At 39.5% G+C, this 72,089-nt stretch overlaps 2 protein-coding genes across 3 annotated transcripts in view; both read right to left on the bottom strand.

Moving 5' to 3' along the window:
• Positions 1-469: 469 nt before the first annotated feature.
• On the bottom strand, positions 470-57,381 carry LOC133615508 (transcription factor MafG). Of its 2 annotated transcripts, XM_061974142.2 has the most exons (4): positions 57,099-57,381; positions 56,492-56,601; positions 4,975-5,047; positions 470-1,094 (listed from the first exon to the last, which is right to left on the bottom strand). In XM_061974142.2, the coding sequence occupies exons 3-4, from the start codon at positions 5,008-5,010 to the stop codon at positions 642-644; spliced, it is 489 nt and encodes a 162-aa protein (XP_061830126.1). In that variant the 5' UTR covers positions 5,011-5,047; positions 56,492-56,601; positions 57,099-57,381; the 3' UTR covers positions 470-641. The 2 variants fall into 2 exon arrangements, with proteins under 2 accessions (XP_061830126.1, XP_061830125.1); XM_061974141.2 differs by lacking the exon at positions 56,492-56,601 and having other exon boundaries at positions 57,099-57,380.
• Positions 57,382-64,586: 7,205 nt separating this feature from the next.
• Positions 64,587-72,089, bottom strand: part of LOC133615070 (pyrroline-5-carboxylate reductase 1, mitochondrial-like) — a 33,603-nt gene continuing 26,100 nt past the window's right edge. Inside the window, exons 7-8 of the mRNA XM_061973414.1 lie at positions 68,020-68,183; positions 64,587-65,009 (exon numbers count right to left, since the gene is read on the bottom strand). Of these exons, the coding sequence (XP_061829398.1) occupies positions 64,841-65,009; positions 68,020-68,183 (333 nt within the window). The 3' untranslated portion in view covers positions 64,587-64,840. The remainder of the gene's footprint in view (positions 65,010-68,019; positions 68,184-72,089) is intronic.

Below are 72,089 nucleotides of genomic sequence, written 5' to 3' on the forward strand. Positions count from 1 at the left end.
TTAACGATTAAAACAGTAAAGCTTGTGAAATATGTTTTTTTTTGTATGGCCCTGACGACATGTAATTACCTAAAAAAATGCATCTTTCAAACTAAACTCCACATATTGTCTTTATGAGCAGATTGAACTGTAAGAACATTCAAGGGTTGCATCCCATCTGCAACAAGTGATCCTTTTTTTTTGTCTTTTTTTTTTCCCTTAACCTCTTTGTATTTTCAGTGCATACACGTATTATTGCATCTACCGGTCATATCTGTCATGACTAGTTTGTTAAATGCTGTCACAGGGCAGAGATGAACGCTAAGATTTGGAAAAAAGCGTCGCGCCTATTTTTCCTGAAAGACCAAAAGATGAATTTTGGGGCTGTTGTAAAAAGAGATCTGCAGAGTTGTGAGTCAGTGCATAATAACAATTGCAAGGTTTTCCTTTCTTTGTCAGGATATTGCTCAATCGGGCGAGGAATAGTCTCTTATCAGCCTTATATTATTTAGGATTGTACCAGCTGTGAGACAAACATAGCGACTCGGGTTGTCCCTTTAATCAATAACTGCACTAATTGAACAGTAAGCCAATATTGCCATTTTGAAGACTGGAATGCTATATGTTACAATGCACTGACTATCGGAGGCGTCATCCCGCTACTACGACCTAGCCTCTGTTTTGGATTTGACGATGGTGATGACGCTGGTGGCGGCCACTTTACCGGGTATGAAGGGGCCGATGACCGAGGCCATAGGGCCGCGGGCCGAGGTGACGGGATTGCGGGCCACAGTCCTGGCGAAGCTCTGCAGGGCCTCGTACTTTGAGCGCAGAGCGTCCAGCTCCACTTTCATGCTGGCGTTCTCCGTGGCCAGCTTGTCCACTTCCTGCTGCAGCTGAGCCTTCTGCTTCTCCAGCTCCTCCTTCTGGGTGACGCGCTTCACCCGGCAACTGGCGGCATAGCCCCGGTTCTTTAGCGTGCGCCGCCGCTGCTTCAGCTGCAGGATCTCCTCCTTGGACAGACCCCGTAGGTGCTGGTTCAGCTCCCGCACCGACATGCTCACCAGTTCGTCGTCGGTCAGGCTGGTGCCATTCTCTCCTGGCTCCCGCTTCACCTGTTTAAGTGGATCTGGGATTAGGGCGGGGCCTGACAACATTTTTGACCTGACAATATTTTTTTAAAAAAGCTTTAATTCAGGGGTCTCCAAACTTTTTGACTTGGGGGCCACATTGGCTTAAAATAATTTGGCCTAGCTATATATATATATATATATATATATATATATATATATATATATATATATATATATATATATATATATATATATATATATATATATATATATATATATATATATATATATATATATATATATATATATATATATATATATATATATATATATATATATATATATACATGCACACATACATATATATATATATATATATATATATATATATATATATATATATATACATACATACATACATATATACACTATATATATATATATATATATATATATATATATATATATATATATATATATATATACATACATACATATATTTGTATATAGTATATGCATATATTTACATACACATATATATAACTATACATACATATATATATATATATATACACAGTATATACGTACATCCATACATATGTATATATACACATGCATACGTTTGTATGTAGTATGTATGTACATACACATACTGTATATATATAAATATACATATTATATATATACACATTAATATACATATATTATATATGAATATATATACATATTTATATTATATATAATATGTATATGTAAATATACCTATACATATGTAAATGTATATGTACATATAAATGTATGTATATATACAAATATATATATATATTTACATACACATATGAATACATACATACATACATATGTATACATACATACATATGTATACATACATATGTATACATATGTATGTAGTATTTATATATATATTTACATACACATACTGTATATATAAATGTACATCCATCCATCCATTTTCTAACGCTTGTACCTTTCGGTTTCGCTGGGGTGGCTGGAGCCTATCTCAGCTACATTCAGGCGGAAGGCAGGGTACACCCTGGACAAGTCGCCACCTCATCGCAGGGTCAACACAGATAGACAGACAACATTTTTATATATATATATATATATATATATATATATATATATATACATATACATACATATATATATATACACATATTATACATATAATATATGTATATATATACATATTTATATATGTAGATATAATATGTACATGTATATATACACCTACACATATGTAAATTCATATATATATATATATATATATATATATATATATATATATGCCACCCGAACGCCTCCCTAGGAAGGTGTTTCGGGCACGTCCGACCGGTAGGAGGCCACGGGGAAGACCCAGGACACGCTGGGAAGACTATGTCTCCCGGCTGGCCTGGGAACGCCTCGGGATCCCCCGGGAGGAGCTGGACGAAGTGGCTGGGGAGAGGGAAGTCTGGGCTTCTCTGCTTAAGCTGCTGCCCCCGCGACCCGACCTCGGATAAGCGGAAGAAGATGGATGGATGGATGGATGGATGGCTGGATGGATATATATATATATATATATATATATATATATATATATATATATATATATATATATATATATATATATATATATAATTATTATTATTATTAATTTTTTATTTAATTTAATTTAATTTTTTTACTTGTCAACACAATTTCCCCATCGGTGTTCTTTTTTTCCTTCTTTCCATCCCCTGCTGCTCACTAAATATATTCAAACATTGAATAAAGTCAAATACAAATAAGGCAACAAGAGAAGTATTCCACACTTCTCTTTTGTAAAATAAATCTCTACAGCATATATGGGCATCTACATCAACAATATGATTTGCCTGAGCTGCTGGACATGACAGATTTGTAAAGATTAAATAAAAAAATCTACATTTAAATTTGGGATGCCCGCGGGCCGGTTTATGGACGTCGGTGGGCCGGATCCGGCCAGGGTGCCGTAGTTTGGGCAACCTGGTCAACTCACAAAAACAGGACAGAAGACACTTTTTGCAAAGGCAAGTACTTTCAATGCCATTGCTTTGAAACAGGAGTTCAGAACATAAAGATCATGTTAATAATAAATAATGAATTCATTGGGAATTATGACAAAGCAAAGTTGTTTTTTGTGTGCATGTAAACAAGGGTTGTCACGATACCAAAGTTTCAATACCAATATCTGAGAATTTTTGCGATTTTCGACACGTTTGATACTAGAGGTGCCCCGATACGTTTTCACTTCCGATACGATACCGTAGCCTTGAGTGTTGGCCGATACAAAAAATGAATCGGATAGGATATCAGCAAGAATCATAGTGCGTACGTTTATTATTTCGACATCAGTGTGTAAAGGATATCACCACATGGGCTCAGGAACACTTCAAAAAACACTGTCAGTAACTACAGTTTGTCTATGCAAAGCGAAAGCCATTTATCAACAACACCCAAAAACGCCGCCGGCTTCGCTGGGCCCAAGCTCATCTAAGATGGACTGATGCAAAGTGGTAAAGTGTTCTGTGGTCTGTCGAGTCCACATTTCAAATTGTTTTTGGAAACTGTGGACGTCGTGTCCTCCGGACCAAAGAGGAAAAGAACCATCCGGATTGTTATTTTAAAAGCCAGCATCTGTGATGGTATGGGGGTGTATTAGTGCCCAAGCCATGGGTAACTTACACATCTGTGAAGGCACCATTAATGCTGAAAGGTACATACAGGTTTTGAAGCAACGTATGTTGAGATAGGCTCCAGCACCCCCCGCGACCCCAAAAGGGACAAGCGGTAGGAAATGGATGGATGTTGCCATCCAAGCAAGGTTATCATGGACACCCCTGCTTATTTCAGCAAGACAATGCAAAGCCACGTGTTACAACAGCGTGGCTTTGTAGTAGAAGAGTGCGGGTACTAGACTGGCCTGCCTCTAGTCCAGACCTGTCTCCCATTGAAAATGTGTGGTGCAATATGAAGCCTAAAATATCACAACTGTTGAACAACTTAAGCTGTACATCAAGCAAGAATGGGAAATCATTTCACCTGAAAAGCTTCAAAAATTGATCGACTCAGTTACCAAAAGTTTACTGAGTGTTGTTAAAACAGTGGTAAAAATGCCCCTGTGCCAACCTTTTTGCAATGTGTTGCTGCCATTAAATTCTAAGTTAATGATTATTTGCAAAAAAGTTAAGTTTCCCAGTTCGAACATTAAATATCTTGTCTTTGCAGTCTATTCAATTGAATATTTGCAAATCATTGTATTCTGTTTTTATTTACGAATTACGCAACATGCTAACTTAACTGGTTTTGGGTTTTGTAGATGATAGATTTGTTGCTAGTTGTTTGTGATAAAGAAAAAGTCGCTAAAGGGATTAGAAAATTTGAAAATTTCTGAACATGCACCAACAATTGAAAAATAGAGCAAAACGATATGAAAAATATATGTTATACTATAACAATAACAACACAAAATAGTTTTTAAATGTATGTATACCAATTTTTTTTAGCCTTTTAAAAGAAAATATATGCCTCATCGCACATTATGCAAATTGTATGATGACATCATATTGACCACGCCCCCAACACCACAGGTATATTGGCAATTTGGGGGAAACCCTGACTCTGTAAACTTCCTTCCTGTTTCACTTTTAATGCGTCCCTCGACAAAGTGGCAACACGGATCTCTTTTTACGTCTTTTTATGGTGAAGTAGGTGTATACTAGGTGTGTTGTGAACCGTACAATGCAGTTGCATTGTATATTCCAATACCAAATCTTTGGAACTAACGATACTGGAAAAGCTGGTATCGATGTAATGTTTGTGTGTTGGTATCGACTTTGTATCGATACAATGATGTGCTACTAAATTCTCATGAGAACATGTTGCTTCATATGCAGTGTACCTTTAGGGCCTTGTTTCCCTTGTTTGGAGTAGTCATGCCACGAGAACCACGTCCACCTGTACTGCTGGCTGATCTGTGAATAGAAATGTCACAATTAGTTAAGGTTAGGGATGGGTGTTTTTCACATTTCAATCGATACGGTACCAATTCCTGATATATGGGAATCGATAGACGTACTCAACAGTAACAACTTTTGGTACTTTTGTGGGTGTTTAAAAATGTTACGAAGTGATCATTGTTTTTAGTAATAATTTTCAATTACACTTTACATTGTCTTCCGCTTGTCCATCATAATTTTGACAAAATAATAGAATGGGAAATGGGTATTGTAGGTAGTAGGTATTGAATTTTTCAACTTTGTTGATGTTGTCTTTTTTTTTTTAAATTACATTGTCATATAAAATTTTGAGGACAATCTGGTTTTTTAGAACTGAAAATTTTTTCAGAATGCCCAATGTTGCTCTAATATAGCTTTTTGTTCTTGTCTAAAAAAATATAAAAAAGAACACTTGTCGTATTGCTGCCCAGATAATTAGTAAATATATTATCAATTAGCGTGGCAAAGTGGCATGTTATTCTGCTTGGTCTTGTGATTTTAGAATTTTTACTTATGCTATAAATTGTGCAAATTGCATTTTGCCTGTCAGTGTACAAAATACCAATAGTTACTGGATATGTCAATATGTTACTGCATATGTCAGCAGCCATATCAGGAGCCTTTGTTTGCTTACTTACTACTAAAAGAGAAGTTAAGTCTCGTATGTTCACTATTTTATTCAAGGCCAAAATTTTTCTTTGATTGCAATAACAAACGTGTGTTTAATGTACCGCAAGATTTTTTGTTACAATAAAGCCAATAATGGCATTTATTGTGGTCCCCTTTATTTAGAAAAGTATCAAAATAGATTTTGGTACTGGTGCCAATATCAAAATATTGGTATCGGCACAACCCTAGTTAGAAATATATGCTACTTTATATTAGAAATGACAACAGTGGAGGATGAATGCCTCACAACAAGAATGATAGAGAAAAAGAAGGAGCTTATTGAATAGAGCGCGACAATGGCGGATGCGTGCAAATCTTCAGGACTAATGCAGATCCCAAATACACAACAATAGGTAGCAATTGGTAAGAAAAGTTGCATAATACTGCAAAACAAAACGCCAAAAAATATGTCTCCTAACAGGTGCCATTTTTGGGTTCTTATACACACAACATATTTATAACCGTATGTTGAAGCATAGCACGTGTGACTACGGTAGCCGTACTTCTCCGCCTTCTATCAAGGCGTGCGTCTTTGAAGCGTACCAAAGTCGTACTAAAACATTTTGATAGATTTTTGAGCGCCGTATATTTTTAGGCTATGTCGACACTAAGCCGGACAACCCCTTAAACAAATAATTATTTAGCCTAAGCCCCGTTTCGGCCACACTAATTGATCGTTTAAGGTCTCCCTACTTTGATTTTTTTTTTTTACACGGGTAAGTGCACCATCTATTTCTTGAATCTCCAGCTCTTACCTTTGTATGGACTCATTGATCGTTTACAAAGTGAGTTCGGAGGGGAAGTGACGCCAGAAAGAACGCGCCACAACCAGCTTCATAATAAAGCGGTTTCGGAACTTGGAGCTAAGCACTGGAAATATAGAGGCGAGTCATCCAGACATGCCTGTGTTTCTCATTCCTCTACATGTACAGACGCTTGTGGAAATCACACATGAATACCTTAAGAGAAAGCGATTAGAGCTATTTGGGATACAACACTTCTCAGACGACAAGAGAACTTTCGATTGTCCAGGTCATCTGTGATTCTACTTACTGAAAAACTTCGTCCATTTGTCGAAAGAGCGAACGAGAATGCGGGCTCCCGTGGACGTGATAAAAAAGGTAGCGTTTGCTTTAAATTACCTGGCCGTCGAGGGAAGACTAAGGAAAACGGAGAATGCTTTTGGACTGGCAAAGCAGACTGTATCAGTTATTGTCCGCCATGTATGTCGCGGACTCAACGTCTAAGTCCAGAGTATATAAAGTCACCAAAAACGAATGGACAATGAAGGTGAAGGCAAAAGATTGAGGAGTGCCCTGACCAGATATCTAGATCCCGAGATTGATTGATGTAAAATGTTCTTTATCACATAAATGAAATACCACAACACTGGATATTGTTCAGATAAGTTAAATTTAAGAACTTGCACACAAAGCAACACTGGAGGTGACTATGACGTGCACATTTTCCGCGTATGCATACTAGGTCGCGTTGCGCCGGCGGACGGAGGGGAGGGGCTCTTAAACGACCATTGTGTGTGTGTGGACAAGGATAAGGTTAGGTGGGATTTACACTGGATAACCTTAGCCGACTTAGAGTAGAAGGGGCCTTAATGTAACATCAAAGTTATGGTGTTGCTTGCTTACTGGTACTTACTAGCGCCATTTATTGAACAGGCGTCAACCTGCAGTCCAAACATATCTCTTGTGTGACTGCCATCTACCGATTAGACTTATCATTACAACATGTACCAAATAAAATTGCTTCGAGGTCTGTAAGCGCTACCAGAATTAATACTTATATTCATACTTGCCAACCCTCCCGATTTTTCCGGGAGACTCTCGAATTTCAATGCCCCTCCTGAAATTCTCCCGGGGCATACTCCCGAATTTCTCCCGATTTTCACCCGAACAACAATATTGAGGGCGTGCCGTGATGGCACTGCCTTTAGCGTTCTCTATAACCTGTCGTCGCGTCCACTTTTTCGCCATACAAACAGCGTGCCGGCCCAGTTACATGTTGTATGCGGCTTCTGCTTACACACGAAAGTGACTGCAAGACATACTTGATCAACAGCCATACAGGTCACACTGAGGGTGGCCGTATGAACAACTTTAACACTGTTACAAATATGCGCCACACTGTGAACCCACACCATACAAGAATGACAAACACATTTCGGGAGAACATCCGCACCGTAACACAACAGAACAAATACCCAGAATCCCTTGCGGCCCCAACTCTTCCAGGCTACAATATACAACCCCCGCTACCACCAAACCCCGCCCCCCCAACCCCGCCGCCCCCATCTCCCAAATTCGGAGGTCTCAAGCTTGGCAAGTATGCCTATATTAGGCGCACTGTCGATTTTTGAGAAAATGAAAGGCTTTTAAGTGTGCCTTATAGTCCAAAAAATATGGTCGTCAAAAACGTTTTAAGACTCCACAACGCTGTCGTCACAAAAGGCTCATCACAACACAACACTGGTCTTTTTTTTCGTTTTTGTTTAAAACGAGCTTGCATAAAGGGCCCTTTAGTTTCAGGGAATTCTTGAGAACAAAACCCACTTTGTCAGAGTGCAGGCCCTCAGAGATGACACAGCAGGGGACAAGGATGGACCGGGGATGAATAAAAAGACACGCCTTTGTGCTGAAGAAGCACCTACACGCACACACGAGGGACATGGGTTTTATGTACTTGCATGAGCTGTGTAAATTACAATGCCATAAATCAATAGGAAGGGGGAGGGTCTCAGCTAGGGATAAAAGTTGCTGGTTTTCAGACGTACAAGGTTGGGTGTCTGCCACCGTCTTTGCAGGTTAAATGCGTGCAATCACACACGCAAACACGCGCACACACCCTCGCAAATGTGTGGCCCTAGGTGCTTTACACTGCACCCGGTAAATGCTGTGTCAGCAACACAGGCGCCCACCGCAGAGAGCCAAGCTAGCACATTGCCTCAGTAAGCTGATTTACACAGCCCAGTGGCATGTTTGCACTAAGCACACAAACAAACGCATGTCAAGTGGGGGCGGGCGAAGGGGTGGGGTCTTGGTATTTTTGAAAGCGTCAAAAACAATTGATGCACGAAGGAATCTCCAAAGAGCGTGTGGCGTTCAAAGATGCATGTGGGTTAGTCATCATGTGCCGGCATGACGTGTGCACAACCTCGGCGACGTGAAGGACATAAAAAAAAAATTGCGGTGAAGTGCACCAAGACAGCCCGGCTATTTCCATGGCAACAAAAGGAGGGGAGTGGGGGGGGGGGGGGGGGGGGGGGGGGGGGGTGCTACAGGTGGGCTGGTCGGCGGAGCCAAACAGGGAGAGACAGACGCTTGTTAAAAATGACCTGAATACGACACGATCACACAGGCAGGGGACATAACAGGAGGTCAGAATGTGACTCGCATTCCTGATTCCTCACAACAACTAAAAAAGATCTCATAAAACATTTCCCCGTATAAAAATAAATCCTTTCACGTTCTGTAGAGGACTTCCATCTCTGGTATGAATAGCTGACTGATAGCTCCACCTATCTTTCAATGGCCTTTGTGGTGACTCATTTCCAGTAAGCTTTTGGACCACAGATGCAAAGCATAATGGGATAATGGTCTGCCTGATCAAGCACAGATAATGGACAAATAGATAGAAAAGTACTCTCTACTAATGGCTACAGGAACCGGTACAGGAAAAAAAACAGCTCAGACGGAAATGTCACACGTGCGTCAGCGTATATCCAAGTGTGTCACTGGTCGTTGGAATGCCAAGACATGGCACGTTAGCTGTGTCAGAGAGGCGGTATGGTGTTAAGAGCTCGTCCCTACGACAGTATGCAATGATAGTGTTTAGACTGCAACCCCTTCAGCGCACGGCAGCACGGCAGCCGTCCAAAAGCTCAGCTGCTCCCTTCTGGTGCCAGGCGAGCAGGACCTCACTCAGGCCCCGTTTGCACTAAGTCGGCTAAGGTTATCCAGGGTAAATCCCACCTAACCTTATCCTTGTCCACACACACACACACAATGGTGGTTTAAGACTCCCTCCTCCCCTCCGTCTGCCGACGCAACGCGACCTAATACGCATGCGCGGAAAATGCACACGTCATAGTCACCTCCAGTGTTGCTTTGTGTGCAAGTTCTTAAAGGGGAACATTATCACCAGACCTATGTAAGCGTCAATATATACCTTGATGTTGCAAAAAAAAGACCTTTTTTTTTTTAACCGATTTCCGAACTCTAAATGGGTGAATTTTGGCGAATTAAAGGCCTTTCTATTATTCGCTCTCGGAGCGATGACGTCACAACGTGACGTCACATCGGGAAGCAATCCGCCATTTTCTCAAACACCGAGTCAAATCAGCTCTGTTATTTTCCGTTTTTTCGACTGTTTTCCGTACCTTGAAGACATCATGCCTCGTCGGTGTGTTGTCGGAGGGTGTAACAACACGAACAGGGACGGATTCGAGTTGCACCAGTGGCCCAAAGATGCGAAAGTGGCAAGAAATTGGACGTTTGTTCCGCACACTTTACCGACGAAAGCTATGCTACGACAGAGATGGCAAGAATGTGTGGATATCCTGCCACACTCAAAGCAGATGCATTTCCAACGATAAAGTCAAAGAAATCTGCCGCCAGACCCCCATTGAATGTGCCGGAGTGTGTGAGCAATTCAGGGACAAAGGACCTCGGTAGCACGGCAAGCAATGGCGGCAGTTTGTTCCCGCAGACGAGCGAGCTAAACCCCCTGGATGTCTTGGCTCACACCGTCCCTTATGCCACCGAAGATGATCAAGAGAAGAATATCGACCCTAGCTTCCCTGGACTGCTGACATCAACTCCAAAACAGGACAGATCAGCTTTCAGGAAAAGAGCGCGGATGAGGGTATGTCTACAGAATATATTAATTGATGAAAATTGGGCTGTCTGCACTCTCAAAGTGCATGTTGTTGCCAAATGTATTTCATATGCTGTAAACCTAGTTCATAGTTGTTAGTTTCCTTTAATGCCAAACAAACCAATCGTTGGTTAGAAGGCGATCGCCAAATTCGTCCTCGCTTTCTCCCGTGTCGCTGACTGTCGTGTCGTTTGTCGGTTTCGCTTGCATACGGTTCAAACCGATATGGCTCAATAGCTTCAGTTTCTTCTTCAATTTCGTTTTCGCTACCTGCCTCCACACTACAACCATCCGTTTCAATACATGCGTAATCTGTTGAATTGCTTAAGCCGCTGAAATCCGAGTCTGAATCCAAGCTAATGTCGCTATAGCTTGCTGTTCTATGCGCCATGTTTGTTTGTGTTGGCTTCACTATGTGACGTCACAGGAAAATGGACGGGTGTATATAACGATGGTTAAAATCAGGCACTTTGAAGCTTTTTTTAGGGATGTTGCGTGATGTATAAAATTTTAAAAAAAACTTTGAAAAATAAAATAAGCCACTGGGAACTGATTTTTAATGGTTTTAACCCTTCTGAAATTGTGATAATGTTCCCCTTTAAATTTAACTTATCTGAACAATATCCAGTGTTGTGCTATTTCAATAAACTGGAATCCAGTGTGCTGTGGGGCCCTATTGTAGTGAATCACACCTGAGCCATCATAAATTAATCAAATCCTCATCGGACACGAAAGTACACAACGTGACAAAGAAAATTTGACAACAATCTATCTCGGGATCTAGATATCTGGTCAGGACACTCCTCACTCTTTTGCATTCAACTTCATTGTCCATTCGTTTTTGGTGATTTTATATACTCTGGACCTAGACGTTGAGTCCGCGACATACATGGTGGACAATCACTGATACAGTCTGCTTTGCCAGTCCAAAAGCATTCACCGTTTTCCGTAGTCTTCCCTCGACGGCCAGGTAATACAAAGCACACGCTACCTTTTTTTAATCACATCCACGATAGCCCGCATTCTCGTTGTCTCTGTTTCGACAAATGGACGAAGTTGTTCGGTAAGTAGAATCACTACTGACCTGGACATTCGAAAGTTCTCTTGCTGTCTGAGAAGTGTTGTATCCCAAATAGCTGCAATCGCTTTCTCTTAAGGTATTCATGTGTGATTTCCACAAGCGTCAGTACATGTAGAAGAATGAGAAACACGGGCATGTCTGGATGACTCGCCTCCATATTTCCAGTGGTTAGCTCTGAATTACGAAACCGCCTTATTATGAAGCTGGCTGTGGCGCGTTCTTTCTGGCGTCACTTCCTCTCCGAACAAAGTTTGTAAACGATCAATGAGTCTATACAAAGCTAAGAGCTGGAGATTCAAGAAATACACAGCGCACATACCCGTGCCAAAAAATTGTCCGAGGAGGGGAACCTTCAACGCTGGCTGAAACAGGGTTTAGGCTAAATAATTATTTGTTTAAGGTGTTATCCGGCTTAGTGTAGTCATAGCCTTAGTACGTTCAGAACCCTACCGTGTCCAAACCATTGCTAAGTAGGTGCTAACGCTCACCGTGACCTATTCCATTTCTGTCAATAGAAGGTCGGCCCACAAGCATGGTCTTTCAAGTCAAATTCTTTCTGTGTCAAACATACTTGGCCAATAAAGCTGATTCTGATGTTTGATTACAAAAACATACATATTAGGCTAATTCAGTTAACTCAATGTTTTGAAGGCTTATTTTGTTCAATAACATTGAATTGACTTGTGATTTTATAAATTTGATATCATCGTTTTAAGTGTTCCTTGACATTAAAAAAAAAAGCTTTCAACAACAATTTGGAAAATAAGTAATGTATTGATGTTTTACTCATTTAATCCCACGTAGACTTAAAAATTAAACACTCAGTAATGGCACCAATTAATATTGTCAAACTACTGTACTGTTTTAATTATAGCTAATAGTAATAATCAATTGTATGTACAGAAAGAAAACGACAGCCGAAGAGCTCTATTGTTCCCAAGTTGTTGATATTTTCCATGTTTATGTTATGGAAAATATCAACAACTGAAAAATAAAACTCAATAAATTCAAATTGATCAGAAAAATTAACTCAGGAGCACAATATATAAAACAAAAATAGCTATTTGTGCTGTTTTTTATTTAAATCAAAAACAAGAAAGTCAAGATTAATGGCTACAATTAGTACTTTTTGTACTGTATTGCACAGATTTTCGAAGTGGGGTTTGAATAGGGTATTGCATGGAACAGATAAAGCATGTTCTACGGGGTCACACGCATCCCCCTGGCATCGCATTGTACCCCTACCCCTCAGGTTGGCCCACCCCACTATTTGAGAAGAACTGCTGTGGACAAAATTCATACCAAAACATACCCAATACATGTTACCTTGTTGGGCCACGAGCGACCCCTGGAGAGCCGCCAAAGATGATATGTTTCTCAGCTATGTGCCTCAGCAGAACTCAATTGTAATACACTTTACCACCGCTTGTGGCAGTATTGACAATTTAAAACAAACAAAATAATTCTGAAGCTAAAGTCATAAAGACGTTTCTTCAGCGCAAAAATTATGACTGAAGTGGCGAAACTGTATTTCCACTTGCACTTTAATTTTATTGACAGTTTAGTTAAGAATGATATTCATTATTTATTTAGTTTGATTTATTTTAGCACAGCATATATATACATTTATGTATGAGAAACTTCTTATGCAGTATATTTGGTTTGTACTAATTTTTCTAATCAGTCTGACCAAAGCATGAGGTTTATGTGCCAAATAAATAATAATCTTTGTAATTAATGCATGGTTTCATATAATTTGACAAGGTTGTAAACTGTAAGTAGGCTAGATATATTTATTGAATATGATTAAATTGAATAGTAAGATTACTAATTTAGTATTAAGAAAGGAGTGGGTTCCCAGACACCTATGTAGTGGAAAAGTTGGGCACCGAGGTAAAAAAGTTGAAGAATTCCTGATCAACACCACAAAAAAGTGTTTTAAATGTAGAAATACAAACATGATAGGGCCTTTTTAAGAATTCGGTAGGTTGTAATGGATGAAGCAAATGAAGCAAAATGGACTGCACTACTTGTCTCTAACCAGCAGAGGCGCTGTTGATGCAGCCTCAGCTACTGTAGTTAGTGGCTGGTAAAACTGGTTTGCTTTGTTGAAATTTTGCCTAAGATTCACAATCATTATGAGAGACAAGAACACACGTCTCGCAATATGCGGCTAATGAGAGTCCCCTATGTTGCCTTCAAAGCCCTCTAAACCAACTTCAAAACACTATCAATGTTTTATAGACATGCAGTAAGTATAAGTATAAGTATAAGTACAAACCCCGTTTCCATATGAGTTGGGAAATTGTGTTAGATGTAAATATAAACGGAATACAATGATTTGCAAATCATTTTCAACCCATATTCAATTGAATGCACTACAAAGACAAGATACATGAGCTTCAGTCGTTCAACAGTCCGGGGTCTCCGCTGTCGTATTTTACGCTTCATAATGCGCCACACATTTTCGATGAGAGACAGGTCTGGACTGCAGGCGGACCAGGAAAGTACCTGCACTCTTTTTTTTACGAAGCCACGCTGTTGTAACACGTGCTGAATGTGGCTTGGCATTGTCTTGCTGAAATAAGCAGGGGCGTCCATGAAAAAGACGGCGCGTAGATGGCAGCATATGTTGTTCCAAAACCTGTATGTACCTTTCAGCATTAATGGTGCCTTCACAGATGTGTAAGTTACCCATGCCTTGGGCACTAATGCACCCCCATACCATCACAGATGCTGGCTTTTGAACTTTGCGTCGATAACAGTCTGGATGGTTCGCTTCCCCTTTGGTTCGGATGACACAATGTCGAATATTTCCAAATACAATTTGAAATGTGGACTCGTCAGACCGCAGAACACTTTTCCACTTTGCATGAGTCCATCTTAGATGATCCCAGAGAAGCCGGCGGCGTTTCTGGATGTTGTTGATAAATGGCTTTCGCTTTGCATAGTAGAGCTTTAACTTGCACTTACAGATGTAGCGACCAACTGTATTTAGTGACAGTGGTTTTCTGAAGTGTTCCTGAGCCCATGTGGTGATATCCTTTAGAGATTGATGTCGGTTGTTGATACAGTGCCGTCTGAGGGATCGAAGGTCACGGCCATTCAATGTTGGTTTCCGGCCATGCCGCTTACGTGGAGTGATTTCTCCAGATTCTCTGAACCTTTTGATGATATTATAATAATAATAATAATAACTGGGATTTATATAGCGCTTTTCTAAGTACCCAAAGTCGCTTTACATGTAGAACCCATCAATCATTCACACCTGGTGGTGGTAAGCTACTTTCATAGCCACAGCTGCCCTGGGGTAGACTGACGGAAGCGTGGCTGCAATTTGCGCCAACGGCCCCTCCGACGAACCACCTCATTCAATTCACCGGTGTGAGTGGCACCGGGGGCAAAGGGTGAAGTGTCCCGCCCAAGGACACGACAGCAGCGATTTTTTTTTTTTTTGGATGGTAGGAGGCGGGGAGCGAACCTGCAACCCTCAGGTTTCTGGCACGGTTGCTCTACCCACTACGCCATGCCGCCCCATTATGAACCGTAGATGTTGAAATCCCTAAATTTCTTGCAATTGCACTTTGAGAAACGTTGTTCTTAAACTGTTGGACTATTTGCTCACGCAGTTGTGGACAAAGGGGTGTACCTCGCCCCATCCTTTCTTATGAAAGACTGAGCATTTTTTGGGAAGCTGTTTCTATACCCAATCATGGCACCCACCTGTTCCCAATTAGCCTGCATACCTGTGGGATTTTCCAAATAAGTGTTTGATGAGCATTCCTCAACTTTATCAGTATTTATTGCCACCTTTCCCAACTTCTTTGTCACGTGTTGCTGGCATCAAATTCTAAAGTTAATGATTATTTGCAAAAAAAAAAAAGTTTATCAATTTGAACATCAAATATGTTGTCTTTGTAGCATATTCAACTGAATATGGGTTTAAAATGATTTGCAAATCATTGTATTCCATTTATATTTTCATCTAACACAATTTCCCAACTCATATGGAAACGGGGTTTGTATATATATATATATATATACATATATATATATATATATATATATATATATATATATATATATATATACACATATATACTTAACAACAAAAGGTGAAATAACTGAAAACATGTTTTGTATTCTAGTTTCTTCAAAATAGCCACCCTTTGCTCTGATTAGTGCTTTGCACACTCTTGGCACTCTCTCAATGAGCTTTAAGCACACCTGTGAAGTGAAAACCATTTCAGGTGACAACCTCTTGAAGCTCAACGAGAGAATGCCAAGAGTGTTCAAAAAAGTGATCAGAGCAAAGGGTGGCTATTTTGAAGAAACTAAAATATAAAAGATGTTTTCAGTTATTTCCCCTTTTTTTGTTAAGTAAATACCTCCACATGTGTTCATTCATAGTTTTGATGCCTTCTGTGACAATCTACAATATAAATAGTCATGAAACGTATTGAATGAGAATGTGTGTCCAAACTTTTGGCCTGTACTGTATATATTCTGTACATATTTTGGTCATTTTAAGCACTACCGGAACTTATTTCCTGAGCACATTTATTTCAGTGTTCATAGCAACGCGCTACCTACTTCCGGCAACAAATGCGTGTTCAAATCATGGCAAACTTCGTAATAGGCGACAAAGATGACTTTTTGGACATATGAGGATTCACAGAGGATTTTACGGAGGATGAACTGCTGCTTATGGAAGCTAAGTAAGCACGAAGAAAGGGTGAAACGTTGGATAAGACTGAAAACGAATGCCGCTACAGCTTGGTTATTATACAGGTTATGGAACGTAAATGAAGTACTGTTGGCGGTTTTTGGATGCATTTTGAGTGACTTAGATGCATAACGAATTGCTCTCATTAGGAGCATTGTTAGCCACCTAGAAAAGCCGATTATTACAAATTAGAATGCAAAAAAACCTCAAAAACATATGTTCTTGTCTCCTTTACGGATTGTGAACGAATAGGCAAAATTCCCCAAAAAGTGTCGTTCCGCTTTAAGAAGACACTGGCATTGAAACTAGAGGTGTCCGATAATATCGGACTGCCCATATTATCGACCTATAAATGCTTTAAAATGTAATATCGGAAATTATCGGTATCAGTATAAAAAAGTAAAATTTATGACTTTTAAAAACGCCGCTGTACGGAGTGGTACACAGACGTAGGGAGAAGTACAGAGCGCCAATAAACCTTAAAGGCACTGCCTTTGCGTGCCGGCCCAATCACATAATATCTACGGCTTTTGACACACACAAGTGAATGCAAGCCATACTTGGTCAACAGCCATACAGGTCACACTGAGGGTGGCCGTACAAACAACTTTAACACTGTTACAAATATGCGCCACACTGTGAACCCACACCAAACAAGAATGACAAACACATTTCGGGAGAACATCCGCACCGTAACACAACATAAACACAACAGAACAAATACCCAGAACCCCTTGCAGCACTAACTCTTCCGGGACGCTACAATATACACCCCCCGCTACCCCCTAACCCTGCCCACCTCAACCTCCTCATGCTCTCTCAGGGAGAGCATGTCCCAAATTCCAAGCTGCTGTTTTGAGGCATGTTAAAAAAAATAATGCACTTTGTGACTTCAATAATAAATATGGCAGTGCCATGTTGGCATTTTTTTCCATAACTTGAGTTGATTTATTTTGGAAAACCTTGTTACATTGTTTAATGCAACCAGCGGGGCATCACAACAAAATTAGGCATAATAATGTGTTGATTCCACGACTGTATATATCGATATCGGTTGATATCACAATCGGTAATTAAGAGTTGGACAATATCGGAATATCGGATATTGGCAAAAAAGCCATTATGGGACATCTCTCATTTTTATTAATTTCAATGGCACAGGTTGATTTGAGATGTAAGTATAACTAATTAAGCTCGTCATTTGAGGTACTACAATATTCCTTATCTTATGGATGGTCCTTTTTGAATAAAAATTGACTAAGCCAAAAATAAAAACAATAGACAATCAGTCCTTCCTGGTGGAACTGTTACCTCTCGTAAGGTACGCTGAGGTCTGAGATTACAACACTTTAAATTCTAAGATTTCCATCCCCAAAATGTTTGGTCAAATTCTGTATAGGACTCAGAAGTAGGTTTGCGCGATATAAACGATATACGATCGAAATTATGAGATTTTAATTATTTTTTCCTATAGAAATAATGCATGCTGATGAGACGACATATACGTAACAAAATAGAGAGCGACAAGCCGTAACAGACTTATAATATCCTTACTATGGGATTTTTGGAATTATTTAATGTACAGAGGGTGAAAATATAACCTTGTATCCTACAATCATATGTCAGCAGCCAATGATGGAGCAACCTCTAATTTATATTAAAATGGGTACATTGTAATGCACATGCTAAAAAATATATGATGATATTCATTGTTATCGCAAGAGGCTGCAATATACAGTCGTGGTCAAAAGTTTACATACACTTGTAAAGAACATAATGTCATGGCTGTCTTGAGTTTCCAATAATTTCTACAAGGTGGTGGTAGTATTATGCTCTGGGCCTGTTTTGCTGCCAATGGAACTGGTGCTTTACAGAGAGTAAATGGGACAATGAAAAAGGAGTATTACCTCCAAATTCTTCAGGACAACCTAAAATCATCAGCCCGGAGGTTTGGTCTTTGGCGCAGTTGGGTGTTCCAACAGGACAATGAGTTGGACATTATCGGAATATCGGATATCGGCAAAAAAGCCATTATTGGACATCTCTAATTGAAACTAATGACTGAGGCAAAGAGCATGGTCACATAGACGAGCAAAACAAGGAAAAACAGACTGAAACAACAAATGTGAAGACATAATGACTGCGAGTAATGCAGTCAGAATTGAGGACATGGAGCAAAGCTACTGGAGCCCAGGGGTCGTGAAGATATAGGGACGCCTTTTTGTAGGTGCTTGCTGAATTTTTATGAATCGCCTGGAAGAATGCTGACAAATCAGTGCTGATTGCTTGTAGAGGAGAGACGTATCACACCCACAGGAAATAGAAAACGCTGAGTGTGGCCACCCAGGTAAAAAGGGATGCGATACAGAAGGCGGAGAAGGCGCGAGCTGCGGACGGCCTATAGTGGGAAAACGCATGCTCGACACATTTTGGAGGAGCTTGGGAAGAAGAACATTCAGAGGGAGGGAGAAAAGCACTGATCTCAGCAAGGACTAAAACCAAAGTGCCAATTAGGAAGTTGCAAAGTTGAACTGACGGGACGCGCACAGCCCAGCAAACCTTCAAACGCTACACAGATGTACATAGCGAGGGCACAAAAGGTAGGACTGGCTCAGGTTGAGGCTCAAAAGGGGAAGGAACTCTGCTGGGATAAATGCTGATGTGACATGATAGGTCTGGCCTTGAGCCCGTGTCACGCTTTAATGATCTCAAGCCAGGCTCGGGATCTCTCCAGGGGGGCGACAGCCAAGGATGGACACCATTAGCTGGGGGGACCCTTTGTTGGACGACAGCGCGTTTTGCATCACCCGATGAATATTTATCACCCTCTTTCAGCGCCTAAAGTGGGGGGGGGGGGGGGGGGGGGGTAAAGATGCTCAGGAGGAGATTCCTCAAGGATACATCCAAGGGTCTTCCATCAACAGCTGTCTCAAAATGGCGGAAGGCTGCTGGCGGAGAGGGAGGGGATCGGAGGTAATAGAGGTGGATTTGTGGCGCTGGAGGTGTCACGCATGGTGGCTCAGGGGCGGCAAGGACAGACATCCCCACTTGACAGCAGTGTAACAGGATTATCTGGGCCAAAAGAGCAAACAAAAAAACCCCAGCAACCTGCCTCCACATCCACATTACGACGCAGCCCGTCCCTTGAATACTAAACGTGGCCGGGGAAGGGCTTTTGCTGCGGACGCGCTACATATCGGATAACGAATCCCGCTTGCAGGCGAGATTAGCGAAACCACACGAGCGCGTAGGAATTGGGCTTGTCGTGATCGATTCTTCAAAAGCAGCGTCCGAACGCTCAGCGCCGGCAGCTCGCTAATGAAGTGAATAAAAAGCACACCGTGGAGGGGCATGCTGATGGAAAACTAAGGTTTTTGGAGAAAAACAGCATCCAAAGACAGCATATCAAGAGAGTGTGACAAGATCTGTACATGTCTACTTTACCAAAATAGACAAAATACATTTTTTCTCAATATTTGGTTCATTAATTTATATCCTATCAATTTCCCCAACCTCACTAATTTTTTTACAAATGACAAAAAATTGCATTTTCCCAAAAACTGCTGTCAAATATCCTATACATTGGTGCCTCCACTTAAGAGTGTTTGTATATAGGAGCTGTCTCTCAACTAATTGTTATGCCTTAAGTTGCAAGCAAAAATTTGAGTTATAACCATCCCTGCCATTAAAGTTAAAGTACCACTAATAGTCACACACACACTAGGTGTGGTGAAATTACCCTCTGCATTTGACCCATCCCCTTGTTCCACCTCCTGGGAGGTGAGGGGAGCAGTGAGCAGCAGCGGTGGCCGTGCTCAGGAATCATTTTGGTGATTTAACCCCCAATTTCAACCCTTGATGCTGAGTGCCAAGCAGGGCTCGGCGATATGGTCTTTTTTTAATATCTCGATATTTTTAGGCCATGTCACGATACACGATATATATCTCGATATTTTGCCTTAGCCTTGACTGAACACTTGATGCATATAATCACAGCAGTATGATGATTCTATGTGTCTACATTAAAACATTCTTGTTCATACTGCATTAATATATGCTCATTTTAAACTTTCATGCAGAGAGGGAAATCACAACTAAGTCAATTGACCAAAACTGTATTTATTAAACAGTTATTAAGCAGTGGCACAAACATTCATGTCATTTCAAAACAGAAAGTGCAAGATTGTCAGAGACATTTTAAAACAAGCTATTCGTGCACTTTTGTGCATGATGTCACTAAGATGACATATCAAAACAACACTAAATTAAAGTGCACTTTTTGTACAGAACGCCACTACAATAGTTAAAAACAAATGAAGTGCACTTTTGTGCATGATGTCACACAAGATATTTCAATAACTGTCAAATAAAAATGAGCTGCATAATAGGAAATCAAATAGTGTATGTCCTTCACTATGTGGTAGGTTACTGCGGACGTTATCTCCTTTTGTTGGAGACTATTTTTTTCGTACGGTGTTGATCTGGAAATGATTGCTTGGGCATTTTGTTGGTGTGGCACCGGCCGGAGATGTTGACATGCAGAGTTTCAAGCACTCTTCATTCTGTAGCGGGTGACTTTTCAAATGATACTACATTAGCAGTGGTGCTAATTTTTGTAGCAACGCTTTTGCCGCATAATTGTTCAACATATTCCCGCTTGAAGCCAAACCACCACCAGACGATGGACACTGTGCTGTTTTTCTTGGGAATTAATTCTTCCTCCATTTGTTACCAGATTCGCACCTTCTCTCTCTCGTATTACCACCCACACCGCACCGTTAGCTAACGTTACCATGTCGCTACCTCTCTGCTCTGCGGGAGCGTGTGACGTTGCACACGTGACGTATGTAAGAAGGTGCGCTCGTTTTACGTCTCTGTGAGAAGAAGAGACAAGAAAGAGTGGGAAACGCATGCAGTGTAATGCCCGCAACTAAAAGCAACTGCGTGAGAACGTATACTTGAATATCACGATATAGTAATTTTCTATAGATAAGCCCTAATAGGAGCTTTCTCTTAACTAATTGTTTTGCCTTAAGTTGCAAGCAAAATTTTGAGTTATAAACATTAAAGTTAAAGTTAAAGTACCACTGATGGTCACACACACACTAGGTGTGGTGAAATTACCCTCTGCATTTGATCCATCCCCTTGTTCCACCCCCTGGGAGGTGAGGGGAGCAGTGAGCAGCAGCGGTGGCTGCGCTCGGGAATCATTTTGGTGATTTAACCCCCAATTCCAACCCTTGATGCTGAGTGCCAAGCAGGAAAGTCCCATTTTTATAGTATTTGGTATGACTCGGCCGGGGTTTGAACTCGCGACCTACCCATCTCAGGGCGGACACTCTAACCAGCTGGCATAGCAAATGTGACATATCCGAACAAAACCTCTTAATGGCTAGCGTTAGCTTAAAACTAGAGGCACACATACTTTTGTTTTTCCAAGCATGGTAAGGAAGAAAGTGAGTGTGATGTTTCTCATGCCAGCGAAGAATGTCAAAATTATATCGATACTGCAAACATTTATCCATGAAATTATGGAACAGCTGCTGATAGCATGTTTGATGGAGAAGCAGCTAGCGAAAATATCGTAGAGGTCCACACTCCAAGTTAAATGCACTACACTATTAGACTTAGACTTCCTTTTATTGTCATTCAAATCTGAACTTTACAATACAGATAAGAACAACATTTTGTTGCATTAGCTTGTTGTAATGCAGAATAAAAGAGCAATAAGGTGCAGATATAAATAAATAGATTACTGTACAGATAAATATATTGCACTTTTGCATATGCATACATGGGTGTGTGTTATATTGTCTTTATATTCCAGCGAGTTAATCCGTTTTTGGGGGGAATTGAGGGGATTATTATGATGCGTTCAAAAGTCTTATGGCCTGAGGGAAGACGCTGTTACAAAACCTGGAGGTTCTGCTATGGAGGCTGCGGAGCCTCTTTCTAGAATCCAGCAGTGAAAACAGTCCTTGGTGGGGGTGTGAGGAGTCTCTACAGATTTCTCAGCCCTGGTCAGGCAGCGGCTTTTTGCTTTTTTATTATATTACTTCATAAAACGACTGTGGTTGTTAGTAGTTCATTCTATTTTATTGGGGGTTTTTTTATACAATATTTGTTATCGACAAGTTTGTTTTTCTTTTTTAAAAGGCATGCAAAAATTGGGCTGTTTGAGGGGGCTAAGCTTCAATAAATTTCATGGGGAGATTTTGATTTGAGATACTAGTGTTTTGAGTTAAAAGCTCCCTAATTGAACCGATTAAGCTCGTAGGTTGTACATTCAGTTTTTTTTTAGTACTACTCAATGGCCTAGTGGTTAGAGTTCAAACCCCGGCCAAGTCATACCAAAGACTATAAAAAATGGAACCCATTACTTCCCTGCTTGACACTCAGCATCAAGGGTTGGAATTGGGGGTTAAATCACCAAAAATGATTCCCGGGCGCGGCCACCGCTGCTGCTCACTGCTCCCCTCACCTCCCAGGGGGTGGTCAAGGGTGATGGCTCAAATGCAGAGAATAATTTCGCCACACCTAGTGTGTGTGTGACAATCATTGGTACTTTAACTTTAAATTTTTAACTTTAGATACTAATTGTATTGTTAATCTTTTTGGATTACCTCAGGTTGAAATATACATATTTTGGGGTGTTTTAACAAAGCTTCATGATGTTGATGTTAGGAACAAGTCAAGTCAATTGTATTTATACTATGCCAATTTACAACAGAAGTTATCTCAAGGCACCTTTAAAGCTAATTTACAGTAACAGAGATCAGAATAAACATTTTAAAATAAGACTATCCTCTAGCAAATTCGACGTATTTATTCATTTAATACAACTCAACGCTGAAAAAAACCCTGAATGTACCCTGATGTTGTTTACCCCATAAATACACACTACAATTTTCCACTTGTTAAAAATAAGAAAATCTAGATATTCAGATGTGTCACTCCTCCCTTCCACTGAGTGCAGTCAATTATCAAGGACGTTGCAGGCGTCGGGCACCGTTTAGCAAGCAATTTAAAAACGAGATGCCTCCGATAGCTCCGGAAGAAGAAAGAAAAGAAAAGACCGGGATAAAGTTGCTGTGCGAAAACGAGAGAAAGGTTGGCTTGCGAGACAGGAGGGATGCTATTAACTACTAACTATTCAGAGCGTGAAATAAAGGTGACAGAAAGAGGGAGAGGGGGAATCATTCAACTATCAGAGGCAAGTGAGAGCGGCAACACAAAGCAGACACCTTTGACCAGCCCAAACCTTACAGGACGACAACAAATGCCCCCTGATACTGCTCTGCATGGCAGATTTAGACCATCACGGGCACTCTTCAGGGGCATGCAATGAAGAAACTTCGCTCTCAATATGTGACATTTATCCTCTGAAAGGAAGACTGGAATCAGGGAATTATTGCCACCTGCTGCATAATGCCACACAAGGGGAAAGACGGCACATTGCCGGCGATTAGACTCATTTATCAGCACTAATACTGGGCCACTGCAATCTGTAGCCTACATTTACTCCTTGCTTTGCCAAGGAGAACTGACAATTATCTCCAATGTAGACTACTCCATTAATAACCACATTTCTGGAGACAATGGTCAGTGGGGCAGGTTTCTAAAGAGAAATGGAGCGTGAAAAATCATTGAATGAAAGGCATTAACCAATAAGTGAATTTCCTTTGCATATAGAATATAATACAAATGTTTTTATTGGACAGATCTGTTTCATGTGCGTTTTTACTGCATGGATTAATATGACATACTTAAAAAATATTCACAGGTAAACATATTTCTATGGACATGCCGACCGATCACCTTTACCGATGAATGCCTTTTAATGGCGAACACAAACGGCAATTAGAGTTGGGTTGTATATTGGTCTTACCAGTTATACCGGTATATTTTAGAAAGAGGTACAGTCGTGGTCAAAAGTTTACATCCACTTGTAAAGAACATAATGTCATGGCTGTCTTGAACTTCCAATAATTTCTACAACTCTTAATTTTTTGTTATAGAGTGATTGGAGCACATACTTGTTGGTCACAAAAAACATTCAGAACTTTCCTCCAGAAGGTCTTATCTTTGTCCATGTGATGTCAGATGAAACAAAAAGTTTGCTGTTTGGCCACAATACCCAGCAATATGTTTGGAGGAGAAAAGGTGAGGCCTTTAATCCCAGGAACACCAGGCCTACTGTCAAGCATGGCGGTGGTAGTATTATGCTCTGGGCCTGTTTTGCTGCCAATGGAACTGGTGCTATATAAAGAGTAAATGGGACAATGAAACAAGAGGATTACCTCTAAATTCTTCAAAACAACCTAAAATCAGCAACCCGGAGGTTGGGTCTTGGGCGCAGTTGGGTGTTCCAACAGGACAATGACCCCAAACACATGTCAAAAGTGGTAAAGAAATGGCTAAATCAGGCTAGAATTAAGGTTTTAGAATGGCCTTCCCAAATTCCTGACTTAAATGTGTGGACAATGCTGAAGAAACAAGTCCATGTCAGAAAACCAAAAAATTTAGCTGAACTGCACTAATTATGTCAAGAGGAGTGGTCAAAAATTCAACCAGAAGCTGGCCAGAAGCTTGTGGATGGCTACCAAAAGCGCCTTATTGCAGTGAAACTTGCCAAGGGACATGTAACCAAATATTAACATTGCTGTATGTATACTTTTGACCCAGCAGATTTGGTCACATTTTCAGTAGACCCATAATAAATTCATAAAAGAACCAAACTTCCTGAATGTTTTTTGTGACCAACAAGTATGTGCTCCAATCACTCTATCACAAAAAAATAACAGTTGTAGAAATCATTGGAAACTCAAAACAGCCATGACATTATGTTCTTTACAAGTGTATGTCAACTTTTGACCACGACTGTATGTATTTGAGACAAATCCAGCAATATCGATCTATTATATTTTTTGATGCTGTCTTTGATAGTTACTCCTGCAGTTTACCCGCACTTCATTGATTCACTGAAAAATAATGCCGGGGGACGTGTGACCCTGGGGAACATGCTTTATTAGTATCATGCACTATTATACTTCAAACGCAGCTTCGAAAAGCTGTGCACAGCAAAACGTGCTCACTGTAGCCATTAATCCTAACTTTTGGGTAAAAAAAATCAGCACAAATTGCTTTGTAGGTTAACATGTTAAGTTAATGTTAATGATTTTGCTTTTGAGATAGGTTTCCTCTATCATTGTTATTTGCACTAATTAAAGGAACTGTATTATTTATATTTTAGCTATTAGTGTTTCACTCTCAGAATTGTTGCGTTTTCATTTTCATTTTCCTTGGATGCAAAAGGTTTGGGCACCCCTAGTTAAGAGTAAAAAAAAAAAGTGAATTTTTATAGTTTTATTGGTGCATCTATTGTTCATGTTCTTTCACTGGTCGCTGGGAGACTTGGAATGTAATCCCCACAAAGTGGAGGGATTTACTGTACATGCACTCAATCACATGTATCATCATTCTGCCCAATACAACACTGGCATGGAAGCAGGAGTTCAGACCAATCAGAGAATAGGCTGTGGTTTAGGGTTATTTACAGTCAATCTGGAAAGTATTCACAGCGCTTCACTTTTTTCCATATTTTGTTATGTTACAGTCTTGTTCCAAAATGGAATAAAAAAAATTTTTATTCTGAAAATTCCACACATAATATCAATGTGAAAAAGTTGTGTTTATTTTTATTCATTATCTATTTGTTATTCACAGAATTTTGCACCAATTACAACTGTACGTTTTTTTTGAATACGATGCCACAAGCTTGGCACACCTATTTTTGGGCAGTTTCACTCATTCCTCTTTGCAGCGCCTCTCAAGCTCCATCAGGTTGGATGAGAAGCATTGCATTGAAGTCTGTTGCATTGTTGCATTCATCTTAGTCTAGTCAGGGAGCTGACCAAGAACTCGATGGTCACTCCTCTGTTGAAAGAGGAGAACCTTCCAGAAGGCCAACCATCTCTGCAACAATCCACCAATCAGGCCAGACGGAATCCATTTCTTAGTAAAAAGTTTGCTAAAATGCACTTGAAAGACTCTCAAACCATGAGAAACAAAATTATCTGGTCTGATGACACAAAGATGGGAACTCTTTGGCGTAAATGCCAGGCATCATGTTTGGAAGAAACCAGGAACCGCTCATCTCCAGGCCAAAACCATCCCTACAGTGAAGCATGGTGGTGGCAGCATCATGCTGTGGGGATGTTTTTCAGCGGCAGGAACTAGGAGACTAGTTAGGATAGAGGGAAAGATGATTGCAGCAATGTACAGAGACATCCTGCATGGATGAATACCAACGCTTTCCATCCAACCTGATGGAGCTTGAGAAGTGCTGCAAAGAGGAATGGGCGAAACTGCCCAAAGATAGGAGTGCCAAGCTTGTAGCATTGTATTAAAAAAGACTTGAGGCTGTAATTTCTGCCAAAGGTGCATCAATAAATAAAGGGTGTGATTTTTATTTTTCAGTTCTGATAAATCTGTTTTTTTTTTTTTAAATAAATAAAACCTTTAGACATTATTATTATGAGATATTGTGTGTAGAATTTTGAGGACAAAAAACAATTTATTCCATTTTGGAATAAGGCTGTAACATAACAACATGTGGAAAAAGTTAAGTGCTGTGAATACTTTCCGGATGCACTGTGTAATCGTTAGCACTAGAGATGTCCGATAATGGCTTTTTTGCCGATATCCGATATTCCGATATTGTCCAACTCTTAATTACCGATTCCGATATCAACCGATACCGATATATACAGTCGTGGAATTAACACATTATTATGCCTAATTTTGTTGTGATGCCCCGCTGGATGCAATAAACAATGTAACAAGGTTTTCCCAAATAAATCAACTCAAGTTATGGAAAAAAACATGCCAACACGGCACTGCCAAATTTATTATTGAAGTCACAAAGTGCTTTTTTTTTTTTAACATGCCTCAAAACAGCAGCTTGGAATTTGGGAGATGCTCTCCCTGAGAGAGCATGAGGAGGTTGAGGTGGGCGGGGCTGGGTGGGGCGCGGTTGAGGTGTGTGTGTGTGTGTGTGTGTGTGTGGGGGGGGTGTATATAGACTTAGACTTCCTTTTTATTGTAATTCTGGGTATTTGTTCTGTTGTGTTTATGTTGTGTTACGGTGCGGATGTTCTCCCGAAATGTGTTTGTCATTCTTGTTTGGTGCGGGTTCACAGTGTGGCGCATATTTGTACCAGTGTTAAAGTTGTTTATACGGCCACCCTCAGTGTGACCTGTATGGCTGTTGACCAAGTGTGCGTTGCATTTACTTGTGTGTGTGAAAAGCCGTAGATATTATGTGATTGGGCCTTTAAGGTTTATTGGCGCTCTGTACTTTCCCCTACGTCCGTGTACCACTCCGTACAGCGGCGTTTTAGTCATAAATTTTACTTTTTGAAACAGACACCGATAATTTCCGATATTACATTTTAAAGCATTTATCGGCCGATAATATGGGCAGTCCGATATTATCGGACATCTCCAGTTAGCACCAATGCTAATGTTGGTGCAATACTGTGTGATTCACCAATAATATTGACCACCAAAATTGGAAAAGCTAAACAGTCCAATAGCTGGTTTTAAGCAGTCAACAACGTGACAGAGACAGAAAAAGCTCCTCCAACCATGCGATGGGTCATATCATGTGGAAATATTCACGTGTGGAATATGTATGCAGTTTCTATGTTTTTTTAAGTGAAAACATGACTCATCAACCCCTGTAGGGACTTCTCCACTCAGCGTTAATGTGAGCCTTATTTAAAGCGACTCGACTTCGACTGGTTTTCATCCACCGCAAAATGTGTATATTCTTTTTTTCTACTCCCAGGCTGAGCAGCTGCTGTTTGCCGCGGAAGCTGGCTGTGTTAGTATAAGCAAAAAGAGACTTCATTGGGCCCACCTCCGTATATGCCTGGAGGACTCGATTAAACAAGAGGAGTTACAGCTCTGGATACTCGGGCCTTGCACTGGCAGAGGAAGTGAGGGGTTGCAGGCAGCCCACTCACTGGCAAACCACCCAGAAGCTGCGATGTGCTACTCGCATACGTATGAAACGTGAGTTGTGTTGACCTTTGAGACGCACACACTGAACTCCAACAGTTCATTGTGTTTTCATGATGCAACTCAAAGGGAAATAATTGTATCTCATTTGAGCCATCTTGCATCGGCAAAACTGAATGCTGAGAAACAAGAATCAAATACGAAAACATTCACAATCAATCAAAGATTATTTATACAGCCCTTAATCACAAGTGTCTCAAAGGGCTGCAAATCTTCAAGATGGTATTTGTCTTTGAGGATGCAATGCAGACAATTGATATATTCAATTTACACAGTAGTCTATAGGAAGTGTGTTGGCCAAAATCTACCAATGATGCTGGAATTGAGAGGCAGAGTAGTATGTACAATTCAGATTGTTTTGTCAAATCCAATCTTTTGATGCAATCGTTCACATTACAAAAAAGATGCAGTGTTTTTCAACCTTCAACCAAGGCACATTTTTTGCGTTTTTACCAGCAAAAATCATTAAAAAAACGAAACTCAGTTGACAGTAAAAAGTCGTTGTCACAATTGTTGGATATGACTTTAAACCATAACCAAGCATGCATCAATATAGCTCTTGTCTCAAAGTAGGTGTACTGTCACGACCTGTCACATCACACCCTGACTTATTTTGAGTTTTTTGCTGTTTTCCCGTGTGTGTTGTTTTAGTTCTTGTCTTGCGCTCCTATTTTGGTGGCTTTTTGTCTTTTTTTTGGTATTTTCCTGTAGCAGTTTCATGTCTTCCTTTGAGCGATATTTACTTTGTTTTAGCAATCAAGAATATTCAGTTGCTTTTTATCCTTCTTTGTGGGGACATTGTTGATTGTCATGTCATGTTCGGATGTACTTTGTGGATGCCGTCTTTGCTCCACAGTAAGTCTTTGCTGTCGTCCAGAATTCTGTTTTTGTTTACTTTGTAGCCAGTTCAGTTTTAGTTTTGTTCTGTATAGCCTTCCCTAAGCTTCAATGCCTTTTCTTTGGGGCACTCACATTTTGTTTATTTTTGGTTTAAGCACTAGACACCTTTTTACCTGCACGCTGCCTCCCGCTGTTTCCGACATCTACAAAGCAATTAGCTACCGGCTGCCACCTACTGATATGGAAGAGTATTACACGGTTACTCTGCCGATCTCTAGACAGCACCGACACTCAACAACAACACATAATTTGCAGATGATAATTACAGGTTTGCAAAAAATATTTTTTAACCCAAATAGGTGAAATTAGCACACCAGACTGTATCTCGTGTGCCACGGCACAGTGGTTGAAAAACACTGGTCTAATGTCAATGCAATCTGACCTATATAAAGACATGACGTCACACGTGCGGCAGTATTTATGGAATCAAACGGCTCCAATCAAAGTCTGTCTCAGTCTCGTCGAATTTGTGGCAATTTCAAGGAATGTGTGCAACTAAAGTCAACATTTATTTTCTCAACCGAATAATTGTGCGTAGAGGATTAAGAAAGAAGAGGGCAAGCATTTTGGCTCTCGCACTTTGTGGGACATTTCCTTCGAAGAGCGTGTGGTTGAGCCGTCGAAGACAGGTATGGTGAAACATTGACGTGAGTTCCTAAAACTCAATATTTTCGCCTGTTCCCTGCTCATTTGTCAACTATTTATTCTGCAACTGTCTATTTAGGCGCATAATTATGACGCTTATTGCCAATCGACCAATCGATGTATTGGTCGGATGAACCCAAGCGTTCAGACTGCAGTCGCATTTGATACATATCCAAATACACACACACACACACACACACACACACACACACACACACACACACACACACACACACACACACACACACACACACACACACACACACACACACACACACACATACACACACACACACACACACATATATATATAAAAAGTACAGGCCCAAAAGTTTGGACACACCTTCTCATTTCAATGCGTTTTCTTTATTTTTATGACTATTTACATATAGATTGTCACTGAAGGCATCAAAACTATGACAACTGTGAAGTGAAAACCATTTCAGGTGACTACCTCTTGAAGCTCATCGAGAGAATGCCAAGAGTGTGCAAAGCAGTAATCAGAGCAAAAGGTGGCTATTTTGAAGAAACTAGGATATAAAACATGTTTTCAGTTATTTCACCTTTTTTTGTTAAGTACATAACTCCACATGTGTTCATTCATAGTTTTGATGCCTTCAGTGACAATCTACAATGTAAATAGTCATGAAAATAAAGAACATGCATTGAATGAGAAGGTGTGTCCAAAATTTTGGCCTGTACTGTATATATAATGCTAACAATACGGCATAGCACAAGCATTTCTTTGACACAGTGTGGGGCTTTAATGAAGCACGACTGTGCACTTTGTCCACTTTTTACAAAGTGTATACACTATAACTCTTCACATGTCCAATGTAATAGACGCCATTGTTCCCATATAATGACGTAACAATAAGGAGTGGGCGAGGACACAAATGCAAGGCTGCCAACTCGCGAGAAAACCGAGGAGTGAGATTTCGTGGCAATTGTATGAACATGATTAGACCTTGGTTGATAACACATTTTGCTGGAAGATATACAGTATTTGCCCCACATATTATTGCCGATAAATAATATCATTGACAACATTAATTTAAGAGCAATTTCAAAACTAATTGAATCATAATATATAAAAATAATAATTCAAGAAAACTTTTACATTTACAAAAAAGTGACAACAAATTCAATAAAAAGTGGTCAGAATATGATTCTAATTATGTTTCCCTTTACTACAGAGTGTAATTAGAGATTATCTGATACATAGAATTATCATCAGTGGGTAATATGAATCATAATAATATATCCATCCATCCATCCATTTTCTACCGCTTATTCCTTTTGTCGTCGCGGGGGACGCTGGAGCTTATCTCAGCTACAATCAGGCGGAAGGCGGGGTACACCCTGGACAAGTCGCCACCTCATCGCAGCATAATAATACATGATTCAGTGTTTTTCAACCACTGTGAGATACAGTCTGGTGTGCCGTGGGAGATTATCTAATTTCACCTATTTGGGTTAAAAATATTTTTTGCAAACCAGTAATTATAGTCTGAAAATGATGTGTTGTTGTTGAGTGTCGGTGCTGTCTAGAGCTCGGCAGAGTAACTGTGTAATACTCTTCCATATCAGTAGGTGGCAGCCGGTAGCTAATTGCTTTGTCGATGTCGAAAACAGTGGGAGGCAGCGTGGAGGTAAAAAAGGTGTCTAGTGCTTAAACCAAAAATAAACAAAAGGTGAGTGCCCCAAAAAAAAGGCATTGAAGCTTAGGGAAGTCTATACAGAACAAAACTAAAACTGAATTGGCTACAAATTAAAAACAGAATGCTGGACGACAGCAAAGACTTACTGTGGAGCAAAGACCATGTACATCCGAACATGACATGACAATCAACAATGTCCCCACAAAGAAGGATAAAAACAACTGAAATATTCTTGATTGCTAAAACAAAGTAGATGCGGTAAATATCGCTCAAAGGAAGACATGACACTGCTACAGGAAAATACCAAAAAAGAGAAAAAGCCACCAAAATAGGAGCGCAAGACAAGAACTAAAACACTACACACAGGAAAACGGCAAAAAAGTTCAAATAAGTCAGGGTGTGATGTGGCAGGTGGTGACAGTACTCCTACTTTGAGACAAGAGCTATAGTGATGCATGCTTGGTTATGGTTTAAAGACATATCCAACAATTGCGACGACAACTCTTTACTGTCAACTGAGTTTTGTTTTTTTAATGATTTCTGCTGGTGGTGTGCCTCCGCATTTTTTCAACACAAAAAATGTGCCTCGGCTCAAAAAAAGTTGAAAAACACTGATGTAAATGTTGTCAGTCTGTCTGTGTTGGCCCTGCGATGAGGTGGCGATTTGTCCAAATTTTTTTTTCCATTGAAATTGCAGGAAAAAATCTTGAAACTAATCTTTGAGCCCCCGGTACAACATCGCCACTAAACCTTCCACTTCGATGCCCCTGACAACATTTGTATCTTTTCCTGCAATTCAGCCAATCATATGAAGCTAAACCTGGTGCTTAACTCAACTAAAAAAAATGCCTGAGGAGTAGGAGGTGTGGCGTGAGTGCGTGTGAAAAGCATCATTTGTGTTGTTAGCCCTGCAAATGTTATGCGAGGTTAGGCTATTCACTTCAGAAAAAACACAGTATGATCAATGCCCAGGTTTCATTTGAAGATGTGTAGCAAAGCCTGTTTTTTTAAAACTATTTTTTTCAGAAAGCTCCATTCAATGAAGTTGTGGGCGTATAGACGGGCGGGCTCATCTAGATAGGGAGAGAGATGATGGTTTTCTCACAGTTGGTGCTCATAAACAGGCTCAAGGGACACACATAGCGTAAATTCCGGACTATAAGCCGCTACTTTGTTCCTACGCTTTGAACCCTGCGGCCTAGAAAACGCTGCGGCTAATTTATGGATTTTTCTTTGCTTATGGACATAATGCAAATAGTTTTCATAAAACACAAGCAAGCACACTGAAAAGGTGTGTTGTCTGTGCTATGGTGCCATCTTTTGGACAAGTTTGCTGACTGCAAGTATTGCAGGGTACATGTCTACAGTATTTCCTTTTGTCTAGTGCTTTAAACTGGAAGTACAAGTGCCGTTCCGTCTTCTAGTCATCCATAGCGTCTCCTCGTATGGGTTCTTCATTCATCACTCCAAGCAATGTTTGTAAGTTTTGCAATATAACTAAAAATACATATACTTAGTAAACTGTCCCATGTGTAATGTCTGTTGGAGTATGTTCCTGCATATTTGCACGTGCTATCGTAATGTAATCAAGCTAGCGCTGTTAGCATTAGCTAATATGCTAACACATTCACGAGTGTCTGTGTGTGTATTGTTAACTTACCATGGCATTCATTTTGTATTGTTTCAGTTTCACCAAATCACACCTGTGAGGTGGGATGGATTATCCTGGCAAAGAACACATGCTCATTGACACAGATTTGTGAACAATATTTAAGAGGAATAGGTATTTTGTGTATATGGTCAAAGTTTTAGACTTGTGAGTTCAACTTGTGAAAAATGGGAGCAAAAACAAAAGAGTTGAGTTTATATTTTTGTTCAGTATATGTAAATAAACATTTACAAAATATTGCTGTATAAAAACCTCATTTCATAACGTATATATCTGCGGCTTAAAGTCCGACGCGGCTAATATATAGAAAATACTGTATGTTTCTCTTCTAAAATTTAGTGAGTGTAGTTTATATACCGGCGAACTACAACGTAAACCGTTGGCCATCCAAAAAGTAACCACAGAACTAATAGTGTTCTGTGGTTACTTTTTGGTTGGCCAAGCGGACGTTTATAGTTTATATACCGGCGCAATACAACGTAAACCATTGGCCATCCAAAAAGTAACCACAGAACTAATAGTGTTCTGTGGTTACTTTTTGGTTGGCCAAGCGGACGTGACGACAGACTGTCCTCACTCAGGTCCGCACGGACCTGGAGGGGGCGTGCCTTAAGTCCGGCTGGAAATCGGGAGAAATTCGGGAGAATGGTTGTCCCGGGGAGAGGCACTGAAATTCGGGAGGGTTGGCAAGTATTAGATATTCTAACTTCTTTTCTTTTGTCGAGCACAAAGCAAAGAACATTTTAGTTAAATGTAAGTTGGATCAAAGATCCCGTCTACTGCCCAAAACAACAATTCAAATCTGCCTGGTTAGGCTTTGTGTATGTCACGTGTGCCTTCCTTAGGTGAAGCCAGGTTTACAGCTATGTTGTTATTATGCTGTTTGTTACTTATGCATGTTATGTTGCAGCTATTTAAAATAGTTTTGTCAATTTGTTCTGTCCTGAAACAAATTGGCCCTTTGAAACAATATATTTGTCTTTGTGTGTTGTATGTAGACCACATTGCTTAGCAGAGTTCAGTGATGCAAATGCAGGTCAAGTTGATCAACAGATTGTATTATTCTCCAGTGCAACAACAGTACTGAAATAAAGGCTAAAAGGGCATTAATGGGAGAATAAAAAAAAAAAAAGAAGTAACTAAATAGTTACTTTTCACAGTAACACATTACTTTTTGGTGTAAGTAACTGAGTTAGTAACTGAGTTACTTTTGAAATAAAGTAACTAGTAACTGTAACTAGTTACTGGTTTTCAGTAACTAACCCAACACTGGTCCTGAGACGCTACTGAGCTGGACATCTGATGATAATGACACAAGAAAGAATATAAAAAGTGAAAAGTAAATTGTATATATTAGGGGACATTTACGTTATGAGAGAGAAAATCTGATCATAGTTTATTAATCAATTCGGGATGTTCCGATCAGGGTTTTATGCTGCCAATTCCGATATGGTCATCCATGAGTGAGATGGCCAATAATACCGATCACATGTATGAACTGTAAATGTTTAATTGCATTTATGGTGAGTGCTGTTGACAGTTTAACAATTCCGATATGGTCATCCATGAGTGAGATGGCCAATAATACCAATCACATGTATGAACTGTAAAGGTTTAATTGCATTTATGGTCATCCATGAGTGAGATGGCCAATAATACCAATCACATGTATGAACTGTAAATGTTTAATTGCATTTATGATGAGTGCTATTGACAGTTCAACAATATAACCACACTATTCAAAGTAGTTAATTATTGTTTTTTATTACATAATATTATTTGAGAAAAACAAAGTTATTATATACAACAAATTAACAAACTGTCCCTTAACAAACTACTATCTTCTACTAACTAATTTAAATCCTTAGGGTTTTTTTCCCCCTCACTTGTTAATTTCCTGTTAATAACTACCGGTACTTACTTTCTGGTTCCAGCCACACTTCTTAAAGTTTACTAAACACTTGTTTCTTGGTGTTGTTGAAAACAAGCTTAGTGGTTAACTTAACTATCAGCATGCCTTCTCCTGGCTTACTGTCAGTGTGTAAAATTTTAGCCTTGTCATCCAGTGATAATGGCACTTGACGATACTAAAAATGAATTTTATATGCCACAATGGAGGTCCTTATTATTAACGGAGGGAAACGGCCCCACACTGTGTACGGAGACACAAAATTAGTTGGTAGCCGCTTGTCAACTGGAGGATTCAAAATAAATACAGTGTAAGCCAAAGGGATCGGCATTAAAACGCATTAATTGGCAATGACGATCACATACTTTCACAAAAATCGACCGATATGGATTGGTAGTTAATTGATCGGCACGGGATCTTTCTGTGTGGAGTTTGCATGTTCTCTCCGTGACTGCGTGGGTTCCCTCCGGGTACTCCGCCTTCCTCCCACCTCCAAAGACATGCACCTGGGGATAGGTTGATTGGCAACACTAAATTGGCACCAGTGTGTGAATGTGAGTGTGAATGTTGTCTGTTTATCTCTGTTGGCCCTACGATTAGGTGGCGACTTGTCCAGGGTGTACACCGCCTTCCGCCCGATTGAAGCTGAGATAGGCTCCAGCGCCCCCCCCCCCCCTGAAGGGAATAAGCGGTAGAAAATGGATGGATGGATCCCTATTAAAAACCATAACATCCTAAGAGCCAGCGCCCTCTGCAGGGGACATTTGTGTTTTGCAAATGTATAACTCTGATAAAAGAAATAGACCAAAAACAAATGTCCACTACTAGAGATGTCCGATAATATCGGCCTGCCAATATAATGCGCCGATAAATGCTTTAAAAGGTAATATCGGAAATTATCGGTATCATTTTTTTTAATTATCGGTATCGTTTTGTGTTTTTTTTTATTAAATCAACATAAAAAACACAAGATACACTTACAATTAGTGCACCAACCCAAAAAACCTCCCTTCCCCATTCACACAAAAGGGTTGTTTCTTTCTGTTATTAATATTCTGGTTCCTACATTATATATCAATATATATCAATACAGTCTGCAAGGGATACGGTCCGTAAGCACACATGATTGTGCGTGCTGCTGGTCCACTAATAGTACTAACCTTTAACAGTTAATTTTACTAATTTTCATTAATTACTAGTTTCTATGTAACTGTTTTTTATATTTTTTTACTTTCTTTTTTATTCAAGAAAAAGTTTTTAATTTATTTATCTTATTTTATTTTATGATTTTTTTTTAAAAAGGACCTTATCTTCTCCAAATTAGGCATAATAATGTGTTAATTCCATGACTGTATATATCAGTATCGGTTGATATCGGTATCGGTAATTAAGAGTTGGACAATATCGTAATATCGGACATCCCTATCCACTACAGAGGATGCTGGTTATCAGGAGGCTGTATCGTTTCACTCTTATTTCATCATTCTTACTAACAATGTAAATGTACAGCTTACAGCTTTAGGGCACATTTACATATTGAGTAGGGTTTGTTATGATATACTTTGATGTATTATCACCTAACATGTCTGGTTCCCAAAAGCATATTGATGTTATCATTATTGGCTTAAAGAAGGAAAAGATGCTCATCTCTAATAATACCACTGCCACCAGTCAACTCTAATCATGGTGAGTGATTGATGAGGTGTTCCTACAGGCGATGGAGCCTCACACTCTGTAACTAGCCATTAAATAAATATATAATTGAATAAATCAGGCCACACCCCCACCACCCCACTGTCTCCCTCTCCAGAGTGCAATTTGAACCAATAAAACACATATTCAGTATGCCAAGAATTGGAGCTCAAGCCTTCCTAATGTGTGGCGTATCCTCTTTAATTTCTTCATTTTTTGTGTATGTGTATAAAGCAGTGGAATAAATTACAAAGCATATATAATATCAAAGAAGAGGTGTCCCACAGGAGCCATTGGACCCCCCATAGGAGTTTCATTGTTCTTTCTTTAGCATGACACAGAACCTCCCTGCTGAACACACGTATTAGTTAAAATTCAAAACTACAAATAAAGGCAGAATGCTTTTATGACACTTGTCGCTTTGCATATAAACCATACAGCATAAGCATGTTGGAAGCTGCGAATGATTGGCGGTGACTGACATATAGAACACTTTTATGGGTTACTTTAATATATGTCTACAGATGATTCCTGCATATTTCAAAAGAGAAGCCAATATAGCTTTAGGCACTCCAACAATCTGCCTGAGCTCCTTTCCTATGTGGGTTATACACATCTTATCTTAGAACAAGGTCTCACTATCTGTAACGTCCTTTAAAATGTTTGACATGTCCATTCAATCAAAACATACAAAGAACAGTAATGTTGTTTTTTTTTGTTTAAAAAGGGATATCTAAAATAAAATCAGTTCAGTTAAATTACATGGACAGTAGGGATGTAAATCTTACAACAATCCACGATATTTCAAATTAGATTCTTGAAGAAAAAATTTGATTCAGAATCAATTCAACACGATTCTCGATTCAAACAGATTCCCACATAATAATAATTGGTATAAAAATGATAATAAAATATTTTCAAAACAGGTTACAGGTCATGAAATCTCCTCTTGGCTGCTGACATATGAAGTATACGCACAACAAGTAAGCGTTAAGATGGTCTTCAAATAAATGTGTATTAATTCTCGAAAACATTTTTATCGATTTAGAATCAAATATATACCAATCCCACGAATCGGATAAGTGGGTACAGAGAATCCCCAAAAAAACATTTGTTTCCTCTGTCAAGAAAGTTCATTGTGTGTCTAATTAAATTAAAATAAATTTGTCTGAAAGATTTTAGTGTGTGTACTTTTTGAGCACATTCAACTGATAACCGTGATCATTTTAGTCACAATAAGCGGGATATGAACATTTTTAGGCCGTTACATTCCTAGAATCAAAAAAAAAAAAGACTGGCAAAATTCAACTTCATGGCAAAGACTACTTCCAGGTAGAGATGTCCGATAACATCGGCCTGCCGATATTATTGGCCGATAAATGCTTTAAAATGTAATATCGGAAATTATCGGTATCAGTTTCTACCTCCCGATTTTCCCAGGAGACTCCCGAATTTCAGTGCCCCTCCCGAAAATCTCCCAGGGAAACCATTCTCCCGATTTCCACCCAGTGAACATTATTGGGGGCGTGTCTTAAAGGCACTGCCTTTAGTGTCCTCTACAAACTGTCGTCACGTCCGCTTTTCCTCCATACAAACAGCGTGCCGGCCCAGTCACAAAATATATGCGGCTTTTACACACACATAAGTGAATGCAAGCATACTTGATCAACAGCCATACAGGTCACACTGAGGGTGGCTGTATAAACAACTTTAACACTGCTACGAATATGCGCCACATTGTGAACCCACACCAAACAAGAATGACAAACACATTTAATGCACTTTGTGAAAGTCAAAGTATAGTATTTCCCATAGTTGTAGTGCGTATCAGGATTATCTCAGGGAGAGCATGTCCCAAATTCCAAGCTGCTGTTTTGAGGCATGTTAAAAAAAATAATGCACTTTGTGACTGCAATAATAAATATGGCAGTGCCATGTTGGCATTTTTTTTCCCATTACTGGAGTTGAAGTTGTTCTCTTATTTTGGAAAACCTTGTTTTTGATTGATTGATTGATTGAAACTTGTATTAGTAGATTGCACAATACAGTACATATTCCGTACAATTGACCCCTAAATGGTAACACCCGAATAAGTTTTTCAACTTGTTTAAGTCGGGGTCCACGTTAATCAATTCATGGTAAAGTTACATTGTTTGATGCATCCAGCGGGGCACCACAACAAAATTAGGCATAATAATGTGTTAATTCCTCGACTGTATGTATCGGTATCGGTTGATATCGGGGCGTTGTTTAGGGGCGGTATGGCGTAGTGGGTAGAGCGGCCGTGCCAGAAACCTGAGGGTTGCAGGTTCGCTCCCCGCCTCTTGACATCCAAATCACTGCCGACACTTCACCCTTGCCCCCGGTGCCGCTCACACTGGTGAATGAATGATGAATGAATGATAGGTGGTGGTCGGAGGGGCCGTAGGCGCAAACTGGCAGCCTCGCTTCCGTCAGTCCACCCCAGGGCAGCTGTGGCTACAAATGTAGCTTACCACCACCAGGTGTGAATGAATGATGGGTTCCCACTTCTCTGTGAGCACTTTGAGTATCTAATAATAGAAAAGCGCGATATAAAATCTAATCCATTATTATTATTATTATTATATCGGAATCGGTAATTAAGAGTTGGACAATATCGGAAATCGGCAAATGTAGCTTACCACCACCAGGTGTGAATGAATGATGGGTTCCCACTTCTCTGTGAGCACTTTGAGTATCTAATAATAGAAAAGCGCGATATAAAATCTAATCCATTATTATTATTATTATATCGGAATCGGTAATTAAGAGTTGGACAATATCGGAAATCGGCAAAAAAGTCATTATCGGACATCTCTACTTCCAGGCTATGTCAACACACCGCAGTCTGTACACTCCTGCCATTTAATGTCTTGGAATTGCAACTGCATGCAAGGTCTACTTTATAATACAGTACAGTACTTACAAATGAGACACAGAAGTGTAAGAAAACAAGATAACTCGACAGCACATCTCAGTGTTAAAAGTTAAATAAAAAAATAAAAGATTTATTCTTCCATCCTACCACATTTCGTGAGCCATTTGAACACACTAGGACCAGTATCAATTTAAATGGGAAAGCTACCCATTGTATTAGAAACGCTGATAGACTGCTGCTTTTAAAAGGTTTACTGAGAAACCGTAATAGGTAGCCATTAATAGCCATTACTGACCTCCGGCTTTTACAACCAACATGACTAACCATATTAACCCATAACTGCCATTATTAACATAAATAACCCAGTTCATTCCAAAACAGCAACTCTTTTCTTGCCATTACCTTGTTTTAGTGACTTCAATGCTACAGGGACAAAGCTTATGGTTCTGCATCAGCAGTTTTATTGTTCATTTCATTTTATGCAACTTTTCATTAATTCTTCTGGAAAAGGACATTTTATATGGAAGTATTATTGTAGCAAAATTATTTGCAAATGTGTATCTCAATCTGTGCGCATGAAGAGCAATTCACGCGCGTGTGTGTACTAGTGTGTGTGTCTGTATATCAATACAAGTGTGTGTAATCAGTGCGTTTTAAGTTGTCTGTATGTCCTTAATCAGAAAGAACTCTCTATAGATTGTCTACTTACAAAACCCAAAACCAGTAAAGTTGGCACATGGTGTAATTCGTAAATAAAAATAGAATACAATGATTTGCTAATTATTTTCAACTTATATTCAATTGAATGGACTGCAAAAACAAGATATTTAATGTTTAAACTGAGAAACTTAATTTTATTTTGCAAATAATTATTAACTTAGAATTTAATGGCAGCAAAAAAATTGGCACAGGGACATTTTTACCACTGTGTTACATGGCCTTTCCTTTTAACAACACTCGGTAAATGTTTGGGCACTGAGGAGACACATTTTGCGCCACGCATTTTCAATGGGAGACAGGTCTGGACTACAGGAAGGCCAATCTTTTACTATGAAGCCACGCTGTTGTAACACGTGGCTTGGAATTGTCTTGCTGAAATAAGCAGGGGCGTCAATGATAACATTGCTAGGATGGCAACATATGTTGCTCCAAAACCTGTATGTACCTTTCAGCATTAATGGCGCCTTCACAGATGTGTAAGATACCCATGCCTTGGGCACTAATACACCCCCATACCATCACAGATGCTGGCTTTTGAACTTTGCGCCTATAACAATCCGGATGGTTGTTTTCCTTTGTTCCAGAGGACACAACGTCCACAGTTTCCAAAAACAATTTGAAATGTGGACTCGTCAGACCACAGAACACTTTTCCACTTTGCAACGGTCCATCTTAGATGAGCTCGGGCCCAGCGAAGCCGGCAGCGTTTCTGGGTGTTGTTGATAACTGGCTTTAGTTTTAACTTACACTTACAGATGTAGCGAGCAACTGTAGTTACTGAGAGTGGTTTTCTGAAGTGTCCTGAGCCATGCGGTGATATCCTTTACACACTGATGTCGGTTTTTGACGCAGTACCGCCCGAGGGATCGAAAGTCTGTAATATCATCGCTTCCGTGCAGTGATTTCTCCAGATTTTCTGAACCTTTTGATGATATTACGGACCGTAGATGGTGAAACCCCTAAATTCAATAGCTCGTTGAGAAATGTTGTTGTTTAACTGTTCGACAATTTGCTCTCGCATTGGTTCACAAGCTCGCCCCATCCTTGTTTGTAAATGACTGAGCATTTCATGGAAGCTGCTTTTATAGCCAATCATGGCACCCACCTGTTCCCAATTAGCCTGTTCACCTGTGGAATGTTCCAAATAAGTGTTTGATGAGCATTCCTCAACTTCTTCTGTCTTTTTTGCCACTTGTGCCAGCTTTTTTTAAACATGTTGCAGGCATCACATTCCAAATGAGCTAATATTTGCAAAAAATAACAAAGTTTTCCAGTTTGAACTTTAAGTATCTTGTCTTTGCAGTCTATTCAATTGAATAAAGGTTGAAAAGAATTTGCAAATCATTGTATTCTGTTTTTTATTTACCATTTACACAACGTGCCAACTTCACTGGTTTTGGGGTTTGTACATGTGACTTTTGGGTCACTTCTGCCGTGTACGATTTGAGCGACCGCATCCAGATTCGTGAGCGTGTAATACAACTTGTGCGCGCGCATTCATAAGTGGCTGCGTGTAATACAATCTGCGTGCGCGTATCTGAGATGTGCCTACATTTAACAAACCAAAGAAGACATCACAGAATTTAAACCAATCAGAAACAACGCACAGTTGTGGTGTGTGAAAAAGAGACGTCAAGACCCGCCTTCCGTTCTTTCTGATTGGTTTGTATTGCGTAGTGCAGGGGACGGCAACCCAAAATGTTGAAAGAGCCAAATTGGACCAAAAATACAAAAAAAAATCTGTCTGGAGCCGCAAAAAATTAAAAGCCATATTATATACAGATAGTGTGTCATGAGATATACATTGAATTAAGAGGACTTAAAGGAAACTAAATGACCTCAAATATAGCTACAAATGAGGCATTATGATGCAATATGTACATATAGCTAGCCTAAATAGCATGTTCGTATCGATTAGCTTGCAGTCATGCATTGACCAAATATGTCTGATTAGCACTCCAACAAGTCAATAACATCAACAAAACTCACCTTTCATGCACAACCTTAAAAGTTTGGTGGACAAAATGAGACAGAAAAAGAAGTGGCATAAAACATGTCCTAGAAAGTTATACATGTAAACAAACTATGGTGAGTTCAAGGACCGCCAAAATTAGTATATATATACATGTATATATATATATACATATATACATATATATACATATATATATATATATATATATATATATATATATATATATATATAAAAATTATATATATATATATATATATATATATATATATATATATGTATATATATACTAATTTTGGCGGTCCTTGAACTCACCATAGTTTGTTTACATGTATAACTTTCTAGGACATGTTTTATGCCACTTCTTTTTCTGTCTCATTTTGTCCACCAAACTTTTAAGGTTGTGCATGAAAGGTGAGTTTTGTTGATGTTATTTACTTGTTGGAGTGTGTATGAAATACTTGACTTGGTGAATTCTAGCTGTCAATATACTCCTCCCCTCTTAACAACGCCCCGCCCCACCCCTGACCACGCCCCCCACCCCCCACATCCCGAAATCGGAGGTCTCAAGGTTGGCAAGTATGTTTTACTATGACTCCTTAATCAGTGTGCTTATTCTACTGTCATTTGTTAAGAATTGTATTTTTTGGATATTAATCATGAAATGATGTTACAGGACTACATAATTGCTAAAAAAAATATTTATTTTACGGACAGAAAGTTAATAAACACTTCATCTCATGCAACATGTAAATGTTTTAAGGGGAACTAAATGTGATCTCTGAAAGGGGTACCCAATCTTTCCAAAGCAGGACCCCCACCCAGGCATAAAATACTATGGCATAGCTGATTAAAAAAAAACCAATATCTAAGTGGGCCAAATCACATATATTAGAAAATAATCTCTTGAAATTGACTAGTCACTTGATTATAATAATAAGACATTTAAATTGTTATGTCAGGTTTGAGATAAATGTGCTGCTGGTATGACCACAGTGTGCACATCTGTATTCCACTGAATGCTCAGGGTGTTTGTGCGTTTGCTCACACACATGAAAAATTAGAGGGAACATTGACGTCGAGTGGGTCTGACCTAATATTGTGAAAGTCAAGTCCATAGTGGATCTAACATAATAGTGATCTAACATAACTAGTGGTGAATATAAGGAAAGGCAAGGGGGAGTTATAGACAAGACAACTTTTTTTTACACATTTAAATTGCTGTTCAGGCAGGCAACTCTTTCACGGCAGAAGTGTCGCAAAAGTCACATGTAAAAGACAGCCAACAGAGGGTTCCTGCTTCTCACAGATCATAGATACGCACGTGCAGATTTTATTACACGCATTCTCGACTGAATGCGCGCACACGTATTACACACTCACGAACCTGGATGTGCTCGCTCAAATCGTACATGGCAAAAATGACGCAAAAGTCACATCTAAGTAGACAGCCTATTGGGGGTTCTTTCTGATTGGAGACAGACAACTTAAAACAAATGTATGCAGATCTGAAGACACACACTCTAGTTGATATACAGACACACACCTACAAGAGACAGGATGGCCGACAAGAGGATTCACTTTGTTTAATTCATTCCGCTGTAGATTGCTCAAAAAGTTATGAGCAGTTCGGGGAAATGTCATAAATGGGATACGAAACATAATTTCTTGTACACTACAAGCCTCAACTTCTATGTGTGTGGATGCCAGCCTCCCTGCCTTCACCCACAGAGACAAAGAGAGTGGGTGGCTGACACGATGTTTCTTTCATTCTATGGGCACATTTTTGTAAAACATTCAGAAAACGTCAGACATAGGATAAGAAACAAGTAAACACATTTTGGGGCTGATCCGAATTACCGTTTGGATTAAGGACTTTTTTTTTTTACAGTTGGGAGGTACCCATTGAACTGATTAAAATTCATTTAATTGAGAGATGTTAATCTGAAATACAAGTGTTTTCAGTTAAGAGCTCCGTCACAAAACCAATTAAGCTTGTAAGTTGAGGTATCATTGTACTAAATATATTTAATACTATGTTGGTCATGTGAAAATCATTCATTGTACATTATATGCAAAAAAAAATGCATGTGAAATCGCAATCACAATATTGATGAAAACTTTTAATTACAGTATTTTCCCAAATTAATCAACCCTATATGACATAGGCCTCGAGAAATAGTAACTCCCCACACCTGTTTTTGTGAGACCAATTTGTACCAATTCAGGGTTTTTCCTGCGTTCAAAATTGCGTGGTGGCCGCCTCCAGCTAATTTTGTGCCACCCTCAGCCAGAGTGATTGATATCGCTCAACACAGCGTAAAGCTCCGGCTGTGCTGATTGAGCGATTGATGTCCCTCTGCGGCAGCTACGTATTTTAACTGCAGTTGCAGGGTTGCGCCCCTATAGAGGCGCTATATCGACAGCAGTGCACCAGAAAGACCTGAAGCAACTACCGAAGAAGTAAAACTTTTGTCCACAGAGCGCTTGAAGGCTGAGTGTCTCAAGCAAAAGTGGCCCCCACCACACAAGCTATGAGCCCATCATCACAGGTGTCAAACTCAAGGCCCGGTGGCCAGATGTGGCCCACGGCATTATTTAATCTGGCCCGCAAACACCTGGAAATGATATGTGTCAATAAAGTACTTAATATTTTCTCATTAAATATAATGGTTTTTTTTCATTTTTACAGAAAAAATATATGTACTGCTTGAAATTGCATGCCTTTTAAACTTTAAGAGTATCCATTATTGCAACAAACATTACAGTATATTATAATACTCTCCAAACATTTTTGACAAGACGTGGTCTATGGGTTGTTCGTTTTCCCGAGTTGCAAGGAAGGTTGGAGTGGACAAGACGTGCAGGTAAAGACATGATTTTATTTTAACACTAACAAAAGGTACAAAACTAAAGGCGCGCACAAAGCGGAAGTACAAACTTGGTTAAGAAAACAAAAACTAGAACTTGGGCAAAAAACTATGAACATGAAACAAATAAACACTTACTGTGACAAGAATATAGATAAAACTCACTTGGCATGGAACTATGGTAGCATGGGTAACATGGGTAGCAGAAGTCAAACAGAGTTAATGTCGCCAGGCTGACTTCCTGGCAACTATCGGCTTAAATAGTCTTGAACATGATTAATGACAGTTGTGTGAGTCCAAATGAATCCGGTGCGTGACATGAGGACAGGTGAAAACTAATGGGTTGTCATGGAAACAAAAACAAACAAGAGTGCACAAAGAGTCCAAAACCCAAACCGAACATAACCAAACTAAACATGATCACCAAGACATGACAATTTTTTGTCTAAATAAAAATAAATACTTAAATATCTGCTTGACTGATGATTTTACAGCAAACTACCCATCAAATTAATAAACATGACAATACATTTTACAGTGTTCTTTACAGTATATAAAAAACTACCATTTTTTTTTTGCGTTAAAATTCTGGTGCATGGTCAGAATTAGAGCTGCAGTTATCGAATATTTTAGTAATCGAGTATTCTATCGAATATCCCGATTGATTAATCGAGTAATCAAATAAATCATATTTTTGTTTAATTAAGGTTTAATTATACATGTTAAGATGTGCCCTGAATTATTGCGTTTGGCCTAATTGTCTTATTTCCTAAACGCCTGTTTTCAATATTGAAGGCTGACACGCACAGCTAAAATGCGTCCGTGGTTGATTGTGCCAATTTGTGTGTGCTAAAAAAAACCAAGTGTGTTCACAGCCCTATGTGCTGTGACCGCATAAACGAAGTTCTAGTCTCTCCTGCATTTTTGATGATTATTATACGGTGCCGTTTAAACGTTGGTTTCTCCACGCAAATCCGCTGAGCTGTTTTACATTTAATAATAGATGACTTACCTCGCCTCTGGACGTCCCTCAAATCGGATGCTTTCTCGACAGGTGCTACAGCATTGAACTTGTGCTATTGTGCTATGCGAGCTCCACTTTGCAATGTTTGCATACGACTGCGTTTTCCTCTGATTTTAGTGTGGAGTGTTCCCACACCTTAGACAACTTGCGTCGCTTCTTAATTCCCTCGTTTTGCTATGGCTCTTGTCCATTGCTTCCTGCGGCATCTGCCATTACGAGTTATGTCGGCGAAAACGTTTTCTAAACTCAAGCATATTTAAAAGAGCGGTGTTGTGCAGTGCAGGGGGCGTATGATCTGTGACGTAAACACGCTGTGCAACACCTAAACAGTCCGTGCGAAACGTGAGCTTTGATTACTGTTTATTAAACGAAAAAATATAAAAAATTAACGACGCCTCGAGGCAGCAAAAATTCCTCGAATATATTTTGTAATCGAATTACTCGAGGAATCGTTTCAGCTCTATTTAGGGTTGTACCACCTCTGCCTCAATTTGAGCCAGGGAAAAACCCTGACCATGCTGTGGATAATAGTCACTAGCTCCCTCTGAACATCATCAATTCACAACAGCACTTTTCCAGGGCATTTTGCACACGGTAGAGCCAAAGAACCACAGTCCTCACTCATTTTGATTGAACTCCACATGAGAAGGCAAGGAAGAAACATGTCGGAACATTTGTTGATTGCAACTTTGTGAGAGCAGTTTAGGGTCGGATCCAGCATGACAGTCAGTCAGGGGTAATGAATGGCATGCTTGAATATGGAAGTACCACAGAGCCCTGACCTAAACCCCGTCAAACACAGCAGAACTTGAACAGAGATTAGGATCTAGCAGGCAGTCTATTAAAGGGGAACATTATCACAATTTCAGAAGGGTTAAAACCATTAAAAATCAGTTCCCAGTGGCTTATTTTATTTTTCGAAGTTTTTTTCAAAATTTTACCCATCACGCAATATCCCTAAAAAAAGCTTAAAAGTGCCTGATTTTAACCATCGTTATATACACCCGTCCATTTTCCTGTGACGTCACACAGTGATGCCAATACAAACAAACATGGCGGATAGAACAGCAAGCTATAGCGACATTAGCTCGGATTCAGACTCGGATTTCAGCGGTTTAAGCGCTTCAACAGATTACGCATGTATTGAAACGGATGGTTGTAGTGTGGAGGCAGGTAGCGAAAACGAAATTGAAGAAGAAACTGAAGCTATTGAGCCATATCGGTTTGAACCGTATGCAAGCGAAACCGACGAAAACGACACGACAGCCAGCGACACGGGAGAAAGCGAGGACGAATTCGACGATCGCCTTCTAACCAACGATTGGTATGTGTTTGTTTGGCATTAAAGGAAACTAACAACTATGAACTAGGTTTACAGCATATGAAATACATTTGGCAACAACATGCACTTTGAGAGTGCAGACAGCCCATATCAGGCGCGCTAAGAACATATATTTTTCCACGATTTCAGCACTCAGGTTAACCATACCTAAATACACACAAAATACTGCATTACACAAGACTACCCGAATGTACTCGAATGATTGAAAAAAATAAATGTTTTTAAGCTAAATTATTGGTAAACACAGTTTATATATAATAATTTAAGTAAAACCGCGAGTAATGAATAAAGTTTTCATCAATTAATATATTCTGTAGACATACCCTCATCCGCTCTCTTTTCCTGAAAGCTGATCTGTCCAGTTTTGGAGTTGATGTCAGCAGGCCAGGGAAGCTAGGGTCTTTATCGTTGGAAATGCATCTGCTTTGAGTGTCGCAGGATATCCACACATTCTTGCCATCTCTGTCATAGCATAGCTTTCGTCGGTAAAGTGTGCGGAACAAACGACTGACCATTTCGTCGGCTTTCCCCACACCCTTGTATTTTGAACAAATTTCGTCCAATTTTTTGCCACTTTCGCATCTTTGGGCCGCTGGTGCAACTTGAATCCGTCCCTGTTCGTGTTGTTACACCCTCCGACAACACACCGACGAAAGTGAGAAAATGGCGGATTGCTTCCCGATTTGACAACACGTTGTGACGTCATCGCTCCAAGAGCGAATAATAGAAAGGCGTTTAATTCGCCAAAATTCACCCATTTAGAGTTCGGAAATCGGTTAAAAAAATATATGGTCTTTTTTCTGCAACATCATTGTATATATTAACGCTTACATAGGTCTGGTGATAATGTTCCCCTTTAAGTATGTCACACATGCTTATTTTGATGAATGGACAAAAATTCTGAACATTCCTTCAACAGTGGGAGCAGTTGGAGCTACAAAGAGCGCACCGACTCCAAACGTTCTTCTATTCCTTCTGAAAACACACGGAGGGCACTAATGAACATGCCAAATCTCATTTAAGCTCCAAGCAGAGAGTCATCAAACACACTTGCCACTCTATGGAGTTGAAAGTATCAGCAGCGGGCATATCGCAACGCTTAGCAATCACACTTGCAAGAGGTTTCATCACCAACAATCCCGCCCCGTTGCAAGGAATGAGGGAGCGAGGGGCGGGGGGGGGGACATATATTGATCTTGCTCTCCCTTTCTTCCAGGCATTTCCCGCGTGAAGCTTAAGCAGCACTTTTGTGGACAAATCCTGCGTTTGTGTTCCTTTCTGGAGGCTATTAATTGTCCTGAATAGGCGTAAACTACTCCCCAGGCACAGCTGTGTGTTGGCCATACAGAGGTGTTATGGGCCACAAGCTGTGCAAAGTCTTGCTTCGTGTTTCGTCAACCGTACATTAAATTCTAGCGCCGCGCATGCAGTATCCCACCCTTATTTTCCCTGTAATACCTCAATGTAAGAGGTAATAAATCTCGGCAGATGTCCACCACTACCTGCCTGCAGCAACACACCTCTGGCAGCTCCACCAGGCTCTTACACGGGTCCTCATCCATTCTTGTTACCTGCATAGGAAAGGCAGCGACGAGGCTTTATTGCAAAGCCGAGCACCTGCCTTCTAAACACATTTAAATGCAACACACACACACACACACACACACACAGACGCGCGCGCTCAAGGACGATGATGAAATAAGTTGGCTTGGCAAGCAAGAACGGGAGAAACTTCTATCTGCCTATAAATGCTCAACAGTTTCCAAGGTGACATTTTCACACACAAAAAAACACAAAAAATGGCGCCGGGATTCTCCGTGGATAATTCATTACCTGCCCTCCATGCAGGCTAATGGGCTGAAAATTTCATAATGCCACTCGCGGGGAGAAACAAGAGCATCTGCCAAATCAAAATAAGAGAAATGGAGTGTTAAATTGTGTTAAATGTTGTCACAAGAGAGCTGGATAAATGCCCAAACACAAAACACAAAGGTAAATACGTACAACTGTGCAAGGAATAACAAATTACATTTACAAATAGGGTGCTGTAATATGAAAACAATTTCAGTTTTTTTAAAGGATATAATTTGTGATATTACAAGATTAAAGTTGTCCAAGTAAGTGATAGCATTACAAGGATCATGAGGCAATAACAAGATAACAGGGAATGTATTTACAGAAAAAGGGTTGTGATACAACAAATAAGTTGCTGTTTTTTCACAGTTTTGATATATTTGGAAAGAGATTTAACCATGTAACATCTTGCAATATTTGCACTAGGGATGATCGAATCAGGGTTTTATGCTCTGCCGATTCCAACACCGATCACATGTATTAACTGTAAATGTTTCAATGTATTGATGGTGAGTGCTATCGACAATACCAACACAATATTTAAACTAATTCCTTATTATCTTTTATTATGTACAATAATAACAATAACTAAAAAAAATCAAAATCAAAATAGTATCGACGATGCATTGAAAACATTTTTGTCCTCAAAATCCTCCTTTGTCCAGGGTAAACATTAACAAAAACAATGATTTCATAATTTTGAGAAAATGAAAATATTGTATTTATATCCGCCCCTTTAAGTGTTGTTTACGGACTGTGACACATCCACAGTTGCTGTTTTATTATCCTCTCTCTAGACTCTTATTCATTTATTTGATAATTTCCTGTTATTAAAAGTTTACTTTCTGCTGTAATGTGGTTCCATCTGCACTTCTTAAAGGGGCACATTATCACAATTTCAGAAGGGTTAAAACCATTAAAAATCAGTTACCAGTGGCTTATTTTATTTTTCGAAGTTTTTTTCAAGATTTTACCCATCACGCAATATCCCTAAAAAAAGCTTCAAAGTGCCTGATTTTAACCATCGTTATATACACCCGTCCATTTTCCTGTGACGTTACACAGTGATGCCAATACAAACAAACATGGCGGATAGAACAGCAAGCTATAGCGACATTAGCTCGGATTCAGACTCGGATTTCAGCGGCTTAAGCGCTTCAACAGATTACGCATGTATTGAAACGGATGGTTGTAGTGTGGAGGCAGGTAGCGAAAACGAAATTGAAGAAGAAACTGAAGCTATTGAGCCATATCGGTTTGAACCGTATGCAAGCGAAACAGACGAAAACGACACGACAGCCAGCGACACGGGAGAAAGCGAGGACGAATTTGACGATCGCCTTCTAACCAACGATTGGTATGTGTTTGTTTGGCATTAAAGGAAACTAACAACTATGAACTAGGTTTACAGCATATGAAATACATTTGGCAACAACATGCACTTTGAGAGTGCAGACAGCCCAGTTTTCATCAATTAATATATTCTGGAGACATACCCTCATCCGCTCTCTTTTCCTGAAAGCTGATCTGTCCAGTCCAGTTGGAAATGCATCTGCTTTGAGTGTCGCAGGATATCCACACATTCTTGCCATCTCTGTCGTAGCATAGCTTTCGTCGGTAAAGTGTGCGGAACAAACGTCCAATTTCTTGCCACTTTCGCATCTTTGGGCCACTGGTGCAACTTGAATCCATCCCTGTTCATGTTGTTACACCCTCCGACAACACACCGACGAGGCATGATGTCTCCAAGGTACGGAAAACAGTCGAAAAAAACGAAAAATAACAGAGCTGATTTGACTCGGTGTTTGTAATGTGTTTGAGAAAATGGCGGATTGCTTCCCGATGTGACGTCACAACGTGACGTCATCGCTCCGAGAGCGAATAATAGAAAGGCGTTTAATTCGCCAAAATTCACCCATTTAGAGTTCGGAAATCAGCTAAAAAAATATATGGTCTTTTTTCTGCAACATCAAGGTATATATTGACGCTTACATAGGTCTGGTGATAATGTTCCCCTTTAAACTTTACTTGGCACTTAATTATTATGTTGTTTCTAGCTAGCTTATCAGCTAGTTTGTTCATTAGCATACCTGCTCATGTCTTGCTCTCAGTGTGTAACATGTTTAGCCTCGTCCGCCAGCGATAATGATACATGATAATGATACTTAAAATACTAAGAAATGCAGTTTATTTGCTGTAGTGGAGGTGATTTTTATTAACTCAGGGGAGCGGCTCAACACTGTATGGAGACACATAAGTAACTGCTAGCCACTTGTCAGCCGGGGCACTAAAAATAAATAAAGTATCAGCCAGAGGGGATTGTCGTTTGTGATCGGTATTAAAAGGCTTTGATCGACAATGATGTACTATATCACGGAAATTGACCAATACTGACTGCTGGCCGATCAATCAGGGCATCCCTAATTTGCACATATTAAAGTGTTCATACTGAGTGCTGATGTTCCAAACTTTGAATAGTTCATTGTTTGTAGTGCTATTAGTAAAGTCTAAATTGACAGCAGTACTTGGGTATGGGTTTGTTATTGAAACTGTCTCAAAGGCTTGGCAAGTTAGCGATCAATACATTTAATTTTAGGATAATAGTTATCAACAAAGCATAGATGACTGAAATGATGATTTTACTTCTTCAGAAATCATCAGCTTTACATTTTTAACTTCCTTCCATCCATTTTCTACTGCTTGTCCCTTTCGGGGTCGCGGGGGGTGCTGGAGCCTATCTCAGCTGCATTCGGGAGGAAGTCGGAGTTTGTTTTGTTTTTTTCCTGAAACTATGTTTGAACATTTTTTTCCCCCTATATTCGGGGTGTTGTTGGTACCAAATTGTAGCTGAGATAGGCTCCAGCGCCCCCCGCGACCCCGAAGGGAATAAGCGGTAGGAAATGGATGGATGGATGGGGTTATCAACAAAGCATTGATGACTGAAATGACGATTTTACTGATTCAGAAAACATGAGCTTTACATGTTTAATTTCCTTCCATTCATTTTCTACTGCTTGTCCCTTTCGGGGTTGCGGGGGGTGCTGGAGCCTATCTCAGCTGCATTCGGGAGGAAGCCGGAGTTTTTTGTTGTTTTTTTTTTTCTAAAATAATGTGGGAAAAATAATTTTCCCATGTTGGAGGTGTTGTTGGCACCAAATGACTTCTCCCCGGAGCTTTTCGTCCGGTCACTCACACACATAAACCAGTACCTGGGGAGAGAAATGCTGGGTCAGCCGGGGGGGAGGATTATCTCAAAGGCTGGGCAAGTTAGCGATCAATACATTTAATTTTAGGATAACGGTTATCAACAAAGCATAGATGGGAATAATAACAGGGATTCCATTCAGATATTGGAGGATATAGAAATGATTCATCATAATGAAGTGGTCTGCACCAAATTCAAAAAATCACGTAACGCACATGAATTTGTACATTTTACAGTCTGTTTTAAAGTTTTCATCACCAACAATCCTGAGGAACCCAGAGTTTTTTTTAATTTTTTTAAATAATGTCTGAAAAAACAATTTTCCTATATTCAGGGTGTTGTTGGCACCAAAAAGTATAATTTTACTGAATCAGAAAACATGAACTTTTTTTTTTTTTTACAATCAGGTGTAGTTTCACTCGATATTTTTGACTTAAGACTTTGTGTCTATTATATTCCCAAGAAATCATCATAAGCAGAATGATTCCAACTTCCATATGTTGTGGTAATACATGCACATGACCCAGATTTGACAGCCACTCCATGCAGAATGCCATTATAGCATTATAATATACTGCTTAGCATGCATTCTTTTTTAAATGCATTTGATTTGACAGCTATAGGCACTCAAGTCTGAATGCACTCACACCCCGGCTGAGCACTGCTATGAAGACAACAAAGAGTGATAAATGCAAGATGATTATCACTTGATGCTCATCAGCCGCATCTCGACCCACCTCGGAGGGTCGGCGATAAACATCGATGATGCTATATTTAGGATGCAATTTTGATGATTCAGCATTCTGCAAATAACGCGACTAAACAAAAGATGTCTGAGTTTTGCTTTTTTGCCATTGTTCTAATGTTAAGACATCGATTCTGGAGCCTATCTCAGCTGCATTTGGGTGGAAGGCGGGGTACACCCTGGACAAGTCGCCACCTCATCACAGGGCCAACACAGATAGACAGACAACATTCACACTCACATTCACACACTAGGGCCAATTTAGTGTTGCCATCAACCTATCCCCAGGTGCATGCCTTTGGAATTTTTTTTTTTTTTTTTAAATAATGTCTGAAAAAACAATTTTCCTATATTCGGGGTGTTGTTGGCACCAAATGACTTCTCCCCAGAGCTTTTCTTCCTCTCACTCACACATAAACCGGTACCTGCGGAGAGACATGCTGGGGGGTAAATTATCTCACAGGCTGGGCAAGTTCGCGATCAATTCATTTAATTTTAGGATAATGGTCATCAACAAAGCATAGATGACTGAAATTATGATTTTACAGATTCAGAAAACATGAGCTTTACATTTTTAACTTCCATACATCCATTTTCTACCGTTTGTTCCTTTCGGGGTCACGGGGGGTGCTGGAGCCTATCTCAGCTGCATTCGGGCGGAAGGCGGGGTTTTTTGTTTATTTTCCCTAAAATAATGTCTGAAAAAACAATTTTCCGATGTTCGGGGTTTGCACCAAATGGCTTCTCCCCGGAGCTTTTCTTCCTGTCACTCACACACATAAACCTGGGGAGAGACGTCCATCCATCCATCCATTTTCTACCGCTTGTCCCTTTCGGGGTCGCAGGGGTTGCTGGAGCCTATCTCAGCTGTATTCGGGCGGAAGGCAGGGTACACCCTGGACAAGTCGCCACCTCATCACAGGGCCAACACAGATAGACAAACAACATTCACACTCACATTCACACACTAGGGCCAATTTAGCGTTGCCAATCAACCTATCCCCAGGTGCATGTCTTTGGAAGTGGTAGGAAGCCGGAGTTTTTTTTTATTTATAAAATAATGTCTGAAAAAACAATTTTCCTATGTTCGGGGTGTTGTTGGCACCAAATGATTTCAATCAATCAATCAATCAATTTATTTTATTCAACCAGGTAAAGATTCATTGAGATTAAAATCTCTTTTTCAAGTGTGACCTGACAAAGAGGGCGGCACAAACAAAGTTACAATAATAAATTACAACAACACAATACAACGGACCAACAGCAGTCATACCACAACAGGTGAAAAATAATTTAAAACGATTAAGTAATAATTCAATTTAAAACCAAATACATTTCCCAAGAGAACTGGTTTCTCGATCTTTTAAAATGGACTTAAACTCCCCCAAAGTGATCAATTCTGGTATAGCCTCAGATCTTTCTGGATGTCACTCCATGACCAGGGAGCTGCATAGCATATCTCCCTGGAACTTTTCTTCCTGTCACTCACACACATAAACCAGTACCTTGGGAGAGACATGTTGGGGGTGGGGAGGGGGGATTATCTCACAGGCTGGGCAAGTTAGCGATCAATACATTTAATTTTAGGATAATGGTTATCAACAAAGCATAGATGATTGAAATTATGATTTTACGGATTCAGAAAACATCAGCTTTACATTTTTAACTTCCTTCCATCCATTTTCTACTGCTTGTCCCTTTTGGGATGACGGGGGGTGCTGGAGCCTATCTCAGCTGCATTCGGGAGGAAGCCAGAGTTTGTTTTGTTTTTGTTTTTTCCTAAAATAATGCCTGAACATTTTTTTTCTTCTTCCTATATTCGGGGTGTTGTTGGTACCAAATTACTTCTCCCCGGAGCTTTTCTTCCTCTCACTCACACATAAACCAGTACCTGGGGAGAGACATGCTAGAGGGTGGGGGGAATTATCTCACAGGCTCGGCAAGTTAGCGATAAATACATTTAATTTTAGGATATTGGTTATCAACAAAGCATAGATGACTGAAATGACGATTTTACTGATTCATAAAACATGAGCTTTACATTTTTAACTTCCTTCCATCCATTTTCTACTGCTTGTCCCTTTTGGGATCACAGAGCGTGCTGGAGCCTATCTCAGCTGCATTCGGGAGGAAGCCGGAGTTTGTTTTAATTTAAATTTTAGGATAATGGTCATCAACAAAGCATAGATGACTGAAATTAGGATTTTACTGATTCAGAAAACACAAGTTTACATTTTTAACTTGATTTTTTTTTTTTTTACTCTCCATATTTTTGACTTAATTCCCATGCATTCCAAAAGACTTTGTGTCTATTATATTCTCAAGACATCATCATACGCAGAATGATTCCAACTTCCATATGTTGTGGTAATACATGCACATGACCCAGATTTGACAGCCACTCCATGCAGAATGCCATTATAGCATTATAATATACTGCTTAGCATGCATTTTTTTAAATGCATTTCATTTGACAGCTACAGGCACTCAAGTCTGAATGCACTCACACCCCGGCTGAGCACTGCTATGAAGACAACAAAGAGACGTGATAAATGCAAGATGATCATCACTTGATGCTCATCAGCCGCATCTCGACCCACCTCGGCGATAAACATCGATGATGCTATATTTAGGATGCAATTTTTGATGATTCAGCATTTCTGCAAATATAAATGCTATTAAACAAAAGACGTCTGCGTTTATGCTTTTTTTTTGGCCATTGTTCTAATGTTAAGCGATCGGTTCGGGGTTTCGGCGGCGTGAGGAGGGAGGGACATGTTGTGTATGGTAGGAAGACAATAATAATGAATGGATTAGATAGAAGGCTTTGTGTGGATGTCATGAAGAGAATAAGGCGACCAACCTGGCTGCTGCTGCTGCTGCTGTGGCGGTCAATCCTCAGCCTCGGCTCGATCGCTCTTTGCACCCCTTTGGCGGCGAGGTGATGAAGCAGCACGCTCGCATGAGTTGACACTAGACGGGTGGGAACACGCAGCCCGGTTGGACACTTCGGACATTCCACGACTCTGTCCACCCCCTTCCCTACTACCCCCCGTTTTACACGTCAAACTAAGTGTCAAACAACTAATAAACACACGAAAGGACCGGAGGAAAACCGCCCGCAGCCTCCTGAGAAAACGAAGACGAGGGAGCCTAAAGTGTAACAGATATTCAATTTAGACAAATTGTGTACAAAAGGTTAGCTTCCGTCTCAGCGCATTGGGAGACCCCTTTGTTGTCGTTTCAGTCACCGACACTATATATTTCCGCTAGGTCTCTTCAAAGTAAAATCGCGTTAATGCGTGAAGTGAGCAGCGGCTTTTACGTTGAAATGTGCCGTCGCGCCGCGGTGGTGCTGCCTTTACGCCGTGGCTAAGCTAGGCGGCTAATCCGCGAGGCTAACAGCGGGTCAGGCTGTCAAAAGAAGCCGAAAGCGGAGGCATGCACACTCAGCACAACGGCCAGCCCACCTGACTCGGGGAGTGACGTTTTCTTCAACTTGAAGCTCTCAGTGTCCTCTTCTCGAAGCGACGGAAAACATTAAAGGCACAGTTTCGCGTTTACCGAAGACCACTTTTGACAAGGAGCGCTCTCCACCACACACACACACACAAAAAAACGCCAGCTCTTGCTCTCCTTGTTGTTGATTCCTTTCTCTTGTATCACGTCATCGTGTTTGGTCATGTGACTTCATTCATGAAGACACGCATGGACCAATTTCTTTTAACAAAAATATGCCCTGATTCTCAAACAATTATACCATGAGAGTGGTTTAGTTTATACACGTGTTTACAAATGCTCAACGGTCCGAAAGGGAGTATGACGAAGCAGAGTTTATTTAATCCTACTTGTTCCTCATTAGTTTATTCAACTTCCTACTAGGGATGTCCGATAATGGCTTTTTACCGATATTCCAATATTGTCCAACTCTTTAATTACCAATACCGATATCAACCAATACCAATATCAAACAATATATGCAGTCGTGGAATTAACACATTATTATGCCTAATTTAGACAACCAGATATGGTGAAGATAAGGTACTTTAAAAAAAATAATTAATAAAATAAGATAAATAAATTAAAAAAAATGTCTTGAATAAAAAATAAAGTAAAACAATATAAAAACAGTTACATAGAAACTAGTAATTAATGAAAATGAATAAAATTAACTGTTAAAGGTTAGTACTATTAGTGGACCAGCAGCACGCACAATTATGTGTGCTTACGGACTGTATCCCTTGCAGACTGTATTGATATATAATGTAGGAACCAGAATATTAATAACAGAAAGAAACAACCCTTTTGTGTGAATTAGTGTAAATGGGGGAGGGAGTTTTTTGGGGTTGGTGCACTAATTGTAAGTGTATCTTGTGTTTTTTATGTTGATTTAATAAATAAAACAAAAAAACAAACAAACAAAAAAACGATACTGATAATAAAAAAAACGATACCGACAATTTCGATATTATATTTTAACGCATTTATCGGCCGATAATATCGGCAGGCCGATATCGGTTTATTCAACTTCCAACTACTACCCTGTAGCTCAGGGGTGTCCAAACTTCTTCCCAAACTAATACTGTATAGAAATCCCTCGTTTATCGCTATTAATTGGTAATAAATTAATTTCCGCGAAGTAGGAATAATTAATTATAAATCAAATATGTTCATAGTTCGAGCACATAAAACCTTTTCTTAACATTATGAGAGCACTTTAGATACTTATACTTATACTCAAATAAAGCCAGAAATCTTGGGGTTATTTTAGATTCTGATTTACATTTCGACAGTCACATCAAATCAGTAACAAAATCGGCCTACAATCACCTCAAAAATGTTATAAGACTTAGAGGGCTCATGTCAGCTCAAGACTTAGAAAAACTTGTACATGCCTTTATTACCATGATGGGTCCGGCAACACCGATGCATCGGCGCATGCGTAGGCTAGACTATTGTAATGGTCTCCTTGCAGGTCTTCCCAAAAAAACTGTCAGGCAGCTACAGCTTGTTCAGAACGCTGCTGCTAGAGTTCTAACAAAGACCAAAAAATGTGAGCACATTACACCAATTCTGAAATCCTTACAATGGCTCCCTGTACATCAGAGAATTGATTTCAAAATCCTCCTGCTCACATATAAATCACTACATGGTCTAGGGCCGAAGTATATCACTGATATGCTCCCACTATATAAGCCCTCTAGATCACTAAGATCTTCTGAGACCAATCTGTTAGCGGTTCTCAGAGTAAACTCAAATCAAGGGAGAGCATCATTCAGTTACTATGCAACAAATAGCTGGAATAAACTTCCTGAAGATGTCAGACTTTCCCCAACTCTGACTACTTTTAAAACTAGACTGAAAACTTTTATGTTCACCTTAGCTTTCAGCTAAATCTTTTAATCTTTTAACTTTTAACGTCCGCACTGTTTTTATTTTTATTGTCTGCATTTTAATTTTGCTTTTATTTTCTTTCATTTCACTTTGTTGTCTGTGAAGCACTTTGAGTCTGCCTTGTGAATGAAAAGTGCTATACAAATAAAGTTGCCTTGCCTTGCCTTGCCTAGATCAGTGTTTTTCAACCTTTTTTGAGTCAAGGCGCATTTTTTTCATTGAAAAAATCCGGAGGCACACCACCAGCAGAAATCATTAAAAAATGAAACTCAGTACACAATAAAAAGTCGTTGTCGCAATTGTTGGATATGAATTGAAACCTTATAACCAACCATGCATCAATATAGCTCTTTTCACAAAGTAGGTGTACTGTCACGACGTGACTTATTTGGAGTTTTCCTGTGTGTAGTGTTTTAGTTCTTGTCTTGCGCTCCTATTTTGGTGGCTTTTCCTGTTGCAGTTTCATATGTTCCTTTGAGCGCTATTCCCCGCACCTGCTTTGTTTTAGCAATCAAGAATATTTAAGTTGTTGCTATCTTTTTTTGTGTGGACATTGTTGTCATGTCATGTACGGATGTACTTTGTGGACGCCGTCTCTGCTCCACACGCTGTAAGTTTTTGCTGTCGTCCAGCATTCTGTTGTTGTTTACTTTGTAACCAGTTCGGGTTTAGTTTCGTTCTACATAGCCATCCCTAAGCTTTAATGGCTTTTCTTAGGGGCACTCACTTTTTGTTTGTTTTTGGTTTAAGCACTAGATACTTTTTTACCTGCATATTGCAATCACGACAAACCATCGTCGTCTCACACGACCTGTTCCCGACGTCTACAAAGCAATTAGCTACCGGCTTCCACCTACTGATATGGAAGAGTATAACATGGTTACTCTGCCGAGCTCTAGACAGCACCGACACTCAACAACGGCACATTATTTGCAGATTATAATTACTGGTTTGCAAAAAATATTTTTAACCCAAATAGGTGAAACTGCATAATCTCCAACGGCCCACCAGACTGTATCTCACGGCACAGTGGTTGAAAAACACTGCTCTAGATATAAAATAACACAGTTTAATAATCTTTACATGTATTTAATCCAATATAGTAACGCTTCCTGAGGCTGAGCCAATCAATGGCTAAGATACTGAACAGCGTGATCTGATTGGTTTGGTATCATCTAGTGGCCAATGCTATTGTCGTATTGATATTTCTAGCATATGTTACTATTTTTTTTAAATGTCTAAATATGCTTAATTTAGGGCAAACATTCGTATAATATGCTTAAAAAATAACATGCCACGTGGCCAAGCCGTAGTATTTGTGTGGCGAGGGACGACTAGTTTGGGGGCCATTTATGAATTTTGAAACAGGTTGAAATGCAAGGAAGTTAAATATATCAGGGGAAACAGCCTGCATGCCACCCTTGTGATAAAGTGGTTAAACTTTGCATTTATCATCACATTTTGCCACATGTGATCAATTTGTTTTGTGTTCACCTATTTTAATAATTGAGATGAAGAGCGCAGTAAAGGACACAATATTTAGTCATAATTTTTGCACTTAAGACACTTTTCTATGACTTTAACCGCATACTTTTTGTGTTTGATATTGTCATTACTGCCACAAGTGGTAGAACAGTGAATTACAACTGACCATATGGACCACTAATGGCCACTTGCGGCCCAACAGTGGGCCCTATTGTTAAGAAACACTGCTTGTTCCTCATTAGTTTATTCAACTTCCTACTACTACCCTCTAGCTCAGGGGTGTCCAAACTTTTTCCCAAACGAATACTGTATAGAAATCCCTCGTTTATCGCTGTTAATTGGTAATAAATTAATTTCCGTGAAATAGGAATCATTCATTATAAATCAAATATGTTCATAATTCGAGCATATAAAACCTTTTTTAACATTATGAGAACCCTCTAGATATGAACTAACACAGTTTAATCATCTTTACATGTATTTCAGGCAAAACTGGACAATCATGCACTATATTAAAGGCCTACTGAAACCCACTACTACCGACCACGCAGTCTGATAGATTATATATCAATGATGAAATCTTAACATTGCAACACATGCCAATACAGCCGGGTTAGCTTACTAAAGTGCAATTTTAAATTTCGCGCGAAATATCCTGCTGAAAACGTCTCGGTATGATGACGTCAGCGCGTGACGTCACGGATTGTAGAGGACATTTTGGGACAGCATGGTGGCCAGCTATTAAGTCGTCTGTTTTCATCGCAAAATTCCACAGTATTCTGGACATCTGTGTTGGTGAATCTTTTGCAATTTGTTCAATGAACAATGGAGACAGCAAAGAAGAAAGTTGTAGGTGGGAAGCGGTGTATTGCAGCCGACTGCAGCAACACAAACACAGCCGGTGTTTCATTGTTTACATTCCCGGAAGATGACAGTCAATCTTTACCATTGGCCTGTGGAGAACTGGGACAACAGAGACTCTTACCAGGAGGACTTTGAGTTGGATGCGCAGACGCGGTACCGTGAGTACGCATGCAGCTGCGGCTTCCAAACATTTGATCGCTTGCCCGTACGTGCGTGCCGCTGTGTGCATGTCACATGCGTAACTTTGGGGACTTTGGGGAAATATATGTGCTGTATGAACTTTGGGGAGGTGAACGGTACTTTGGGCTGTGGGATTGAGTGTGTTGTGCAGGTGTGTGAGTTGTATTAGCGGGTTACTCAGTGGCCTAGTGGTTAGAGTGTCCGCCCTGAGATCGGTAGGTTGTGAGTTCAAACCCCGGCCGAGTCATACCAAAGACTATAAAAAAATGGGACCCATTACCTCCCTGCTTGGCACTCAGCATCAAGGGTTGGAATTGGGCGTTAAATCACCAAAATGATTCCCGGGCGCGGCCACCGCTGCTGCCCACTGCTCCCCTCACCTCCCAGGGGGTGATCAAGGGTGATGGGTCAAATGCAGAGAATAATCTCGCCACACCTAGTGTGTGTGTGACAATCATTGGTACTTTAACTTTAACTTTAACTTTATATGGACGGGAGTGGGGAGGTGTTTGTTATGCGGGATTCATTTGTGGCATATCAAATATAAGCCTGGTTGTGTTGTGGCTAATAGAGTATATATATGTCTTGTGTTTATTTATTGCTTTAGTCATTCCCAGCTGAATATCAGGTCTCACCCGCCTCTCACAGCATCTTCCCTATCTGAATCGCTCCCACTGCCCTCTAGTCCTTCACTCTCACTTTCCTCATCCACAAATCTTTCATCCTCGCTCAAATTAATGGGGAAATCGTTGCTTTCTCGGTCCGAATCGCTCTCGCTGCTGGTGGCCATGATTGTAAACAATGTGCGGATGTGAGGAGCTCCACAACCTGTGACGTCACGCGCATATCGTCTGCTACTTCCGGTACAGGCAAGGCTTTTTTATCAGCGACCATAAGTTGCGAACTTTATCGTCGATGTTCTCTACTAAATCCTTTCAGCAAAAATATGGCAATATCGCAAAATGATCAAGTATGACACATAGAATGGACCTGCTATCCCCGTTTAAATAAGAAAATCGCATTTCAGTAGGTCTTTAATTTATATTATTATGTTTTGTCAACTTGTACTTCTTTATGTCATTGCCGGAAATAAATAAATACATGAAAAAAAAAAATGAAAAATTTAATCCAATATAGTAACGCTGCCTGAGGCTGAGCCAATCAGTGGCTTAGATACTGAACAGCGTGATCTGATTGGTTTGGTCTTATCTAGTGGCCAATACTTTTGTAGTATTGATATTTTTTAGCATATGTAGCTATTTTTTTAATGTCTAATTATGCTTAATTTAGGGCAAAAAATGTGTATAATATGCTAAAAAAAAAAAAATGCTATGTGACCGAGCCGTAGTATTTGTGTGGCGAGGGACGACTAGTTTGGGGGCCATTTATGAATTTTTAAAACAGGTTGAAATGCAAGGAAGTGAAATATATCACGGGAAACAGCGTACATGTCACCCTTGTGATAAAGTGTTTAAACCAGGGGTGCTCACACTTTTTCTGTAGGCGAGCTACTTTTCAATTGATCAAGTCGTGGGGATCTACCTCATTCATATATATAATTTATATTTACTTATTTATGAAATATATGTTTTTGTTAACAAGTTAAAGGTGTTTAATGATAATACAAGCATGTTTAACACATATAGTTAATATTGTTAACAAGTTAAAGGTGTTTAATGATAATACAAGCATGTTTAACACATATAGTTAATATTGTTAATAAATTAAAGGTGTTTAAAGATAATGCAAGCATGTTTAACACATATAGTTAATATTGTTAATAAATTAAAGGGGTTTAATGATAATACAAGAATGTTTAACACATATAGTTAATATTGTTAATAAGTTAAAGGTGTTTAATGATAATACAAGCATGTTTAACACATATAGTTAATATTGTTAACAAGTTAAAGGTGTTTAATGATAATACAAGCATGTTTAACACATATAGTTAATATTGTTAATAAGTTAATGGTGTTTAAAGATAATGCAAGCATGTTTAACACATATATTTAATATTGTTAATAAATTAAAGGGGTTTAATGATAATACAAGCATGTTTAACACATATAGTTAATATTGATAACAACTTAAAGGTGGTTAAAGATAATACAAGCATGTTTAACACATAGTTAATAATGTTAACAAGTTAAAGGTGTTTAATGATAATACAAGCATGTTTAACACATATAGTTAATATTGTTAACAAGTTAAAGGTGTTTAATGATAATACAAGCATGTTTAACACATAGTTAATATTGTTAACAAGTTAAAGGTGTTTAAAGATAATACAAGCATGTTTAACACATATAGTTAATATTGTTAACAAGTCAAAGGTGTTTAATGATAAGACAAGCATGTTTAACACATATAGTTAATATTGTTAATAAGATAAAGGTGTTTAAAGATAATACAAGCATGTTTAACACATATAATTAATATTGTTAATAAGTTAAAAGTGTTTAAAGATAATACAAGCATGTTTAACACATATAGATTCCTTTCTTTCATGAAGACAAGAATATAAGTTGGTGTATTACCTGATTCTGATGACTTGCATTGATTGGAATCAGACAGTGGTGCTGATAACGTCCACATTTTCGAATGCAGGAGAAAAAAAGTCCTCCTTTCTGTCCAATACCACATGAAAGTGGTTGGTTTTTGGCATCTTATTTATCCAGCTTCCGTACTCTTTTGTATACACTTTACAAGAAATACATTGTCGGCAAACTCCGTAGCTTGCTAGCTTGTGCACAAGCTCATCTCAGAAGACCCTCGGGTGCCGTGAATGTCAATCAAGTGACGAAAGTGACGTCATAGTGAAGATTTATGATCGCTCATTATTAGGACTATTTTTTTAATGCCTGGCTGGTGATCGACTGACACACCCTCCATGATCGACAGGTAGCTCGCGATCGACGTAATGAGCACCCCTGGTTTAAACGTTGCAATTATCATCACATTTTGCAAGATGTGCTCAATTTGTTCACCTATTTTAATAATTGAGATGAACAGCGGCATTAAAGAACAACATATTGAAACCACCCAGTGTAAAGTTTATATAGAATTGCATACATACAGTATTTGCATAAATGACAGCACAGTGATTTAGGGGTAAGCGTGCCTGCTCCAGATCCATGAGTTCAAATCTCCACTGAACACCTGAGTGTGGAGTTTGCATTGTTTTCTAATTGCACAGCATTGTCCAAAGGTGTAAATGTGAGTGTAGCTGGTTGTTTCTATGTGCCCTGTGGTTGACTGGCGACCAGTCCAAGGTCTACCCAAAACATCAATTCTTCTTAATTTTGGGGTTGTTATAGTTGAAGACGTTGATCCCACGTGATCGGACTCCAACCGCCTCCACGGTCACTCCTGGCTGCTGCATCACTTTGTCCAGAGTTGTCTTCTTGATGGCGGCTGGAGAGATCTTCTCTTGGTCTGCAAGTGACTGAAGCTCCCTTGGAAACGCAAGTGCATAATAGGGATGGGTGATATGGTCTAAAGTCTATATTGCGATATATATTGCAGCCTCCTGAGATAACCACTAATAAAAATACAACCAGTTCAACACAGGTTACAAAGGCTTCGAATTCAGTAGCTGATGTATGCTGTAACACAGGGGTTCTTAACCTTTTTGACCTCGAGGTCCAACTTTTCCACTAGAGAGGGGCCCTGGGCCCACTCGAATATTAACAATGAATTAACAATCTTACTCTTGATTTTAATTGTATTCAATAATTATATCTAACCTACTCACAGTTAAACAGGCTCATCAAATTATATAAAACCATGTGTTACTCACAAAGATTATTATCAAGGCTTAGGCCAGGCTGATTACAAAAATAAATATTAATTAAATGTACTGCAAAAGAAGGGACTCATAAAAACTGATTTACACAGTGCTAAACTTAATAAATTCTACCTAATCAAATATAAATAATATTAAGATATGTTTACTTAATAAACTGTCAATGAAATTAAATTGCAAATGAAAATACAGCTTCACCACTTTAGTCATAATTTTTGCACTTAAGACCCTTTTCTATGACTTTCGCCCCAGACTTTTTGTGTTTGATATTGTCATTACTGCCACAAGTGGTGGAACAGTGTATTACAACTGACCATATGGACCACTAGGGGGCACTTGCGGCCCAACAGTGGGCCCTATGGTTAAGAAACACTGCTGTTGCATATTGCATCATTCCAGATGTATTGTTTTCTCAAAACTGTTATTCATCGACTTGCTAATTTACTGTTAATATCCGGTTACTTTCTGTTGTAACATTGTTCTAGTTACACTTCTATTAAAATGTAATAAACATGTATTCTTCCGTACATTAGTTTTGGGTGATACTACACATTTGCGTATCGATCTAATACCAAGTATTTACAGGGGCGATATCGGGCAAATCAATGATGATACTGATACTTCAAATGTTTAAGATCATACAATGATTACATTTTTGATCACAGTTACAACCAGACAAAATCACAGGATGGCGGTATAACAGTATCAGTTAAATATTTAAACTATGATCTAGTATTGGCTCTGATTTAAATCAGTTGGTTTTTGCCCTTAAAGTTCTCCAATGTTCAGGGACGTACTTCCTGACTTCGTAAACAATAACAAAAACAACAAAATATTTTTTGATGGTAAAAAATATCAATCCAACCAATGTGGTATTGACCTGATACTATACGACTTGGTATTGTTACTGTCAATGGGCCCCATTCAGCAACCGTTCTTAAGAACACATTTTGTTCTTAGGCCCACTTACGAAGTTTTTAAGGAGATTCTTGTATTCACCAATGTTTTCTTAACTGGGATTTGTTCGTAGGTAAGAACAAAATCTACGAGTGCTCTTTAAAAGACCAACAGGCCTCTCACACTCTGTGCAACTCAACTCACACAATGGCAATGCTTTTGCTGCTACTGCAAGATGCCGCAGATCGTGCCCTGGGTGACGAAGTGACGAATAATTATTTGAATGCTTTAGGCTACCTCAGCAGTCCCCTCCTTTTTTTAAACTTACGTTTTGACATTATGTATTTCCCGCACGGGATAATATGAATTTCTCTTCTGTAATCTGTTTGTGTTTTCTCCGAGTGTTTGATGTTCGGTTTTTCCACCAGAATTGTGCCCTTCTATGGGGAATTAAGGGCGTTTACCTATGCAAATTAAAGTTACAGTTAAAGCACCAATGATTGTCACACACACACGAGGTGTGGCGAAATTATTCTCTGCATTTGACCCATCACCCTTGATCACAACCTGGGAGGTGAGGGGAGCAGTGAGCAGCAGCGGTGGCTGCGCCCGGGAATAATTTTTGGTGATTTAACCCCCAATTTCAACCCTTGATGCTGAGTGCCAAGCAGGGAGGTAATGGGTTCAATTTTTATAGTCTTTGGTTTAACCTACCGATCTCAGGGCGGGCACTCTAACCACTAGGCCACTGAGTAGTAATTACAGAATTAAGGGTGTTTACCAGGGCTGCAACAACTAATCGATTAAATAGATTAAAATCGATTATAAAAATAGTTGGCGATTAATTTAGTCATCGATTCGTTGGATCTATGCTATGCACATGCGCAGAGGCATTTTTTTAATTAATTTATTTATTTTAATAAACCTTTATCTATAAACTGCAACATGTACAAACAGCTGAGACACAATAATCAAAATAAGTATGGTGCCAGTATGCTGTTTTTTTTAAATAAAATACTGGAAAGGATAGAAATGTAGTTTGTCTCTCTTATCCGATTATTAATCGATTAATCAAAGTAATAATCGACAGATTAATCGATGATCAAATTAATCGTTAGTTGCAGCCCGAGTGTTTACATATGCATATTGGGGAAATAAGGGCGTGTTTATATGCAAATTATGATAGACACGCACGCGCTAACCATTTGGCATTCAGCACCTTAAGAACAGCAGGTGGGAACTATTTGGCCGTTTAAGAACAGGTCATGACTTTGAATGGACTCCTCTTAGGAAATCACTTCAGAAGAATATAAGAGGAAAAGTTAGGAACTTATTGCTAAATGGGGCCCAATGTTTGTATCAATCCGACCACACTTGTTTACATTTTAGCTTATCCTCCTACGGCATGTAGTTTAGCTATTCCTCGTCCTCCAGGGATGATACTTGTAAGAAACACTTTATTTGCCGCCTTAGAGGCGAGGATTGTTGACTTAGAAGTACACTCTGGAGGAAAATTAGCCACTCGCGAGAATGCTAAAGAAAATGAAGGACGCTTTCGCTCGCTTGTCGCTGTCAAATATACAAGACACAGCTAGAATGTGCCATCAGCATGCATTATCACAATGTACCGATAATATTAAAAGCTCTATCGTCGGCCAAATTTCTATCATTCATATCGTGTATCGTCTGCAACCCTTGTGCATCACAAACAAGACAGGACTTTCGACGTCACAAATGCAACACGTTTTCTTCGTTCCAGTTACCTCGTCCTAACGCAGGAGGCCTCCACGGCGTTGATGAGGAGGCTGCGAAAGCCGCCGCTCTCCATCACGTGTAGGGCGTGAATGGTGGCGCCCCCTGGCGAGCACACGTTGTCCTTGAGCTGCCCGGGGTGCTGCTCGGAGTCCAAGAGCATTCGAGCTGCCCCCTTTGAGGACACAAACCAAAAAAGAAGATCCACAGATCGTATCAGTGGAGCACTAATTATGTCGGGTGACTATTCTCTGTGTCCAGGATTTGAAGAATTTGAATTTGACCTCAATGCAAACCCACATTCTGCCATATTAATAAGGTGTGTCTATAAGGAAACTGTATTCAAGGTCTAGTCACTGAACTGAGTCGCTTCAGTAATAAGCAACGTGACAAGCGATTAACATAATATTATGCGAGATAATGTACCCACATGATTTGGTCTGACGGGCTCAATTAAACGCTGTGCTGGGGGCGGAACATGAAGAATAAATTCAGTTTGGTCTGTGAGGAAAATATGTTCCTGTGCCAATCATGCTCAAATGGTAAAGTGTTATTTTTTTGGGCCAATCCAAGAGTGGAGGTTGAGCAAAGTGTGACACATAGTGGTGCAGGTCGGTATAACTGTTGTGTGCCTGCCAACTGTTAAAAGTTTACATGCACATTAGTATATTCTTGAGGGATGTCAGGTTCCATCCGTCCTTTCATTTCTACCACTTATTCGCAATCACACACTACAGTCAATTTTAGAGATTGATTGATTGAGACTTTTATTAGTAGATTGCACAGTACAGTAGTCACTTTTTCTTATAATTTCTGATCTCTCTCTCTGTGTCCAATACTTGCTGTACATATGTACCAAGTCAGACCTACACTGTTCCAATGTCAATTTCTCTGATGATGCAATTGTTGATGACTGAAGTGTTGATACCAACCAAACTTAAGCCCCCCCCCTCCATATCCCACACCCCGGATTGTAAATAATGTAAATAATTCAATGTATATACTGTGATGATTATCTTGTGTGATGACTGTATTATGAAAATAGTATATATCTGTATCATGAATCAATTTAAGTGGACCCCGACGTAAACAAGTTGAAAAACTTATTCGGGTGTTACCATTTAGTGGTCAATTGTACGGAATATGTACTTCACTGTGCAATCTACTAATAAAAGTTTCAATCAATCAATCTAACAGTACATATTCCGTACAATTGACCACTAAATGGTAACACCCGAATAAGTTTTTCAACTTGTTTAAGTCGAGGTCCACGTTAATCAATTCATTGCCAATCAATCTAATTACCATACCATACCATACCAACTTTATTTATAAAGCCCTTTAAAAACAAGCACAGTTGAAAAACAAAGGGCTGTACACCACAAAGAAATAGAGGCAAAGGACAGACTAAAAAATAACATTTAAAACAGAAATAAAAATACACAATTAAAAAGCAAATATAAATTACCCTAAGAACAGTTTGTTAGATAAAAACAGTTTAAAAGTTAAAAACAGTTCAAAAAGTTAAAAGCTAAAAACAGTTCAAAGTCTCATGCTGGGTTAAAAGCCAGTGAATAAAAATGGGTTTTAAGAAGGGTCTTAAAAATAGCCAAAGAAGGGGCCTGTCTCACATGGAGAGGGAGATCGTTCCAGAGTTTGGGACCCGCAACAGAGAAAGTTCTGTCCCCTCTGAGCTTGCGCTTTGTTTTGGGTACCTCCAGGATCAGCTGATCAGCTGACCTGAGGGACCGGGTGGGGGCATAGAGATGGAGCAGCTCAGAGAGGTAAGGTGGGGCAAGACCACGTAAGGATTTAAAAACGAGTAAGATAAGTTTAAAATGGACTCTAAAAGACACAGGCAATTGATCACAGTCATTGTTAGTGTACTTTATTATTATTAGAGACTTAGACTTAGAGTTCCCTTATTGTCATTCAAATTTGAACTTTACAGTACAGATAAGAACGAAATCTCGTTGCATTAGCTCGTGCTAGTGCAGGATAAAAGAGCAATAAGGTGCAGAGTGTTTGCATTTACAAAAGAAGGTGCATATATAGATAGATTACTGTACAGATAAATATATTGCACTTTTGCACATGCATCCACGTTTACGGATGTATGTTATATTGTCTTTATATTCCAGCGAGTTAATACATTTTTGGGGGGAATTGAGGGGAATATCATGATGCGTTCAAGATTCTTATGGCCTGAGGGAAGAAGCTGTTACAGAACCGCTTTCTAGAGTGCAGCAGTGAAAACTGCTGGACAAAGTCCTTGGTGGGGGTGGGAGGAGTCTCTACTGATTTTCTATTATTGTCAGACTTAGCCTTTTCTTGGTTTAACTGCTATCTTGCTGACAGGACACAGTGTGTATCCCATAACAATGTGACCTCGGAGTGTGTTAAGTAGTGATGGGTCCGGCAACACCGATGCATCGGCGCATGCGTCGAGCTCATAGAGCTTTTAGAAAGTCACGTGACCGATCATGAGCTGTTTTGGTCACGTGACCGATATGCGAACTGTGTCGTACTCCCGCCTCCTCTGTGCCCCGTGAGCGGGTCTTTTTCTACAGCCGGAGAAATAATAACTAAGAAGAGAAATCGTCAAAAATTGAATACGTTGGAAAAACTGTTTTTTAAAAATAAAAATATGTAAAAAAAAAAAAAAAAAAAATTCCCAGTACACAAGCATCCTCATTCACAACACGTTCTCTTAGATTTCCATGTTATGATATATGTTCACATTATTTATTGACTGTATCTAAAAAAGATAAAAATATATTTTTATTTAAATGAAAATATGAAATAATCCTAAATGAAATACAATGACTTGGTTTATATAATTGTATATACTGGTCATAAAATCAGTGTCAGTTGATAGGTTGCCTGTAGGGATTTTTAATGTCCAGCACATGTCAGTATTTAGTGACACAATATCGACACAGTATCAATACAGTTTTGCAATGTGTCCAAACGCTTCATGACGCCTCATCAACCCATCACTAGTGTTAAGGTAACATGCGGAGTTCCACATGGTTCGGTTCTTGGCCCTGCACTCTTCAGCATCTACATGCGGCCGCTGAGTGACATTAAAAGTAAATATGGCGTTAGCTTTCACTGTTATGCTGATGACAGCCAACTCTACATGCCCCTAAAGCTGACCAACACGCCAGATTGTAGTCAGCTGGAGGCGTGTCTTAATGAAATTAAACAATGGATGTCCAGCAACTTTTTGCATTTTAACGCTAAGAAAACAGAAATGCTGATTATCGGTCCTGCTAGACACCGACATTTATTTAATAAAACCACCTTAACATTTGACAACAAAACAGTTACACAAAGTGACTCAGTAAAGAATCTGGGTATTATCTTCGACCTAACTCTCTCATTTGAGTCACACATTAAGAGTGTTATTAAACAGCCTTCTTTCATCTCCGTAATATCGCTAAAATGTGTCCCATTTTGTCCACCACCCACGCCGAGATCATTATTCATGCGTTACTTACGTCTCTTCTGGATTACTGTAACGTTTTATTTTTGGGTCTCCCTATGTCTAGCATTAAAAGATTACAGTTGGTACAACATGTGGCTGCTAATCTTTTGACAAGAACGAGAAAGTTTGATCATATTACGCCTATACTGGCTCACCTGCACTGGCTTCCTGTGACTGCGACTTTGAGGTTTTACTACTTACGTATACAATGCTACACGGTCTAGCTCCATCCTATCTTGCCGATTGTATTGTACCATATGTCCTGGTCAAAAATCTGCGTTCAAAGAACTCCGGCTTATTAGTGATTCCCAGAGCCCAAAAAAAGTCTGCGGGCTTTAGAGCATTTTCTATTCAGGCTCCAGTACTATGAAATGCCCTCCTGGTAACAGTTAGAGATGCTACTTCAGTAGAAGCATTTAAGTCCCATCTTAAAACTCATTTTAATACTCTAACCCAGGGGTCGGGAACCTTTTTGGCTGAGAGAGCCATGAAAGCTAAATATTTTCAAATGGTATTTCTGTGAGAGCCATATAATATTATTTTAACACTGAATACAACTAAATGCGTGCATTTTTAAGTAAGACCAATATT

Source organism: Nerophis lumbriciformis, linkage group LG22, assembly GCF_033978685.3.
Source record: "Nerophis lumbriciformis linkage group LG22, RoL_Nlum_v2.1, whole genome shotgun sequence".
In the NCBI taxonomy this organism is placed as follows: domain Eukaryota; kingdom Metazoa; phylum Chordata; class Actinopteri; order Syngnathiformes; family Syngnathidae; genus Nerophis; species Nerophis lumbriciformis.

Coding starts and splice junctions, on each gene's coding strand:
- LOC133615508 (XM_061974142.2), bottom strand. CDS start 5,010: ATGACTACTCCAAACAAGGGAAACAAGGCCCTAAAG. Junction 1,095..4,974: donor AGGGAAACAAGGCCCTAAAG/GTACACTGCATA, acceptor CCACTTAAACAG/GTGAAGCGGGAGCCAGGAGA.